We start from the raw sequence: 72,089 nt of genomic DNA, 5'->3' as shown, positions 1-72,089 counted from the left end.
CCCACCCAAAGTGAGGAATCCTTCCCTATGGAAGGAGGGGAACATGGTTATTTAGAGGTAGCCAGAAGTCTCTGACTTGAAAAGTTTTCATTATTCCATCCTGAAACAAGCTGCAGGAAAACATTCTCGAGTTTCCAAATTTATGGTGATGTGGAAAGAGCATTTGACTAAAAGTGAAAACAAGCGAAAAAACCCTTACTTTCTAATTCTAGCTTTTCTCCAGCTTATTGCATAGCTTTGAGGAAGTCAATGCTTCTTTGATTTTCATTTCCTTTTCTATAAAATAAGGTGTACTAGATGCTTCAGGATGTTCTTGAAGCCCAGATTGTACCTGTGTCTACAAATCCAACCTTAATTTTAAAGACCTATGTTTTATAATTCCTACTTTCACTTCATAGAAATACCAGAACTTATCATGGCAGGCAACAATGGGTTGAAGAATCAAGATTCTTCAGTTGTATGCACATTACAAAACTGTGTTAATATAATGCAGTTGCCCATACTTTTTATCCTAAACACTTGACTATAATTGTCTTTGATCTGATTTTTAAATTTAAGTCTTACTGATCTGTTGGCAGATAATAGAACATATTAACCTAAATGGTCATAGCAAGATAGATATATGTATTGGTAACTATAGAACACATTATCTATTGGTATTGGTTCAAAAATATATTATGAATAATATTCATATGATGTGACTATATTACAAGTAACAGTTATAATATATATAATATATAATGTAAATTTTATATGTATATTCTATGGCATATGAATATAATTCATTATGATATGAATGTCTTATTGATGTTAAGTTTATAATAAATAACATTATTAAAAAAAAGATGTTGGGGAGCACCTGGGTGGCTCAGTGGGTTGGGCCTCTGCCTTCGGCTCAGGTCATGGTCTCAGGGTTCTGGGATCAAGCCCCGCATCGGGCTCTCTGCTCGGCGGTGAGCCTGCTTCCTCCTCTCTCTGCCTGCCTCTCTGCCTATTTGTGATCTCTCTGTCAAATAAATAAATAAAATCTTAAAAAAAAAGATGTCAGTATTAGTTACATATTCTTAGTCTCTGAGATGGAGGTCATGTAGTTTAACTAGATTCCCCTAGAATTCTAAAGACTGCATATCATCAGGGAGAAAATAATTGTCTAGTTAAACCATTTTTTTTTATCCTGAATATCATTTTTAAATGTGCTTATGAATTAGACCTACAAGTAAAGTCCAGACATAGCTTGGAAATTTTAAAAGACTTAATGTGTCCTTTGGCAAGGGCAAAGTTACTCTCACTGCCTAAGTGCTCCCCTCATCTTAAGTGTATATGTAGTTGCATATGGATTCCATATCTGTTTTATCTTCAAGTTCTCTATGGGGAATATTTCCCACCTTAGGTGATTTTCTGAGAATATAAATCCAAAAGTCAGTTTTCTTCTTTTTACTGTGTATTTTTGGTGAGGACAGAGAAGTGATAGAGAAGATGACAGGAATGAAACTTCAGTTTGTGTTTGCAACCTCTCTGGAAATCATGCTTATCTACCAATGTTTAGAATCTTCTGAAATTTCTCAACTCAAAATTAAATGACTACTTTTGTCTGTCTCTATTTCTGGGATTTTTCTCTCTTGAGCAATAGATAGAGGATCTAAGGACAGCAGCCACCAAGCCATATCCTCCTTTGAAGACCAGCAGATGACACAGAGATAGACATCTTGAAAAGTTCTCTCTTTGCTGTCTTCAACACAACCATCAATGTGTCTGTTGGAAGCCGCCCAGAATTTGGAAGGGGAATGATGGTGCTATAAGAATCAGTAGGGACATATTGCAGCTAACTCTGTTACATTGAATAGATGGAACTTTCAAATTTAAATATGTGTGTATATTTTTCTTTGAGACTGAGATACAAATTCCTTTTATCTTTTTCCATGATTTCCTGCATCTTACTAAATTCAAAGAATATTGGTCATAGGTACCTTGACAGTAATTATATTTGTTTTTGCCTTTTCCTTTTAACCTTTGTTTACTGTTGGCTTCAGCAGAGACTATTTGAACAAATGGGTTTTTATTTGTCCACCCCCTTTTGAAAGTGTGCTGCTCTTTTTACAACTAATTGTTATACTATTTGTAACTGAAATACTCTACTAAGTAAGACACAACAAATTACTTTGTAATGCTTTTTTAAAAAATTTTTATTTATTTATCTATTTATGTTTTTTTTAAAGATTTTATTTATTTATTTGACAGAGAGAAATCACAAGTAGATGGAGAGGCAGGTAGAGAGAGAGAGAGAGGGAAGCAGGCTCCCTGCCGAGCAGAGAGCCTGATGCGGGACTCGATCCCAGGACTCTGAGATCATGACCTGAGCCGAAGGCAGCGACTTAACCCACTGAGAGCCACCCAGGCGCCCATGCTTTTTTTTTTTTTTAATTCAGGGAAGAATCACTTAAAATGGTCTTTCTTACTATCTAACTAGACATACCCACTTCTCTGAGGGAAGAGTACAATAGAAGTTTTCTATGCCTTGTTAATATCAGGTCTTCACATGGGCTATATTGGTACATGTTAGGAAGTCAAGTAGGGAGGATAAAACTGAGAATATTTAAATGTGATGAGGTTCAATTAGTGTTTTAGAAATTTATCTCTGTATGAAGAAAACTAGGCTTAAACCAAGAATAGAATTAAAAATACAAGGATGGTGCAAAATCAGGTCAGATTAGTACCAACTGGTGTCTCTGAGATAGAAAAGAAAACAAACATGTAGTTATTTCAATAATTTTGATCACCCAAGAATAATATGACTTATACACACTAGGTGAAAACCAACTGCTTTAGGGTAGGAAGCAGAGGTATCAAACAAGGAAGCTTGGAACACCAACCACTCCCAAGAGTATAATCATGTAGTGCATATAAATGCTTAATTTGGGCACAGAAGTAGGTGGCATTGGGGGAATCATACAAACCAGACTGAGATAGTGGGCAAAGCTTCACAAAAGATGGATTGTGGCAGATGTTGTAGGCTGCCTGACCTGAACTCCACCTCCAGTCTTCTTTTCCCTTATCTGTCTCAACTACAGAGGCTGGAAAAGCTGAAATTTTCTTTTTCAGTCTCTGTTATAGTTAGGGACCAAATGACACACTTCAGGTTAATGAGATACAGGCAGAAGTCCATAAGGGGGAGCCCTTAGCGTGTCACTTCCTGGATAAAAAGGCCAAGCCTCCTGAAGAGAAAGCCCCTTGCCCATTGTCCCTTGCTCTTTTCTTTTGAACATGGTCATGAAGCTTGGAGGGGCAGCAACCATTGGAGAACAATGAACTGACAAACATGGATGTGGAAGTCATTGCATTAAGATGGGGGAGTAGAAAAGGAGAAAGAGCCTGGATCTTTTGATAACATCACTGGGCTTTGGTACTAGCTTTGCTTAGCTTAGAACATCAGGCTATATAAAAAGAACATTCTCCCTTAAACACCTAGTTATTTAAGTCATTTTGGGGGTTTTCTGTTATTTGCAGGCAAATACAATCTTAATTGATATAGTGACCAAAGAAGGGAAGGGTTTTAGATTTAGAATAAATATATAAATACAAGCATGTATGTTTGAGAGAATTACTTGAATGCTGTCAATTTATTACTTCTCCTGTTAACATGAGTTAATTGATCATATATATGGTTTTATTTTATTTATATATTTTTTTAGATTTTATTTATTTATTTGACAGAGAGAAATCACAAGTAGACAGAGAGGCAGGCAGAGAGAGAGAGAGAGAGAGGGAAGCAGGCTCCCTGCTGAGCAGAGAGCCTGATGCGGGACTCGATCCCAGGACCCTGAGATCATGACCTGAGCCGAAGGCAGTGGCTTAACCCACTGAGCCACCCAGGCGCCCCTATATATGGTTTTATATCCAAGATATGGCATTTATCTTAGAACTGGTCAAAGTCATATAAAGGAAATCATGAACAGGGGAAAACAGTGGCTCAAACTTTGGAATTCTCCATGACCCAGCCTGGGATCAGAGCTAGCTATGTAGCCAATTGTTGAGATGGCTTTCCTGCCCTTGACATTGCTTCTGAGTACGGAGTAGAATAGCCAGTCAACAGAATGCTGTGCCCACTGCTAAAGAGGAGGGAAGCCAATTTGCATAAGGACCAAGGGCCTTCTCAGAGGGAAGAGTCTGAGAACTTAATCCCTACTTTCTGAGATGCAAAGTTAGGGGAAGATGGTATAGAATGAGATGGCTCTGACCAGGAGATGTGGTCCCAGTATAAAAGGACCCATATGATCTCAAAGAAGAACTCACTGAGGGAAAGAGAAAGCATGGCTTGGTGACAGGTCCCACACAAAGTTCCAAAGATTTGTGGGTCTTGCTGATTCTGGTACTGTAGCTGACTTATTTACTATTCACTGAAATTCAAGGCTCCTCACTATCATGCCCCTCCCTATGAGAGGATTACACATCCCTACCTTATGACCTTTTGCATAGCCGAGTGATTTGCTTTGGTCAGTAAAATGTAGGAGGAAGTAATGTGTGTCACTTTTAGGCAAGGCATAGAGGCAGTGTGTGGTTTACACTGCTCTTTTAGCTCCAGCTTGCAATGTTCCCTGTGATGGCTGCTATGTCCTGGGGATTCTGGAGTGAAAATGACATGGAACAGAGAGACAGCAGACCTCCATGAGCACATAGCTATGTAAGAAATAAACCCTTGTTATTATAAACCAATTCAAGTTTGGAGTCCTTTGTTTCTTGAAACAGCTATTCTGACCTCAGCTGGGACTAATTGAGGGCATTTAATGATACAAAGCTCAAAAAAGACATTTTGTGGCTACATGTTTTGGGGTGCCTCATTCCCAAAACTGGGTCCCACAGAGGGTTAAGTTTGCACAGGGCATCTTTAGGATTTGGTGGGAGGAAACCGACACTGATGAATTTCTTTCTTTTTAAATAGCTAAGAAAAATAATTTATCATTAGGAAATGGTACAGTGTTACTGAGAACACTGCTTTTGAGGGATAATATTGAGAATAATCAACTGATACTCTTCTCACATTCTTTTTTCCATGCTAAAATTGTGTTTTAAAAATCAAATTCCTGGGGCGCCTGGGTGGCTCAGTGGGTTAAAGCCTCTGCTTTCGGCTCAGGTCATGATCCCAGGGTCCTGGGATCGAGCCCCACATCGGGCTCTCTGCTCAGCAGGGAGCCTGCTTCCTCCTCTCTCTGCCTGCCTCTGCCTACTTGTGATCTCTGTCTGTCAAATGAATAAAAATCTTAAAAAAAAAAAAATCAAATTCCTTTACTTGCATCTTTCGCCTCTTCTCCTAACCCAGGCAGTGAGACATGAATTACCTTCTCTTCTGGGTGGACAGAGACACTGAAGACAAGAAAATAAAGGCGGTATGTTTGAGTCTTGAATTCAAAATATGCTCGTGAAAAGTAGACAATTGTAGAGGTAGTGAAAGGCAGACTAGATAAATGGGATGGGGAGAAATACATTGAAAAGGATTGGGAGGAACCATTTGAAAGGGGTGCAGCTTACAAGTGAGCCCATAAGGCCCCACCAGAATCAAAACATGCTTTCTAGTTCCAGGAGGTCCTCCAGAAGTCACTCACCATTGTGGTCCAGAAGGACTGCTGATAGACAGTCGCCAGCACAGTGCTTCCCAGTCATCTAGCAGGAGTGATGGCCATCTGTGCTCTGAGATTTTGTTCAGGGTCCCCCTATGACTCATTGCAAGTAGATAACAGCCCAGATGCTCGGGAACCCCTTGGATTAGACAGTGGGGTAGGGTGATGATGGGGGCTTAAAGTGAAATTTCCTGCCTCAACGAGGATGGGACCAGAAAGGGCAGTTGGAAATCTCCCAGAATACCCCTATTCCCCAGAAATACTTGGTGTTCATGTGCAAATGAGAATATTTAATCTGCACTTCGCTGTAACAGCAGAATTTACCCAAGTCTGTGTTATTTTGCCTTAAAAATAACTCTTTTGTCTCAAAAATCTTAATTTGACCTGAGAATTGAAAGCATATTTTTACATAAAAGCTGGTACCTGAATGTACCAGCAGTGTTATTCATAATTGCCAAAAGTGGAAACAACACAAATGTCCATCACTTTATGAATGGATAAACACATTTTGGCATATTCTTCATACAATGGAATATGACTGAACCATAAGAAGGAATGAAGTACTGATTCATACTATAGCATGGTTGAACCTTGAAAACATGGTAAGTGAACAAATTAGACATAAAAGACCATATCTTATTTAAATTCCTTTTTTTTTTTTAAAAAAAGATTCTATTTACTTGACAGAGAGAGATCACAAGTAGGCATAGAGGCAGGCAGAGAGAGAGGAGGAAGCAGGACGCGGGGCTCGATCCCAGGACCCCGAGACCATGACCCGAGCCGAAGGCAGTGGCTTAACCCACTGAGCCACCCAGGTGCCCCTAAATTCCATTTATAAGAAATGTCCAGAAAAGGCAAACCCATAGAGACAAGGTAGATTAGAGATTGCCAGGAGGAGAGAAGTTGAGGGAAGTGACTAATTGTGCATAATGGGGATAGTGTTTCTTTGTGGGTTGATGAAAATGTCCTGAAATTAGTGGTGATGACTGTATGATTTGTGAATATACTAAAAACCACTTTAAGAGGCTGTGACATATCTTGATAAAAATTAATTTGTAATACTTAGTTTTGGTTGTGTATAAAAATATTTGTACCAAATGTGTTCTTTGTAGATCTGAAATTGAAAAAAGACAGTTTAAAATGTAAAGCAATCTTGATAGCTTGGAAACCGTGTTAGTCTAAAATAAGCAAAAAGTAATATGCTTCAAAGTGAAAATGAAAAATCCCAGACTTTGTTTTCTACAAAAAGAAGGAAGTGAGCTATTCGGGATGAAATAATTGAAATTTGGAGAGCCCTGCTTCAGTAGTCCCCAAATATAGCAAAGCACACTGATCATATTGTTTTTAATTTTCTAGAAAATGTGAATTTTTTCAGATTATAGTGTATTAAGGACAAAATTTAGGAATAGACTACATACTGCCCTTGATCAGCAACATTGTTTCTGATGGTGCTGACAACTTTTAAAAAGTCACATAAGAAAATCTGGATGAAACAAAACTTTGAAAAGCAAAAGAAATGATCTTGATTTGTTTATTTTTAACATAAAAATGACTTATTTTTGGTTTTATTCTAAGAATAATAAGACATGGAAATCAGATTTCGATCATTGGCTTAATTAATTGATCTGTGTGACCTGTTTTTTCTGTCTTTACTAATATAATCTAAGGATGCATTATCTCATGAACTCTAATTACTATCCAGTCAGTAAGTTACGACTTTCAGAAGTGTTCTGCAGTTAAGCAAGTTTGGGCCATGCTGCAGTGACATCCTTCTCTACCCACCTTCACACCAGAAAGCTATATTTAGAAATAGGTTATGCTACAGGAATGAACAATCCCCAAATCTCTACTGCTTTTTTTTTTTTAAGTCTATTTTGAGCTCATATTACATATCTTGGGTGAGTCAGCAAGAGCCTCAGCTGGCAGTCAGCATGGCAGGGGTTCATTCTCCATATCTGCAATTTCCTTGGAGTGCACTGCAATGTCCTGCATGGGCAATTAAATGCACTGCACAGAGGCACACCTGTCTCTTTCATGCATGTTTCATTGGTCAAAGTAAATTACATGACCACACCTAATTTCCAAGGGGGCAGAGACCTACAATCCTACCTTGTACCTGGAAGGAAGAGAATTCAACTACTGACCCGCCCTGATATCTACCCTTTGGTCCACTTCCTGTCCAATAGAAGTATAATACAAGCCCCAAATGTATTTTCCAGTTTATTAGTAGCAATATTAGAAAAAAAAAGCAAAAAAGCAGGTAAAATTAATTTTATTTTTTATTATTTATTTATTTTTAAAATTAAGTTATGTTAGTCATCATACAGTACATCATTAGTTTTCGATGTAGTGTTCCATGATTCACTGTTTGCATATAACACCCAGTGCTCCATGCAATCCATGTCCTCCTCAATATCCATCACCAGGCTCACCCATCCGCCTACCCCTCTTTCTTCTAAAACCCTCAGTTCCTTTCCCAGAGTCAACAGTCTCTTGTGGTTCATCTCCCCCTCTGATTTCCCCTGCTTCATTTTTACCTTCCTTCTCCTAATGTCCTCCATGCTATTCCTTATGTTCCACAAATAAGTGAAACCATATAATAATTGGCTTTCTCTGCTTGACTTATTTCACTTAGCCTAATCTCCTCCAGTTCCAGGGGATACTGATTAGTTAGAGGGCTTTACATAATTCATGTGGCCTTACCGAGCCTCAGTTTCCTCATCTGTAAGATGGCATGCTTAGATGAGATAATCTCAAAAGGGATTTTAAAATCTCAAATTTTGGGGCACCTGGGTGGCTCAGTGGGTTAAGCCGCTGCCTTCGGCTCAGGTCATGATCGAGCCCCGCATCGGGCTCTCTGCTCAGCAGGGAGCCTGCTTCCCTCTCTCTCTCTCTCTGCCTGCCTCTCTGTCTACTTGTGATCTCTGTCTGTCAAATAAATAAATAAAATCTTTAAAAAAAAATCTCAAATTTCAAGATTCTTGTTAGGATGACATGGGCTATCATGATAAGAGCTGGATTTTTTTCCCAAAAATCTCAAATTTTAAGATCTCAAATTTCAAGATTCTTGTTAGGATGACATGGGCTATGATGATAAGAGCTGGAATTTTTTCCCCCCAAGAAAAATGGACCTTTTGTACAGTAGGCTTGTAGAGTAACATGTTTGGGGCCACTTGTTCCAAGAAGAAGATGGCTAGCCACCTAAACCCCATCATTACTGAGCAGCCATTGGCAAAAGGGGGCCCTGCAGTCCCTTAAGTTGAGTGACACAGGCAGCTTCTGAGAACTTAGAAAGACCCGCCTTAGGCTTAGGTTTAGTTGGCAGTGGATGCCTGTAAAGAAGTCTGATGAATTCTCTCTTGGCATTGCCAGTGTAATCCCACCGGACATTTTACCTCAAGGAAGGGAGAAAGTCCAGTGTCTGTAAGAGTCACAATCCACAGGGTGTTTTCAAGGCCAGAGTAATTATTTGAATAGTTAAGGGGGAGGAAATTGAGAACTTTCTTCCTTCACTTCATGAGCAGTGAAGTGGTTGAGGATAAAACTAATGCCTGAGGAAAGGCATTAGTTTCCCACACCTCCAAGGGACTGTTCCACCGTGGTGGTCTTGCTTACTCTCTGGAGGGATTTCAGCACTGGGAGAAACCAGCTTGAAAGGGCCTCAGGCACAGGTTCTGCTCAGTCCTGAGTTGCCCTGCCGCCCGAGGTGTTCTTCAGACTAGGACATGTCAGCTCCTTGGCCTTTTCTCCTGGAGGTTAATAGAGCAGCAGCAATGTAAACAGAAGGGTCTTCTTGTGGTCTGCTTTGAGGCAAATTTCAGTTCCTCTAATTATTCTAAATCTCTTCTTAGACAAGACACCAGGATTAATTAGCAGAGTTCATTTACTGTCACTTGTGCACTTGGGAATAAAGAATTTCAAACCAGGTCATTAGGTGAGCATAATTCATTATGATATTTCAGGGCAAAAGGGATTACTTGGCAATGTTAATAATGGTATTTTATCATATATAGAGTGAAGATGTACAGAATTTTCTAGTCCCCTTCTTAAAAACCCACATAAAAAGGACACATTGAGTGATTTTTATGAGAATCTCTGATTTGAACTGTTGACCTCCCTTTAGCTCAAAGAAGTGAGAAATTGGGAACTGAAACATACTTGGACTCCAATATCTGGGCTAGGACATTAATTTTTGAAATTGATGCAGAAACTCTAAACTTCATTTTTCTTACCCCTTTGGGCATGAATTCATAGACAGGTTGAGTTTCCCCTTAAGAAATGGCCCTCATGTTAAAAAAAAAAAAAAAAAAAAAAAACAATAAAAAAGGACAAGAGTGTGCAGTTCAGCTTTCCTTCCAACTGAAACATCTTATCAGTAAATTCCTGCATTCCTGGATCAATTTCTGGTGAGCAAGACAAAATGAAATATGTAATGTGAGTTCAGGTGAGGTGAAGTGAGATTATTTACTTGAAAAAAACACCTGTGTTTTTGTTCTATTACAGCTGGGTGGTTCTTTTTGGCTCCGTGTGCCGCACAGACTATCAAGTGGGCTGGTTGTGCTGGGTTAAGCATTTGATATATGTTGACTCATTCTCATTCTTGCTCCAGCATTCTTGGATAATCTTATGTGGGGGATATGTCAGGGCCTCCTTAAGTAGAAGATAAGCTGAAGTCATTGACGGTCACTTTAGGTCTTCTGCCGGCCCATCCTCAGACCTGTGCCCACAGGACTGGCACCCATTGGTTAGAGACCATCGTGGGTCTCCTGAGCCCCACCTGCCTTTCCTCTCTGTCCCATCCCTGGTGTAAGCTACTTCCCACCTCTCACACCTGTGGCTGCCTAGGACACGTGCACTTGATATTCTCTGTGATTGAAAGTATCTCGTACTCTCTCTTCTTTTTACTTGTTTCTCAATTCCCGACCTGAATTTCTCTCCCCTTGCGAATGCCTTCTGAAATCCCTGTCCCCACCCTACTACCCTTCAAAAGTAACTGTCACAGGCGTGGGTGTATAGCTCTGTGGTAGAGCATTTGACTGCAAAAGTAACTGCCACCCCCTTGTGCTTTCAAAGCACACTGATTGTTTCTCTTTCTCTAGCGCAGCACTTAACACATGATTCTGATAGGTTTCAGGACAGCTCTCCCCAAAATACAGTATTTGTGTATTTAATATTTTAAACTGAAGGAATATGAGAAATGGCAAGTGAAAGAATGCTTTGACCTTCCCCTGAAACAGATCGTAAGACCCTCATGTAAAAGGTGCCTTCTCTATACCTGGAAGAAAGGAACATCCTTATCTCCAGGACGGAGGCATGCCCAGAAGAAACTAAACAAACATGTCTAAGATCCCCCCAGTTTACAACACTTAGCTCACAATCTTGTCCTACCACATTTCCTCACAACTTTCCACTCCTCATCCAACCTAGCTTAAAGGCCCTCAGGTTTAACCATATCTTTACTTCCTCATTTCCTTAAGGCTCATGTGTAACGTAAAACTTAAATAAATGTTTATGCTTTTCTCTTTTTAATCTGTCTTTCTTTTTGTTACAGAGACCCAGTTGAGAACTGAAAGGGTAGAAGGAAAAAACAGAGTTTTCTTCCCCTGCAGTTTCATAGTGTCATCTGGTCCTAAGTGTTTCTTAGGCTTTTTGGAGCTCAGTTTCATCATCTATAAAATGTGAGCAAAAACAGTGTCTCTGTCATTGGGCTCTTGTAAAGATAGGACATTTACAAAGCCTTAGCACCAGGCCTGTGACATATTAAGAGCGCAATTAATGGCACCTACTATCCTTATTATTGTAATTATCATCATAGTTATTAATTGCATGGAAAAATGTGGAATAGTGGCAAAATACCACTTCATCTAAGGTTTAATGGGGAGAACCAAAGCTACAGTATCTCCTTTGCTCTACTCCATCCCCCCCACCCCCTTTTTTTCCCTTTAAAGTAGGCTCCACACTCAGCATGGAGCTCAACACGGGGCTTGAACCCATGGCATGGATATCAAGACCTGAGCTGAGACCAAGAGTCAGACAACTAACCAACTAAGCCATCCAGGTGCCTCTCTACTCCATTCCTTTTTAAAAACCTGTTAATATGAAAAATTTCTAACATACAGAAAAGTAGAAGGCATAACAAACCCCATTACCCAGCTTCAACAATTATCGATATGCTGTCAAATTTGTTTCATCCATACCTCCCCTCCCCCTTACTGGTTATTATTTTTCCGTGGCTTTAATGAAAGAAAATTTAATGCTATAAAATTCACACTCTGTAATGTACAATTTAATGACTTTTAGCAAACATATAAAGCTGTGCGGCATGAGCACAATAGTTTTAGAATCTATTCCTTTTTTATTTAAACAGAGAAAAAGTGACTCTTTCCTTTATACCATGACCATATTTTACTCCATAAGATAATCCTTATCTAACTATTACCTATTTTTCTATTTCCCATGACTCTTAGGACAAAAAGTTGTGTTTTCTCCACATTGCAATGTGTGTTTGGGAAACATGGTCTTTGGACTCACCTGTCTATTTCTTTTAATCTTTTCCTCCCACTACAATAAAAACCATCTGGTATTTTGAAAAGGGAAGATAAAGAAATCAACAAACTATAAAATGCCTCTAGAGGCTGAAGATATTTGTTTAATAAGTGCATAGAAAAAAATGGACGACTCACTTTCAAAAGATGATTATGACTTAGTGTGGTAAAATGCAAGTCCTTTCTGACCCCAATTCATCATAAAATTACACTGCATTTGCCATGGAAACTATAATCATTTGCAAAAACCACAATACTAGCTCTAATCTCTTTTTCTTTCTTCCTTCCTTCCTTCCCTCCCTCTTTCCTTTCTCCCCTTTCTTTCTCTTCTTTTCTTTTCTTTTTTCTCTCTCTCTCTTTCTTTCAGTTCAAACTAAGCCAAGCTATGTAGAGAGTGTTGAGAAGGCAAAACTATGGCCTACCCATTTGCCCGATGGGCATGTACAGATTTCCTCTGATAGTTGAGGTTATCGTAGCGAAGTGGTCTGGTATAGTAGAAAGAATAGATGTGGGCTGAAATCAAATTTCCAGATTGCTGGTAACTCTTACAGTCATTAGTGAATCTTCTCTCACCTTCTTTCTTATTCTGATGCACACACTTCTAACTTCTAACTTGTGCCAGAAGCAAATCAATCCCACCCCACCGAGTGAACGCTGAATGGAAGGAGACGGTGTAGCACTTACACCAGTGGGCAAGAGCTAGGGAGGAATGGTCTTATGTTTGTGTGGAGCTGTATTATTGACTGAGCCTTCATCACACCATTTGGGGATCTTGTTGAAGTTGAACAGAATACTTTGTAAGAGCAGAGTGGAAATCCTGCTAGATTTGGTGGCTTCCAGATTCTTCAACAACAATATAAGCATACCATCTGTTTTGTATACCTAATACAGTTATTTTAACCATCAAATTAAATGTTTAAAAGTATATAATAAACTGTACTCTACAAAATGTTAGTATTACATAAGTAGTCATGGAACAAGACCATGCATTTGTACTGTTCTCTGCACTTTATTAAAAGCTCTCATATTTCACAGAATTTCTAATAACCCTATGGCTTAGGTATCATTATCTTCATTTTATAAACGTGATTCTGAAGTTCAGAAAAGTTGAATGACTCCCTGTATCATTCAGCTTGGGCTGTCATAACAAATTCTAGAGACTAGAATGTTTCAACAATAGAAGTTTTTTCTCTCACAGCTCTGGAGACTATAAGCCCCACGTCAGGGTGCCAGCATGGTTGAGACTCTCCCTTCTAAACTTGCAGGCAGTCTGCTTCTTGCCATGTTATCATGTGGCAGAGAGAGAGAGAGAGAGAGAGAGAGACAAGGAAGATGCCAATTATAGTTCAATTAAAAAGGAGGAAGGGAAGGGGGAGGGAGGAAGAAGGAAGGGAGCTAGAACAAACTCTTTGGTGTCTCTTTTTATTAGGGCAGTAATCCTATTGTAAGGATTCCACCTTCATGACCTCATCTAAATTTAATCCCCTCCAAAAGGCCCCATCTCCAAATGCCATCACACTGGGGGTTAGGGCTTCAACATATGAATTTGATGGAGGGGGGGCATGGTCCAATCCATAGCACTCCTTCTTCTCCCTTTCAAGATCATATAGTTCATAAGTGGCAGAGACAGAAATTAAATCCCTATTTTTTCAAATTCAAATCTGGAATTTTTCTTCCCCTAAAACCAAAGACATTTCACATTATTTGGAAACTAATTCAGTCAGGACTTTCATCTATTTTATTGGGTACTACTTATGACAGCTAACCCTAAAATGGAGACTATGGTATTCTATTCATTTACCTGACTCTTTTGGAAAGTGGATTTGAGAACATTTCTTCTCTGGTGCTAATTCCTTCACAGATGCTAGATAACAGATGCTGGGTAGATACCAATAGAAAACTAGGGAGCTGCCAAAACCTTCACGTTTTAAGGTGCATAATAACTTCAGAAATTATTAGTGTCACGGAGAAATTTATAGAAATTGAGGTTTTGCTTCTTTACTTGGCCTTTCGAGTGTAATGTAATTTTTAAAAACCTCTTTGATGTAATATGGCTTTTCTTGGTGACCAGTGAAGTTCCAAACTTTCTTGTTTTTCTCCTTCATAAAAAGCAGAGAAGCAATGATTCTATTTTCCTGGGGACCTTCGCCTCCATACGCTTTTTCCCTCTGGCTGAATATAGTGATATCTTTTGTAATTAGAGTAGAACCACAGGTTGTCCCTTGCTCTTTTCCCTTCTGTATATTCCTGCTGCTTCATATTTTAGGATTTATTATTTTGCTGCTTAACCGTTATGTTTTGAATGTGCAAAATGTTCTCAAAGGATTGATTATTCTTAAAGATTAACTCTTAATGTCTTTTCTCTACTTACTAGATTCCTAAAAAGAGAAAAGACAAATTTGTTTTTTACTTTAACACAATCTCCCAAGAGGTTATTTCTGGAATATCCCAGGAAGGTTTAAGAAGATGTTGACATAGGAGAACCAGAATCTTTCTTAGAAGTCTGGTGAATAGTGTAACTCCTAATAAGAGAGAAAATTCAAGGTTCTATGGAGGCTTAAAGAGAGAGGGTCCTTATTACAGCTCCCTATAGGTACTAATGCACAATTTAGGAAATATTTCAAGCAATTCGAGATGGCTAATTTTATTTTTCAACTTGGCAGGGTACCTAGATATTTGGTCAAATATTATTCTGGGTGTGTCTGTAAGGGTGTTTCTTGATAATATTAGTATGTGAGTATGGTAGGTTGCCTTCCCTAATGTGGATAGGCCTCATCCCACCAGTCGAAGTCCTAAATAGAATAAAAAGGCTGAATAAGAGAGAGTGTTTCTGCCTGACTGCCTCTGAACTGAGACAATGGTCTAATCATGCCTGAAGACTTGAATTGGAGCATCAGTTTTTCTCAGCTTTCACTCTGGAACTCACACCATCAGCTCTACTGGGTCTCCAGTTTGCTGACTACAAATCTTGGGACTTGTCATCTTCTATAACTGCATGAACCAATTCCTTATAAGAAATCAGTCAATCTGTCTATCCATCTATCATATCCATCCATCTTACAGGTTCTGTTTCTTTGGAGAACGCTAATATACTACTCTTCTATGTATATCCTGTGGTGGCTTTATAAAGTGTCAGCTTGACAATGTTGAGTTATATTTTCCAGAATTTTCTTCCCTGTGTGTTGAAGGTGGGCCACAAGACACACTTTGCCCACAATTTGGGAGCAGTAGCCCTGTTGGTTTTATGTGTGGGATAGAGTTGGGAGAGTGTACAGGTACTCAGTGCAGAGGCACCAGGTGATGTTGTAGCTCATGCCTTTTTGCTACCTGCTGGTCCACTTCATTGGTGTGGCATAGCAGCTGGGCCTGCAGCTTTTTCACCTGCCCCTGGGTCCTTTCTTGGCTTTCCTAATGCATAAGCCAAGCCCACAGCTAGCTCTGTGATAAAAGGCACCAGCTACTACTGCAGGACACCCTGCATTTCTGAAGTTCGAAGCAATAAGGCACAGCGGTTCTAGTCCATCTTCATTGGCTCTGGGCTACACTCATAGGTTTCAGTTTGTTCTTCACTTTACGTCAGAGTTTCTAAACCTTAGTACTATTTACATTTGGGTCAGATAATTCTTTATGTGGGGAACTGTCCTGTGTATTGTAGGATATGTAGCAACATCCCTGGCCTCTAGCCACTGGATGCCAGTACCCCATCCTATGGCTGTAACAACCCAAAACGTCTCCAGACACCGTTAAATATCCCCTGGGCAGAGGTGAAGCCAGGTGAGAAGGATTGGGGCAAAGTTGGCTGTGACTGAGAACTGCTACTTTATATCTATCTTCTCTTTCCCACTACCTGCAGATGACTTCAGACTCTAACATGACAGAGCGTCTTACAGAGACTATATAACCAAATACCATTATCACAAATGGTGAAATCCCCAAATAAATTCCTTGTTGTGTATCTCTTCAGATGGTTTATCTCCTAGTGTATAACTCTCCTGCTTCACTGATCAAATCCTGAGTGACATCCCCCTTAGAATTGGTTGTGTCTTCTTGAATCTCTGGGACCACTTCACTCCTTTTCCTCATCCCTTACACCAACAACTTCCTACACCCCCCCTGCCTCCCTGGTGAGTTAATGCTGCCTTGGAAGACGGGCAATCAGATCTACATGAAGTGTGCTTGGTGTAAAATCTAGTGTAACTCTGACCTTCCACTGCTGGCGCTTCCAAGGAGCTGGAGTTAAGGCAGAGCTGTGGAAAGTCTCAGCGGCATTCAGAACCACTAGGGGTTTTATTGTTTTGTTGAGAAGCCTAGAGGTAATAGCTACAGGCTCTGTTCTTAAAATCTTCCAACATATTATGTATTTTTTCAAAGTGATTTGTAACAAGTGTGTTGTACATTTGACCCAGTGAAAACAATCTGCTGTTCATCTCGTCTCTAGTTCCAGGAAACTAATAGAATGCAGTGTTTTATAGAAGTAGAAATTGTCAACATCTAAGACCAAACCCTTTATTATCTGGGTATGAAATTCCCCTTGAAAAACTGGTGAGAGTAAGATTGAGCTATGACAAAATCAAATCTATTCATTTTTAGGTGGCGCCTGGGTGGCTCAGTGGGTTAAGCCGCTGCTTTTGGCTCAGGTCATGATCTCTGGGTCCTGGGATCGAGTCCCGTATCGGGCTCTCTGCTCAGCAGGGAGCCTGCTTCCTCCTCTCTCTCTGCCTGCCTCTCTGCCTGCTTGTGATCTCTCTCTGTCAAATAAATAAATAAAATCTTTTTAAAAAAATCTATTCATTTTTAAATGTTATAAACCTGGCACTGTGTCTGGTGTTGGAGATCTGGTGGTCAACCAGAGAGACAAGGTCTCTGCCCCCATGGAGTTTAGAGTGCAGTGGGAGAAACACACTGCACAAATAATCACATGGTCCAAGTTGTATGAAGGAACAGAATGGGAGTCCTAGGAGAGGCCAAATATATATAGCAGGGATGGCAGGGATGGCTTTCCTGTGGGAGTAATGACTCTGGTGAGAAGTAAATGGAAGAGAGTTCCAAGCAGGGACAGAAAAGAGCTTGGTCCATTCCCAAAGCTGCAAGAACGCCACAGTAGCTGGAGTATGGTGAACAAAGAGGAGAGGGGAGGGTGATGAGGCTGCAGGGGAGGAAAGGGATCAGACTGCTTCAGGGTTTGGAGGCCAAGTAAGGAGCTTGGCTTTTACTCCTCACGCAGAGTCACTAAAAGTCTGAAAGTCAAGATGTGGCACAATCGAGTTTATAATTTTAAAAGGTCCCTCTGGCTGCCATGTGGGGAATGGATTAGAAGGAAGCAAGAAGGGGGTGGGGAGGGCAGGCAGGGGGTGCTGTGGGAAAGGCCAGGGGAGTCCAGAAGAGAAAAGATGAAGGTCCTGAGAGCAGTGGAGGTGCTGCAAAGTGAGTCATTAGGAAGTAGGTTGGGTGCAACTGTGCACTGACTTCAGGATGAGATGCATGAAAAGGAGCTATGGAGGCAGACCCGGTTTTGCAATCTAGTGGGTGGTGGTGACAGAAAGGAAGGTGTGATGTTCATGCCATTGCTGCTTTCACATGATGTTTACACCATAAAAATCAGAAGAATCAACACTCATTCATACAAACTCAGTGTTGAATCACTTTACAAAACGGCACTCTATAATATGAATATATTATCAAGAATAATGCTAGGGCACTATTTAATCTTTTAATATTTTTCTTTGTTGTTGTTGTTGCTGTTGGTCAGTTCTGCAAATGAGCATTTTAAAAATACACTTTAAGGTTTACCTGTCAGTTGCAGTTTTTCAGCACTCATTTAAGATGGACTTTAGCAAAACTCAGTTTTAAAGCTGGACATCTGAAATGTGGGCCTCAGGTAAGGCTCATTCCAGACAACATGGCAAAGTAGCATTGCCATGTTTGGGGCTCCATTTTGTGGTGGGACTCCCCCACACCTTTGTCCCTAGTGGCTATCCACTTCCCTTGTCCAGCCTATTATCCCACAGATGGAAAGAAGTGTAGTATCCAGAAGAATACTACAACTGAAAAGCTCAGAGTTCCTGATAGGCCTTTTGGCTGCAGAAGTGAAAGCAAAGTTATTGTCAGGTTCTCCGACACCTGAACAGGGTAAACTTGTACACATAATCATTTTGTACAGTTTTTGCAAAGTGATTTAACAGCAAATAGTTTTTACCACAAAGTTTCCTCATAGGTACTATTTTTGGACCCTTTTGCCAAATGTTTATGTGACACGTACTGGTGAAAAAAAAAAAGATGAAGTATCATCAGGGAATAATGAAAAGGGGGGTGTGGGCTGGGACACAGAAGTCTGAAAATAGGCAGCTCCAGGATTTGGTCCAAAGACTTGATAATATCAAAGATTCAGACTCTTTCTATCTTTCTGCTCTGCCATCCTCAAGGATAAAGACCTACTTCCTAAGTTTATTAACTCATGGTCACAAATTGCTGCCACATCTCTAAACATTACATTCCTAAACATTTGGGGATTCAAAGCAGGAAAGAAAGGGATGAAAAAGCTCTCTTTTTATCAGAGGGGAGAATGCTTCTCAGATGTGCCTCAACTGACTTCCCTGTGTATAGTGTATAGTAGGACCATATAGACACCTGAAGGGGGCTAAGCAACTGAAAAAATGAATTTCTAGAATTGCCATAACTGGCTTAGACTCATTATGATTAAACTCCTGGAGCTAGGGACACTATCTAAGTACAGAAAAAACCAGAGCTGTATTCTCAAGAGACAGGGAGGGAAAAGAGAACAGTTTCTGTAGGCAAACAATAATGTTTACTACAATTTCTTTAAAAAATATCTTTTAGAGAAATGTTTGTAGGTGTATAATAAGTTAAACTTCCCTGAAAATTTTTTAACCGTCCAATTTTTGATAGAAAGTGATCTTTTCAAAAAGAACCACACATTCATTCATATCCAACTGATACTTTCTGAGCACCTATTATGCACCAGGCACTGGGTATACAGCAGTGAAGAAAATAGACAAAATCCCTGCCAATACAGTGCTTCCATTTCAGTAAATGAAGACAAATAATATACAAAATAAACATGCTTTACAGGTGTTTTTTTGGTTGTTGTTTTGTTTGTTTTTTTCCCTGAAGGCTGTAAATCCTATGAAGGAAAATTGGGCAGTAAAATAGAATAGAAAATAATGAGGCATGCGATTTTGAACTGAGTGATCAGGAAGATTTCTTTGGTGAAGAGGCTTTAACAAGAGAGTAAGTTACATGATTATATGAGGTGGAAGGAGAGGGAGAAGGAGTAGTCCAGGCAGAGGGAACAGCAAATCTGAAACCCTCAGCTGGTAGTGTGTCTGTGCTTCAAAAAGAAGTCCAAGAAGGTCTATGTGATTGTATTGGAAAGAGCACTAAGAGGATAGTGGGGGCTAAAACTTCTAGGGCCATGTATGTCATTTAAGGGCTTCAGCTTTTATTTTGAGTAAAAGTGAAAACACTGAGTATTTAAGGGACAAGATTTGGCTCACATTTTATAAGGATTACCTTGGCTATTGTGTTGTAATAGACTGTAGGAACAGGTAGGTTAGAATCAGGAAGAACAGTTAAGAAGTTATTATAATAATTGAGGTCAGATGATGGTGGCTTGGACCAGGAGAATAGTGAAAAATGGACAGAGTCTAGAGATACTCTGAAAGTCAAGGATTTGAGGTAGAGTAAGTATGGGTAAGAAAAAGAGGAAAATCAAGAATGACTACAAAGTTTTTAGCCTAAGCAAAAGGTGATGGACCTACCATAAACTGAATATGGAAGGTGTGGGTAGATCAAGTTTTTGTTGTTGTTGTTGTTGTTGTTGTTTACAATTTTACTTATTTATTTGACAGAGAGAGGGAGAGACGTCACAAGTAGGCAGAGAGACAGGCAAAGGGTGTGGGGGTAAGCAGGCTCCCTGCTAAGCAGAAAGCCCAATAGAGCCCTCGATCCCAGGACCCTGGGATCATGACCTGAGCTGAAGGCAGAGACTTAACCCACTGAGCCACCCAGGCGCCCTAGATCAAGTTTTAAAGAGAAGATCACTAGCCAGTTTTGAACATGTTGAGTTTTGAGATGACTACCAGACACTTAAGTGGCTGGATAGGAATGTGGAGACTGGGGAAATGTTAGGTTTGGATATATATGTCTGAGTGTCATCATCAAATGGATTGTAAGTCATAAAGATGGTTGAGCTCACTGGGGATAATCTATAGATCAAGAAAACCTGAGCACGGATGACGGATCTCGTACTTGAATCCAAGAGAAATCAGCAAAGGGGACTAAAAAGTGGCCCATGACACAGGAAGAGAGTGCTGAAAGTCAAGGGAGGGAAGTGTTTCAAGGATGATGCTGCAATCAGTACATAAAGTAAGACCAGGACTGAAAAACCATTGGTTTTATCATCTTTTCTAAAACCCACAGAAAGGAATATAATCCTGCCAGTATCTTGATCTTAGCCTGGTTAGATTCATGTCAGATTTCTGAACTACAGAACTGTAAGATAATAAATTTGCATTGTTTAAGATACTGAGTTTGAGATAATTTGCTAAGCAGTAATAAAACTATAATATAGGATACTAGAGGAAAGAAATTAAAAATTCAGATAGTGAAGTTGAGATTCTAGAGGCTTTAGTTTTGGTCATTTGGTTACTTTGACAAAGACAGTTTGGTTTGGGGGATGGGGTCAAAGCTTGATTGCAAAAGGTTAAGAGAGAACGGAAAGCAAGGACTAGGAGACAGCAACTACAAATAGCTGTTCTGAGGAGTTTGGCTCTAACACGGAGCAGAGAAATAGGATTGTAGCCAGAAAAGTCAGTGGGGATCAAGAGAATGTTTTGTTGTTTGTTCTTGAGAAAAGAGAAATGAGGCATGACTTTGTGCTAATGGAAATGATCCAGTAAAGAGACTGGAATTTAGAGAAGTACTGGTCTTGGATAGAGGTCTTATAGAATTAGGAGGGAAGGCAGAACTCACATGGGAACCTGTGCTTGACCTTTGGTTGATGTGATGCAGGGAATTTGCAGGAGATCTCTCTGGTTCCTTTCTTTTCTCAATGAAAAAGGTCATTGGATGAAAGTGTGAATGGGAAAGGTGGAGTCAAACAAAGAAAGACAAAAAGGTGTGAAATTGTCATGTAGTAGAGTGAGAGAATGAAAAGACCAGGAAAATGTACAGTTGGTGGGCAGCATTACAGTTCTGTTTGGAAGTGTGTTTTGCTCTATTTGTTTCAATGGCATGGATGCAGGTGCAGAACAGGCAGAGAATTGGAGTCAACCCAGCTCTTTGAGGTTTTGCCAAGGAAGAACAACAGAATAGGAGAGGGGGACCAGGGAGTTGAAGATGGATGAAAGACATGATTGTAATAATTAATCATGGAATTCCAGCTGGGTAAGGAAGGAAGTGAAGGTATTCAAAAGGTGACAGAATTCTAAGTTGTAGAAACAATGGATTTTAGGTCCTTGGGGGTGGAAACATTACTGGAGTTGAGACACGTGGTCGGCAGAATAATGTACCCCCCCCCCCATCCCTTCCTACCTAAGATGTCTGCATCTGAATTCCTGGAAACTGTGATTATGTTGTTACATTGCAAGGGAAATTAAGCCTATAGATGGAATTAAGTTTGGTAATTAGATGACCTCAAAATAGGAAGATTATCCAGGTGGACCCCATGTAATCACAGCATCCTTAAAAATAGAAGAGGATGGTAGAAGAAGAGTCAGGGAAGACATGACTATAGAAAATGGTCAGGGTGATATGACTTAAGGACACAACTTGCTTTTGCTGGTTTTGAAGGTGGCAGAGTGAGACATAAGCCAAGGAATGCAGGTGGCCTCCTGAAGCTAGGAAAGGAATGGAAATGAATCCTATACAGAGCCCATAGAAAGGAACACAGACTTGCCAATATCTTGATTTTAGTTTGGTTAGATTCATGTCAGATTTCTGAACCACAGAACTGAAGGTAATAAATTTGCATTGTTTAAGAGGCAGAGTTTGTGATAATTTGCTACAGCAGCATTAGAACTATAATATAGGATACCAGAAGGAGGAGCTAGAAATTCAGATAGTGAAGTTGAAATTTTAGAGGGTTTATAGTTTTGGTAGTGGTGAGGTGAAGGCTAAGGCATAGGCATAGATGGGGGTCTGAGGATAGGCAGTCAAGAGATTATTGAAAGAACATACCTCATAGAACTAGATAGTTTAAAACTAAAATTGTGTCATGCTTTCTATACATAAGTCAAAATTAGGTAGCAAATTATGAATGTATTAGAGTTTTTTGCTTGTGTGGTTATTTATTTATTTATTTATTTTTCACTAACAGGCATACAAGCAAAATTTTTGGCCCGCCCCTTCCTGCAGCTGATCTTTATTAGTGTTTACTGCTCACTGGTATAAACTGTGCTACTCAGAATTGGATTAGGGGGAGATCTGGTCTAAATTAAAGCTGTAATAAATGAGCACTGTTTACATTTCCTCACACCCGCCCTTCTCCACACACACATCAAATTACTCTGGAAATGAAATGCAAAATAAAACAAGGAAGGATTCTGTTCTTCATTAACGTGTAATTATAAAATGCTGGGGCTCCCCTGCTGGGTGGAGAGGCAAAGCCCACAGCAAGGGTGGGAATACTTGAGGGTGGGACGTTCTTCCTGGCTTTTAACTATGGGTGAATTTATTATTTTCACATCTTTACATGAGGGGAATAAAAATAAGACCCGTAGTCCCTTCATAGAACCATAATGAGTCAAGAAAAGCAAAAGACAAAAACTGTTCATCTTGCAAGACTAGAACCAAATAGTCTACAAGGCTATTCTGATTGATTCCCCTGCATTCACTGGTTGTTTGTTGGTTTATTTTTAATAAGCTAAGGAAGTGATATATTACTTCTCATCAGTTACATTCCCAATCTCACTTAGTCTTTTGTGTAGAAGAAGCAAAGGTGATAGAGATGCTCTCAGTTTACCTTAGTGAACTTTAAAGATATCTGGAGTCTCAGGTCTGAGGGAGGAGGGTGAGAGGTAGCACAGGACAGGGCTGAGGCCCAAGATCAGACAGACTCAGTATCCCAGGGTGGCTGTGTGGGACAAACTCAGCAACTCGGGCTGGCTGTGTGGGGAAGTTGTGCTTCCCAGGCTCGTCCCTCTCTGTGTCAAATGGAGTTAACAGTTTAAAGAGCCTCAGAGGATTGTGAAAACTCGATAAGATTATTGGCTAAAACAAAACCTGCAATAGATATGCAAAGAATAAGAAGAAAACAATCCAAGTTTATCATTAAAGAAAGTCAGCAAACCATGAAAGAGAGCAAGAGAACAGAGTGGTAGGACTCAAAATCACAAATGAAAGAGGAGAAATAAACAATATTACAGAAGTATAAACAATTGTAAGGGAGTATTATGAAAATGTAAATGCCAACAAATTGGACAACCTAGAAAAAATGGATACATTCCTAGAAACATATAACCTACTAAAACTGAAGCAGGAAGAAATGGGAAATTTGAATAGACCAGTAAGATTCAAACAGCAATGAAATTCAAAGAGTAATCAAACTCCTAACAAAAGTTCAGGACCAGACAGCTTCACAGGTCATTCTACCAAACATTTAAAGAAGAGTTAATACCTATTCTTCTCAAACTATTCCAAAAAATAAGAGAAAGGAAAACTTCCAAGTTCATTCTATGAGGCCAGCATTACCCTGATACCCAAACCAGATAAAGACACCACTAAAAAAGAGAACTACAGGCCAATATATCTGATGAATATTAATGCAAGAACAAAATACTAGCAAATCAAATCCAGCAGTACATTAAAAAAATCACTATGATCAGGTGAGATTTATTCCCAAGATGCATGGGTGGTTCAGTATTAGCAAATCATCAATGGGACACATCACATCAATGAGAGAAAGGATAAAAATCATATGATCATTTCAATAAATGCAGAAAAAGCACTTGACAAAGTACAACATCCATACGTGATGAAAACCCTCAATAAAGTAGGTTTAGAGGGAATATACCTAAACATAATAAACGCCCCATATGAAAAACTCACAGTGAACATCTTACCCAATGGGAACAACTGGGAACTTTTCTCCTAAGATCAGGAACAAGATAAGGATGCCCAATCTCACCAGTTTATTCAATATAGTACTGGACATCCTAGTCACAGCAATCAGACAACAAAAAGAAATAAGTCATACAAATGGGTAAAGAAGAAGTAAAATGTTCACTGTTTTCACATGATGGATATTATATATAGAAAACCCTGAAGATTCCACCAAAAACTACTAGAAACCGATAAATGAATTCAGTAAAGTTATAGGGTACAAATCGATGTACAGAAATGTTAGTTTTCTATACACTAATAATGAAGTGGCAGAGAGATTAAGAAAACATTCCCAATTACAACTGTACAAATAATAATACAATTTTCAGGAAGAAATTTAATCAAAGAGATGAAAGACCTGTACTCTGAAAACTGTAAAACACTGATGAAAGCAACTGAAGATGACACAAAGGAATAGAAAGACATTCCACATTAAAATGTTTATACTATCCAAAGGAATCTACACATTTAATGCAATCCCTATCAAAATACCAACAGCAGGGGCACCTGGGTGGCTCAGTGGGTTAAGCCTCTGCCTTCAGCTCAGGTCATGATCTCAGGGTCCTGGGATCGAGCCCCACATCGGGCTCTCTACTCAACAGGGAGCCTGCTTCTCCCTCTCTCTCTGCCTGCCTCTCTGTCTACTTGTGATATCTGTCTGTCAAATAAATAAATAAAATATTTTAAAAAAATACCAACAGCATTTTTCACAAAGCTAGAACAAAAAGACCTAAAATATGTATGGAACCGCTAAAGACCCCAAGTAGCCAAAGTCATCTTGAAAAAGAAAAACAAAACTGGAGGCATCACAATTCCAGACATAAAGTTATACTACAAAGTTGTAGGAATCAAAACATTATGGTACTGGCACAAAAACAGACATTTAGATCGATAGAACTGAATAGAAAACCCAGAAATAAGCCTAGAAGTATATGGACAATTAATCTTCAGCAAAGGAGGAAAAGAATATGCCATGGAAAAAGACCGTCTCTTCAACAAATGGTGTTGGAAAAACTGGACAGCTGCATACAAAAGAATGAAACTGGACTGCTTTCTTATACCATACACAAAAATAAATTCAAAATGGATTAAAGATTTAAAGTGAGACCTGGGGATACCTGGGTGGCTCGGTGGGTTAATCCTCTGCCTTCAGCTCAGGTCATGATCCCAGGGTCCTGGGATCGAGCCCCGCACTGGGCTCTCTGCTTGGCAGGGAGCCTACTTCCCCCTCTCTCTCTGCCTGCCTTTCTGCCTACTTGTGATCTCTCTGTCAAATAAATAAAATAAAATAAAATAAAATAAAGTGAAACCTGAAAATCCTAGAAGAGAGCACAGACAGGAAATACTCTGACATCGGCCATAGCAGTATTTTTCTAGGTATGTCTCTTGAGGCAAGGGAAATAAAAGCAAAAATAAATTATTGGAACTACATCAAAATGAAAATTTCTGCACAGCAAAGGAAATAATCAACTAAACTAAAAGGCAACCTACTAAATGACAGAAGATTTTTGCCATGACATATCTAATAAAGAGTTAGTATCCGAAATATATAAAGAACTGATACAATTCAATATCCAAAAAACAAATAATCCCATTAAAAATGGGCAGGAGACATGAACAGACATTTCTCCAAAGAAAACATACAGATAGTCAACAGACACATGAAAAGATGTTCAACATCATTCATCATCAGGGAAATGTAAATCAAAACTGCAATGAGATATTATCTCACACTGGTCAGAAAGGCTAAAATCAAAAACACAAGAAACAGCAAGTGATGGTGAGGATGTGGAGAAAAAGGAACCCTTATGCGCTGTGGTAGAAGTGCAATCTGGTGCAGCTGCTGTGGAAAACAGTATGAAGTTTCCTCAAAAAGTTAAAAATAGAACTATCCTATGATCGAGTAATTGTACTACTAGGCATTTACCCCCAAAATACAAGAACACTAATTCAAAGGGATATATGCACCCCTATGTGCATAGTAGTGTTATTTACAAAAGCCAGCTTATGGAAGCAACCTAAGTGTCCATCAATAGAAGAATGGATAAGGAAGCAATACACACATACACACCCACACACACACCCACACAACTAAGCCATAAAAAAGAATGAAATCTTGCCATTTGCAATGACATGGATGGATCTAGAAAGTATTTTGCTAAGTGAAATAATTCAGTCAGAGAAAGACAAATATATGATTTCACTCATATGTGGAATTTAAGAAACAAATGAGCAAAGGAATAAAAGAGAAAGACAAACCAAGAAGCAGAGGTAACTATAGAGAACACACTGATGCTTGGGGCAGGGATTGAGGGGAGAGGGGATGGGTGAAACAGGTGAAGGGGATTAAGAGTATACTTCTCATGATGATCACTGAGTAATGTATAGAATTGTTGAAACTGTACAACCCAAACTAACATAACATTGTATGTTAACTATACTGGAATTAAAATAAAAATCGTAATAAAAAATTCATCAAAAAAAGAGTATTGATTAAAACTAAGTACCTGCACATTGCTTCAGGAATGCACGTTATTATCATCTCTATTCTTGGCAGTGAAAGGAAAAGAGACAAGAAGAAACCTATGTCGCCAGTCTCCCTCTCCCTTGACCTTAGTCATCTTCCATTTAATTTAAAAGTTTGCATGTCATCTAATGATTCTCAGTAAGTCACTACTTTCTACAATACTTCACCCAATTCTATGTAAGGAGGGATCACTACCTGGCTCTCTTCTTAATTTATATGATGATGCATGAGGTGTTTGTAAGGGGCATTGTGGTAGGAAGACATATTTTTCCTCAAAGAGCTTAAAAATGTTCTTCAAGGATGAAACTGTACTTTCACTAGCTATGTGTGGCTATTTAAATTTAAGCCAATTAGATTAAACTAAAAATTAAGTTCCAGGGGGTGCCTGGGAAGCTTGGTTAAGGTCTGCCTTTGGCTCAGGGCATGATCCCAGGACCCAAGTATCAGGTTCCCTGCTGAGTGGGGAGCCTGCTTCTCCCTTTCCCTTTACCCCTCCCTGTCCCCACTCCTGCTTTCTGGCTCATATTCATAAATACATACATACATACAAACGTAAAGTCTTTAAAAAAATCAGTTCCTCAGTTGTGCTAACCTCATTTTGTGTGCTCAATAACCACATATTTCTAACGGCTATCACACTGGACAATAAAGATACGGGATATTTCTACCACTCTTTTATTGTGTTCATACTAATGGCTAACTTGTGTTCAGTAAACTGAAGACAGAAAATAAAAGAGATGGGGACACAGTGTTCAAAGACAAAATGAGAAGGTAAGGAAGAGAAATTTTAACCATTTCATCAATTTGTGAATAAGTGGTCCTGCATTTTGTTGTAGTAAAACTATTAAAGGTTGAACAAAATTGCCTATAAATTGTCTTTGGAGGGTTTGAAAAGGGAACTTCAACAAATATTATTAAGTTCTTAAAAATTATACTGTTGTACTTTATTTGGCATAAAAGAAAGAAATTCTTTCGTCCATTAAATATTTTAATACTTTTTTTTTAAAGATTTTATTTATTTGACAGACAGAGATCACAAGTAGGCAGAGAGGCAGGCAGATAGAGAGTGAGAGAAGGAAGCAGGCTCCCTGCTGAGCAGAGAGCCCGATGTGGGACTTGATCCCAGGACCCTGAGATCATGACCTGAGCTGAAGGCAGCAGCTTAACCCACTGAGCCACCCAGGCGCCCTTGTTCATCAAATATTTTTTGAGTGCCTCCCATGTGCTATGTGTCAGGTGAGGGAGGGAGGGAGTCACGTGGCTGTCTGAGGGAACAGTGTTCCAGGGCTATAGGAGAAAAAAGTAGATCTGGATAGGAAGGATCAGGAATGTAGAGGTGGGTAACAGACTGGAGAGAGAGGATGAAATAGATTGATCAGAGGAGGCATCCCTTAGAAGGGGAGATTGAGCAAGACTTGAAAGAAGTGAAGGAAGTCAGCCTACCTAGTGTGGCTACCTAGAGGAAGTGTTCTCAAGGGCATGGGTTCTTAAGTAAGGGCATGCCTGGCTCCATCAAGATCAAGGAACAGCAGAGGCCAGTATGCGTGGAACAGAGGGAGGGAGGAGAGTGAGGGAAACAATGTCTGAGAAGAAATGGAGGAGGAGGGGCAGATAACATCTACTTTTATAAGGCGTTAGTACTTTGGTTTTTACTCAGTGTGAAATAGCGAGCCATCAGATTATTATTATTATTATTATTATTTTTTTTTTTTAAGCAATACAGACTGGTCTGACTTAGGTTTTACTTTTCTGGATCCTGATTTGAGAGGGTGGTGACTTGGACCAAGGTGGTCAAAGGAATGTTGGTGCGAAGTGGTCGATTCTGGATAGAGCTGTGTTGACAGGTTAGATGTGTGGTATGGGAGAAATACAGGAATCAAGATGACTAAGATTTTTGGACTGAGTAACTTCAAGGATGGAATTGCCATCAACTGAGATGCAGAAGATTGCAGGTAGAGCAAGTTTATTCATTTTTGGTGGGGAAGGAGGGATGAGTCAAAAATTCAGTCTTGGATATTTTGGATTGGAGATGGCTTTAGGTGGTGAGGTTGGACCAATGGTTATACATAAGAATATGGAGATTCCTCCAAAAATAAAATGTTTGGAAAGAGAAGAAAATTAAAATTTGACAGATAGACAAGTAATTGGTATTTAAAGAAACTATAGAAACAGATAAGCCTAATCATCCACTAAATTACCAACATTATTCATAAACATGGAAATGCTACATATCTGGCTATGAGTTAGGTCCTTTCCTCCAGGGTGTTCGCAATTTGCTTGAGAGGAAGTGGAAACAATAATAATTATATGCTCTGATTTATGTGAATCCCGACTTTTATTGTCAAGATCTGTACAAAACAGTGTGTACATGCACTGACATTAAGCAACATCTATTCTTGCATTGTTCAGAACAATAGCCGTGAGTCACATGCTTCTCAGTAGAGCACTTCAAATGTGACCAGTCCAAACTGAGATGTGTTGTACTTGTAAAATATCCACCTGAGGTCAGATATTTCAAGTGAAAAAAAGAATACAGAATTGTTCGCCAGTTCATATTGATTACATGTTGAGCCAAAACATTTTTTGGCTATGTTGCATTAAATTAAATGTATTTCTGTTAGGCACCTATTAGTCACCTGTTTTTTTCAACCTTTTTTAACATGGCTATTAGAAAAGTTAAAATTACTAATGTGATCCTCATTATGTTTCTATTGGAAATATTTCTCTAATAAAACCTTTGAAAACAATTGGCTTTTCTTAGGAAGAAAGTAGTTTGTACCATTTTTCTCCACCGTTTTTTTCAAATGTGAAGAAGAGGATCCAGAAATCATTAGTGACATGGGCTCTGTCCTCTAGGCGGCCTCCCCACTGTAGCACGAGGCTCTGAAACCTGTCATGCAGAAGCCATATTACAAGGCTTTTGATTGGGAGTCCCCCCCCCATACACACAATGACCAGATTAAAAGCGGTAATGATGTCCACATTCTCTGACTAAAGGCTGCTGGTGTGTGACATAAGAGCTGGTTTCAGGCAACGCTTAGAGAACAGCATGCTATCCTCCCTGAATAGATAATGAAGGTTGGGGCTGAGCCCCCACAGCCCTCCCGTGTGGCTTGACACCTCCGTGCCAGCTCCGACTTGCAAGATAAGAGGGAAGAATGGTTCTGAGATCCCCCGGGAAGTTGGGGGGGTGGACCCCTGCTGGTCTCTAAGAGGCATTCTAATAAAAGATTTCACAGAAAATCAATTGCTATCACTTAAGACCTTTAACTCACTATATTCCATTGTAAGCTTATTTTTCTCTTAGAAGGGCACAAAGCAGTGTGTGAAAAATTGTATACTCTTCCTGTGGTGTCTTTGAAAGCAAGTTTATAAATTCCTAATATGCATTCCTGTTAGGAGTCTCAAAGAGAAGAGGGTGTCAATAAAAATCATCTGCTAGGCCAGATGACGGGTTTTGAAGTGGGGGGGAAAAGGGCATTGTTGGAACAGAATGATACGGGTTCAGGAAAGATGAAGTGAATGTGAAGAAAGGAAAAGTGTGGAGGTGAAACACAAAGCTGCCCACCCCCCACCCCCGCCCCACAAAGTTTCTGAATAAGTTCCCCTGGCCCTTTCAAGCTTTTGCTTCCCTGTGGCTTGAGGCTTTCATTCTGCAGGGGAACCAAGGGAGAATTTCTGCTGAAACGACTAGACTCTGTTAGTTCATGGATTTCCTCCTTTTGCTCTCTCTGCCCCTTATGCTCTATTTTTCAATCTTTTTTTAATGTCAGCTACTTACCTCTGGCATGCTTTGCGGTTAATGGCATGGCTTCTAGAGGCAGACAAAGCCTGGAGTCTAACCTTGGTCTGTTACTTCCTAGCTGTGTAACCTGGGCCAGCTGCCTAATCTCTCTGGGCCTCCCTCCCTCTACAGTTGAGAGCACTGGCAGTCTCTTCCCTGTGAAGTGGCTGTGGGAGTGGGTGAAGTAGCATAGTAGGATCTGGATCTGGCACATGGGAAATGCTCAGAAATGTTAGCTATTATTATAATTATTATAATAAAAAATTGAGTATAACTTTAGGGAATAAATTGTAAAATAAGCATGTCTATACTTCATAGATACTAGAATTTTGTCATTTTGGCATAAGACCATGGGTCTGAAGATTAGATAAAATCCGTGCCTACCTCTAGACTCCCAGAACGTTTGTTCTGGGGAAACCTGAGAACATTTTATGAGGGTGTAACCCAAGCTTGTTTGTCCCAAGTTATAATTCTCTGCTCTTCCCAAATAAACATGGGTTTTGTTTGTTTGTTTGTTTGTTTTTTGTGGGGTTGTTTTTGCCATTAAAGTGACTGATAGATTTTATTTTTTTTTTTTTTGAGATTTTTTAATTTATTTGATAGACGGAAATTACAAGTAGGCAGAGAGAGAGGAGGAAGCAGGCTCCCCGCTGAGCAAAGAGCCTGATGCGGGGCTCGATCCCAGGATCCTGGGATCATGACCTGAGCCGAAGGCAGAGGCTTTAACCCACTGAGCCACCCAGGCGCCCCAATAGATTTTATTTTTAAAGTCAGCATACCCAAGATGGACTCTGCTTTCCTTTCTCTAAGAAATGATTTGATCAAACGGGAGAATGGAAGACTGAAAAGAATGGGAATGCCAGTATATGCCAGGCACTGTGCTAGGAACTTCACCTATGTTATCCTCCTTAACCCTAACAAGGCAGCAAGGCCAATATTTTAACATCCGTTTCATAATGAGAAAACTGAGGAACAGAAAGTTTAAGGGTGTAGTGAGGAATTAATCTCACCCAAAGAGAGGTCTAGCCTTTGTCTCAACTCCTGGCAAGACAGTGTTGGCCTGCATTATATACCCTGATTTCTTCAGAACTTTGTTTTTGATACTCTCACCAAGATTTTGTTACTGAAAACTAAGTTCTCTCTTAAAGAGCACAGATTTTGTAAATGAAAACCCTTGTTTTTCTGTCTTGAATTTCAAAGGCCTGCTTGGAAACTAAAAAGGCCCAGAATTAGACCCCAGATTCTTTGCAGTCACCTTCCTAGGCAGAAACCCACAGGGCTCAGCCCGCCCCCACCTGGCAGTGATGCTGGGGCAAGGTGTAGGGTAAGAAAAAAAGCCACTACCAGTGTTGGAAAACAGCAGCTTATGTATTAAAATAATACCCCTCTCCCCTATGTACATATCAGAAGACATGCCAAAGAAGCCAACTTTCCCCCCATCCAACATGCTATGGCTTCTGAGATATACAAATGTCAAACTTCTAACCCAGGTAGTCATATCTGAAGATGTGGATGGAAAGATCTCTAGATACAGCCTGTTGTTTTCACTATCCAATAGTATTTACTATGAAAACAACTTTCTCTTAAAGATGGGAGTGGCACACAGTTCTTGAAAGTAACATGATTTTTTCCCCTATCTTTTTCCCATTGCAGTAAGGAGAGTTAGCTGTTTTCAGAGTACCTCACTGTAGTTCCGGTTTGAGAGGTTACTGAGCCATTTGAGTTGCAAGCCCATGTATTAGCATCCCCTGGGGTTATATGCTTTTTTCCCTTAGGCTAGTTAACCCAGTTGATGACTGCCTGTTTCTATTGATGTCAAGGTTAAGTCTTTAGTCTCCACAGGGTCTAATTACCTTTGCTGTGTTCCAGCCCTTTCTAAAATACATGCACTTAGTCACCAGGGGGCCTAAGCAGCTTAATAGGTAGAAACAAACCTTCCAGAGAAATTCAAGGCCTTTGTGAGGGAAGAAGCAAGGAGAAGACATGTATTTTTCTTTTCTGGAAGCCAAATAAGTAGTTGTGGAAAAATTACAATATTTACCTAATTTTTTTGTTTTTCCCTAACATTTTTTATTTTTGTAATTTCAGACATACAGAAGAGCTAAAAAAATTTTAAGTTAGCACTCATGTACCCGCCACTTAGATTCTACCATTCACGTTTTGCTGTGCGTGCTTCATCACACATCTCTGCACCTAGCTATCCCTCCGTCTGTCCAGTAGACTTGTCTCATATCTTCGATACATATCTGAAAAAAGGTTCAGGAATCCATATACTTCACTTCAAAACATTCTGGTGTAGTATTAGTTTTTCCTACTGGTGCCGTAACAAATTGCCATAAGCTCAGGGGCTTCAAAAACACAAATTTATTATTTTACAATTCTGGAGATTAGAAGTTTGAAATAGGTCTTCTGTAGGCTAATCGGACGTATCGGCAGAGCTGCATTCCTTCTGGAAGCTTTAGAAGAGAATCCCTTTCTTGTCTTTCACAGCTTTAAGAGGCCACTTGCGTGCCTTGGCTTGTGGCCTCTTCCTCCACCTTGAAAGCCAGGAAAGCATCTTCAAATCTATCTTTGATTTCTGCTTCTACCGTTACATCTTCTCTGACTCTGACCCTCCTACTTCCCCCACAGAAGGTCCTTTGTTATTACATTGCACCCATTTTTAGAATCCAGAACAATCTGCACATCTCAAGATGCTTAATTACACCTATCAAGTCCCTTTTGCCATGTAAAGTGATTGTATTAGTCTGCTTGGGCTGCTAGAACAAAACACCATAGACTGGGTGGCTTTAACATAGAAATTCTAGAGTCTGGGAAGTCCAAGAGTAAGGGACTAGTTGATTTGGTTCCTGCTAAGAGTTCTCTTTCTTGTTTTGCGGGCAGCTGCCTTCTCATGGTGTCCTCACATGGCTGAGAGAGTAAACCATCTGGTGTCCCCTCTTATAAAGGTTAGTGTCTAATCCTGTCAGATCAGGGCTCTCCATCATGACTTTATTTAACTTTAATTACCTTATTTAACTTAATTTACCTTATTTTACCTTGTCTCCAAAGGCAGCCATAATGGGAATTAGGGCTTCAATTTAAGGACTTTTGTGTGTTTGGAGAACATAATTCCATCCAAAGTAATAACATGTTTATAGGTTCTGGGGATTAGGACGTGGGCATCTTTCAGGGGGAGGAGGAGCCATTATTCTATCTACTACAACATGCACAGCTGTTTTATTTTTAACACTCTCTAAGGAGAATCAGGTGAAAAATAGGAAGCCAACATATAGGTGGAAACAAATATTGATACAAAAACAAGTCTAAGGACTGAGCCCTGGGGCAGTTTGGTGATGATGGTGATAAGGAGGAACCAGGAAAGATGTCCCAGGAGGAGGAGCCAGGTGAGGAAGAATCCCTGCTAGTGCAGACTTCTGGGAGTCAGAAGGAGAGAGTATTTCTAGAGCGGGATGCTCCATCAGATGTCACTGCTGCTGACAGATCAGGGATGAGGGTTTAAATCTGACCATTGGTTGCCCTACTCTCGTAGGGCGGTCGGCCAGGGGAGAGGGGCTGGTGCCTGGCTGGAGTGACTTCATGAGAGAAGAGTAGGAAAGGAACTGGAAAGGGTACAGCTGTGAATGGAGGAGAGGAGAACACATCAAATAACTTTTTCAGGGAATTCTGATAAACAGAGCAGTGGAAGAAGGGGTGGTATCTGATATTGTCATCATCACTATCATCACTATCAATTTGACATATCTGCAAATCCTGACTGACTTCATTCGTGAGCTCCAGAAAGTAAAGACTAAAAGAAAGAGAAAGTAAGAGTGCGAGTGTTTCATTTGTAAGTCATCTCCACCACCCCAGTTTAGCTAGGAAACTCCTGAAGGTTGAATTCCTTCAGGAATTTGCCATTTGCCATTTGAATTATGGCACCGATGCCCTGAATTCTGATAGTATTACAACTCTCTTTCCTTCTTCCTTCCCTCTTTCCTCTTCCCCTTCCTTCTTTCATTATATTTTTCACTCACTTATTCATTCTTTCCTTCACTCATTCCACAAACACATATAAACCACTATGCCTTTGAAACTTGGATCCACAAGAGGCATTAGTATGAATAGCAAACAGTTAAAATCTTCCCATTTCCTACTGAAATTTTTCATTTTATCTTCTCCAATACCTGAGAATGAAAATATTCTTAAATTTCAAAACCAGTTTGTTTTATCTGCCAAAAACACATTCCCTGATTTTGTTGCAGACATTCCTCTAAATATTTTTTCATGCAAATGTCCCTATCATATAGTTTTTAGAAGTAATAGTCAGAGAGCAAAGGCTGGGCAGCAGTATGCAAATAATTTATATTATGAATGTCATTCACCTCAAAAGATAATCCATTCTTTTTTCATTTTTAAATTGCTCTCAGAAATGAATGGGGAAAATTTCATGAATTTTTCCTTTTTTCCCCCTCAGAGCTTCCCATTTCTTATATCTAATTCTTTTTTTCTTTTCTGAAACTCCAGAATCTTCCTTCTCCCCATTAATATACCCATACCCTGTTCTTTCTCATTATTTATTTATTTATTTACATGCATCTCCTTGTGTCTTCTCCTTATTCTCCTTGTGATTTCTCCATCTAAGGTATGGCTGATAATGATACACATGCCTAAGAAGACTGCTTAATAGTGCTCTTTTATTTATCCTGTTTCTATCAGAGTTTTCCTTACTGTCCATCCTGTGATTAGAACAATCTCATTCATCCTTGCTAGGATGATTTTCTCACATCTTATGATTTCCTCTCAGAAGCTGAACAATTAACCTATTTCAACAAAAACTTCTGGGTTTAAATAAAAAAAAAATATTTACAACCTTGATATTCACCTGCCCAAATGTTATGAACACCCAGAGCATTATATTCTGTTCGGGATACCACATCTTAAGATGAACAGTGACAATTAGAAGATTCCCACCGGCAAGTGATCAGGAGTTTGAGAACCATGACATAATGACTGACTGAAGGGTTTTGGATTTTTTGGGGGAGGGGGGTGGAAAGAAGTCTTTGTTAGGTGGGAACGAGGCAGGGGGTAGTCAGAGATGACAGATTAAGAGAGAATCTGATTAGGATGGTGACTGTCACTATGGGCCAAATTGGCTGGCATCCCACAAAGGCACTGGTACTTGGGATGATGGGAGAGTACAATATTCTGAGAGTTACCCAGTGGAAAATTCAGTGTTTTAAGCTTGACCATCAGTAGAAAGATCACTCACCTGTGAGTTGTGTCTCACTCATTCCCTACACCTACCTGGCTATGGCTTTTCCTACATCTTCCAGTTAGACCTCAGAAGCAGGGGTGGCTAATGGTCTCAAAGGACTAAAGATAAGTCCACAGCCAAAGAACATGTAACAATTTAAGAAAAATAAGTACTGTGAGAGAATATTCACAAACAGAACAACCTACAGCAGAAGGAGACCTATTGATAGGAAATGAAAATGAATCTTAATCCTAAGTAGGATATTGCAAATGTGAAATAAGAATTGGTAGTTTCGACAGAGAGTCCACCAATGGTACTGGCTTTAAAAAAATGTAATTGCCAAAATAAAGAATTGGTTGAAGAGCTGAGTGGATGGCAAATGAAAAGAATTTAGAAACCAACCCATCGGTATAGGGAAGCTTGGTGTATATAGCACCACCATAACCTGGTAGAGGGAAGATGGATTATTCATCAGTTGTCTCTAGAAAACTGGCCCACTATATGGAAAAAACGGGGATGAGATCTCTACCTTGTTCTGCACACCAAAATGAATTTTAGGTAGGTGAAAAGCCAAGTATGAAAGACAAGGCTATATATCTATTAGAAGAAAATGTACAGTATTTTTTTGTGTGTGTGTGACTTTGGAATGGAAAAGGATCTCTTAAGATGTCAAAAAGTGAAAACCATAAAGGAGATGACTGATGAAGTTAATGATACCAAAATTGAAGATTTCTGATACTGTTAACAAACTTAACAGACAGGTGATAGACTGGAAGTGACAAAATTGTAGTAACATGCAAGGTTGTGATATACAAAATATCCAGAGAATTCCTGCAAATCAGATAAATAAAAGTAAAGAAAAGAGTAAAGGAGGAGCACCAGGCTGATTCAGTCAGTTAAGCATCTGCCTTTGGCTCAGGTCATGATCTCAGGGTCCTGGATGGAGCCCTGCGTCAGGCTCTGTGCTCAGTGGGGAGCCAGCTTTTCCCTCTCCTCTGCCCCTCCCCTGCTTGTGCTCTCTCTTTCAAATAAATGGATAAAATCTTAAAAAAAAAACAAAACCCCAAAACAACAGAAAATGATAAAGGATTTTCTAGTAGACCCTGCTGATGTCCTGCCCTCATCCCTTGGCCTACCTCTGAGTTCACCTCCCAGCTGTGGTAAGCTGATGTTTCCCTGCATCACACAGTTTCCCACCTCAATGTGGAACTTCTCCCTTGGCCTGAAGGTTCTCTGGAGGTACTGTAGGACACCCTGCATTTAGGTGCAGTGCAAATTGGAAGTACTGGTGGTTGAATCCTCCCAGGAGCAACCCTCAACCAGTAAGAACAAGGGGTGATGTATTAATAGTTCAGTTTCTCCATTTCTTGGTGGAATAATTCTGAGGATGTCTGGCACAGTTCCTCAGAGAGTCCCCATCAAGACTGAGTCTGGGAGCACCTGGGTGGCTTCGTCATTAAGCATCTGCCTTTGGCTCAGGTCATGATCTCAGAGTCCTGGGATCGAGTCCCACATTGGGCTCTCTATCCAGTGGGAAGCCTGCTTCTCCCTCTCCCACTCCCTCTGCTTGTGTTCCCTCTCTTGTTGTCTCTCTCTGTCAAATAAATGAATAAAATCTTAAAAAAAAAACAACACAAAAAAGACACAGTCTGGTTGCCCACAACAGTAACCTACTTATAATCTACTTTTTTTCCCCCTCCCTTGTCTCATTGTTCTTACTCCTTCACTTGTGCTTCTGAATAAATGACCTGTACTCAAGTCCTTGTCTGTAAGTCTGCTTTTAGGAGAACCCAGATTAGGGCAGATAGAAATAAGCATTTCGCAGAAGGGGTAATAGGAAAGGACAAAAAGTGTGGGAAGAGATGCTCAACTTCTGTAAACAGAAAAATGAAAACTATATAGAGAATTACTTTTATCCCAAAAGTTTGCAACAATTAAAAATCTGGATCCTATAAAGTGCTTGTGTGGTGTTAGAGAAACAAAACCCTATGCACAACCAGTGCAGCCATTCTGGAGAACAGCTGGTGTTTGGTGGATTTGTATGTGAAGGTACATGGTACAGTCTCACAAATCCTCTCCTATGTATGTGCAGCATACAAACTCTCACATACCCATCCTACCGGGCTACAGACCAGGTCAGTGTCCAGTGCTCCTAGGTCCATCTCTCTCTTGCTTAACTTCTCTAATATTTTCTCTTCCTTCCTTATATTCAGCCGGTGACCTCACTTCTTACTGAACTGAGAGAGTGGAAGCAAATAGTTTCCACATGTTCCCCTCACCAGATCTAGCAACTTGCCCATAAAGGTGCCCATGTCCTCTGCCTACCTCCTTTCCCAGGACTAACTTCTCCCATGCCTCTTGCCTCCTCAGGACGTTTGCTCCTGGGTTGTCTTCTCTTTTCCTGCACTGTCAGTTTTCTCTCCCTGTTGGATCAGTCAGATCAGCAGGCAGTTGCAGTCCTCACGTAGAAGGATGTGGAAGAGGAGGAAAAAATGAAGGAGAAGGGAGAAGAGGAGAAAGGAGGAAAAAAGTGAAAGAAAACTTTCCTCTGTTACACACTTGCCTCCATATTTTGCTCCATTTTTATGCTCTCTTCTACAGCAAGATTTCTCCAAAGAATTGTTTATAATCATCAGTCTTCCCCTGCTGGGGCCATCAGTCAACATTGTTTGAAACAACTGATGGTTTTCTTCTTCTTGAAACCTTTTCTTCAGTGCCCCAGGGATACTTCTCTCTTGCTTGATTCTTCTGTCCCATGGCCTCTACTTCTTACTCTCCTTGCTGGTTCTCACAGCCTTTACAGACTCTATGTTACCCTATCCCTTGACCTGTTCTCTTCTCAATCTGCACTCACTCTCTAGGTGATCTCTGCTTTAAGGATTACGTATACCAGGATGACTTCCAACTTTATCTCTAGCACAGACGTTGACTCCAAACTCCAGAAGTCAGCTACTTGACAGCTACCACTTGGATATCCAAATAATATTTCAGACTTAAAAAGATTAAAATAGGGGTGCCTGGGTGGCTCAGTGGGTTAAGCCTCTGCCTTCGGCTCAGGTCATGATCCCAGGGTCCTGGGATTGAGCCCCGCATCGGGCTCCCTGCTCAGAAGGGAGCCTGCTTCCCTCTCTGTCTCCCTCTCTGCCTACTTATGATCTCTGTCTATCAAATAAGTAAATATTAAAAAAAAAGATTAAAACTATAGATCTGTCCCTCAAACCTGCCTCCCATCCTCTTTGTTCCACGGAGGCAACTCCATCCTTCCAGCTGCTTAGGTGGCAGCTCTTGGGGTCACTCTTAATTCTTTTCTTCCTCTCACAGCTCACATCCAATCCACTTGCAAATCTTATTGGCTCTACCTTCAAAATATGCTTTGGTAGTCCTATCCCCTCTCCCCACCACCACTGTGTAAATGTAATTTTTTCAAGCAACCACCACCTAGTCTAACTACTGTCATTTCTGCCTAGCACCAAGCGACGGCCTCCTAACTGGACTTTCCTCTCACTCTTACTCTGCTATAGTGTGCTCTCCACTCAGATGCCAGTGGCATCTTTTTATTTATTTGTATTTTAAATATTTTTATTTATTTAAGAGGGAGCATGTGCATGAGCAGGTAAGTGGCAGAGGGAGAGGGACAAGCAAACTCTACATTGAGTAGGGAGCCCAACATGGGGTTCGATCCCAGGACCCTGGGATTGTGACCTGAGATGAAGGCAGATCCTTAACTGACTGAGCCACCCAGGCACCCCTACCAGTGGTATCTTTTTAAAAAGTAAGTTGGATCTTTCATTCTTTTCCTCAAAATCCTTCTCATTTCACCTACAATGGAAGCTAAAGTCCTTACCATGGCCTATAGGGTTCCATCGGATTCAGCTGTGGCCTAGCCCTGTAATCTCCTCTCCCCCGACTCCCTCCATGTTAGCCCTACCCACTGATGTTCCTGGAATACGTCTTACATAGTCCCACCTCAAGGCCTTTGTACTCCCTGGTCCTTCTGCCTGGAAAGCTCTTTTTCCAGATACCAGCATGGCCTACTCTTTTGTTTTATCAAGTCTCTATCAAAAGTAGTTACATTTCTAGAGAGCACTTTCCTGACCACTTTATCTGAAATAGCACCCTTCATTGCTCTCTGTCCTTTTATCCTAATTTATTTTCTTCTTGGCACTTACCATAACCTAGCATTATACTGGACAAACATATTTGTCTATTTATTATCTCTCCTGCTAAAATAAAGGAGGGGACTTTGTCTGGTTTTGTTCTGGTTGTATGCCTAACACCTCACTGTACATAGCATACAGTAGGCACCTGATAAATAGTTGTTGAAAAAAGGAATAAATAGGCATACAACTGAGAACTAAACAAAAATTTTCACCCCAGAATTTTTCATAGCAAAAACTTTAAGCAGCTTCAATGCCCTTCAGTGAAAGAAGAAAAATAAAATGTAGTCTAAGGCTCGAGGAGTCAAGATGGCGGAGAAGTAGCAGGCTGAGACTACTTCAGCTAGCCGGAGATCAGCTAGATAGCTTATCTAAAGATTGCAAACACCTGAAAATCCATCGGCAGATCGAAGAGAAGAAGAACAGCAATTCTGGAAACAGAAAAACAACCACTTTCTGAAAGGTGTTTTCTTTTTTTAAATTCTTTTCCTTTCTTTTTTTTTCTTTTTTCTTTTTTTTTTTCTTTCTTCCTTTTTGAACCTCTTTTTATCCCCTTTCTCCCCTCTCACGATTTTGGATCTCTTCTAATTTGGTTAAAGCACATTTTCCTGGGGTTGTTGCCACCCTTTTAGTATTTTACTTGCCCCTTCATATACTCTTATCTGGACAAAATGACAAGACGGAAAAATTCAACACACACAAAAAAAAAGAACAAGAGGCAGTACCGAAGGCTAGGGACCTAATCAATACAGACATTGGTAATATGTCAGATCTAGAGTTCAGAATGACAATTCTCAAGGTTCTAGCCGGGCTCGAAAAAAGGCATGGAAGATATTAGAGAAACCCTCTCGAGAGATATAAAAGCCCTTTCTGGAGAAATAAAAAAACTAAAATCTAACCAAGTTGAAATAAAAAAAGCTATTAATGAGGTGCAATCAAAAATGGAGGCTCTCACTGCTACGATAAATGAGGCAGAAGAAAGAATTAGTGATATAGAAGACCAAATGACAGAGAATAAAGAAGCTGAGCAAAAGAGGGACAAACAGCTACTGGACCACGAGGGGAGAATTCGAGAGATAAGTGACACCATAAGACGAAACAGCATTAGAATAATTGGGATTCCAGAAGAAGAAGAAAGAGAGAGGGGAGCAGAAGGTATACTGGAGAGAATTATTGGGGAGAATTTCCCCAATATGGCAAAGGGAACGAGCATCAAAATTCAGGAGGTTCAGAGAACGCCCCTCAAAATCAATAAGAATAGGCCCATACCCCGTCACCTAATAGTAAAATTTACAAGTCTCAGTGACAAAGAGAAAATCCTGAAAGCAGCCCGGGAAAAGAAGTCTGTAACATACAATGGTAAAAATATTAGATTGGCAGCTGACTTATCCACAGAGACCTGGCCGGGCTCAAAAAGAAAGAGCTGGCATGATATTTTCAGAGCACTAAACGAGAAAAACATGCAGCCAAGAATACTATATCCAGCTAGGCTATCATTGAAAATAGAAGGAGAGATTAAAAGCTTCCAGGACAAACAAAAACTGAAAGAATTTGCAAACACCAAACCAGCTCTACAGGAAATATTGAAAGGGGTCCTCTAAGCAAAGAGAGAGCCTACAAGTGGTAGATCAGTAAGGAACAGAGACAATATACAGTAACAGTCACCATACAGGCAATACAATGGCACTAAATTCATATCTCTCAATAGTTACCCTGAATGTTAATGGGCTAAATGCCCCAGTCAAAAGACACAGGGTATCAGAATGGATAAAAAACAAAACCCATCTATATGTTGCCTCCAAGAAACTCATTTTAAGCCCAAAGACACCTCCAGATTTAAAGTGAGGGGGTGGAAAAGAATTTACCATGCTAATGGACATCAGAAGAAAGCAGGAGTGGCAATCCTTATATCAGATCAAGTAGATTTTAAGCCAAAGACTATAATAAGAGATGAGGAAGGACACTATATCATACTCAAAGGGTCTGTCCAACAAGAAGATCTAACAATTTTAAATATCTATGCCCCCAACGTGGGAGCAGCCAACTATATAAACCAATTAATAACAAAATCAAAGAAACACATCAACAATAATACAATAATAGTAGGGGACTTTAACACTCCCCTCACTGAAATGGACAGATCATCCAAGCAAAAGATCAGCAAGGAAATAAAGGCCTTAAACGACACACTGGACAAGATGGACATCACAGATATATTCAGAACATTTCATCCCAAAGCAACAGAATACACATTCTTCTCTAGTGCACATGGAACATTCTCCAGAATAGATCACATCCTCGGTCTTAAATCAGGACTCAACTGGTATCAAAAGATTGGGATCATTCCCTGCATATTTTCAGACCACAATGCTCTGAAGCTAGAACTCAACCACAAGAGGAAGTTTGGAAAGAACCCAAATACATGGAGACTAAACAGCATCCTTCTAAAGAATGAATGGGTCAACCGGGAAATTAAAGAAGAATTGAAAAAAATCATGGAAACAAATGATAATGAAAATACAATGGTTCAAAATCTGTGGGACACAAAGAAGGCGTCCTGAGAGGAAAATATATAGCGGTAGGTCTCAGGTACACAACCTAACCCTACACCTAAAGGAGCTGGAGAAAGAACAAGAAAGAAACCCTAAGCCCAGCAGGAGAAGAGAAATCATAAAGATCAGAGCAGAAATCAATGAAATAGAAACCAAAAAAACAATAGAGCAAATCAACAAAACTAGGAGCTGGTTCTTTGAAAGAATTAATAAAATTGATAAACCCCTGGCCAGACTTATCAAAAAGAAAAGAGAAAGGACCCAAATAAAATCATGAGTGAAAGAGGAGAGATCACAACTAACACCAAAGAAATACAAACTATTATAAGAACATACTATGAGCAGCTCTACGCCAACAAATTTGACAATCTGGAAGAAATGGATGCATTCCTAGAAACATATAAACTACCACAACTGAGCCAGGAAGAAATAGAAAGCCTGAACAGACCCATAACCAGTAAGGAGATTGAAATAGCCATCAAAAATCTCCAAACAAACAAAAGCCCGGGGCCAGACGGCTTCGTGGGGGAATTCTACCAAACATTTAAAGAAGAACTAATTCCTATTCTCCTGAAACTGTTCCAAAAAATAGAAATGGAAGGAAAACTTCCAAACTCATTTTATGAGGCCAGCATCACCTTGATCCCAAAACCAGACAAGGATCCCACCAAAAAAGAGAGCTATAGACCAATATCCTTGAGGAACACAGATGCGAAAATTATCACCAAAATACTAGCCAATAGGATTCAACAGTACATTAAAAGGATTATTCACCACGACCAAGTGGGATTTATTCCAGGGCTGCAAGGTTGGTTCAACATCCGCAAATCAGTCAATGTGATACAACACATCAATAAAAGAAAGAACAAGAACCATATGATACTCTCAATACATGCTGAAAAAGCATTTGACAAAGTACAGCATCCCTTCCTGATCAAAACTCTTCAAAGTGTAGGGATAGAAGGCACATACCTCAATATCATCAAAGCCATCTATGAAAAACCCACCGCAAATATCATTCTCAATGGAGAAAAACTGAAAGCTTTTCCGCTAAGGTCAGGATCACGGCAGGGATGTCCATTATCACCACTGCTATTCAACATAGTACTAGAAGTCCTAGCCTCAGCAATCAGACAACAAAAGGAAATTAAAGGCATCCAAATCAGCAAAGAAGAAGTCAAATTATCACTCTTCGCAGATGATATGATACTATATGTGGAAAACCCAAAAGACTCCACTCCAAAACTGCTAGAACTCATACAGGAATTCAGTAAAGTGTCAGGATATAAAATCAATGCACAGAAATCAGTTGCATTTCTCTACACCAACAATAAGACAGAAGAAAGAGAAATTAAGGAGTCAATCCCATTTACAATTGCACCCAAAACCATAAGATACCTAGGAATAAACCTAACCAAAGAGGCATGGAATCTATACTCAGAAAACTATAAAGTGCTCATGAAAGAAATTGAGGAAGACACAAAGAAATGGAAAAATGTTCCATGCTCCTGGATTGGAAGAATAAATATTGTGAAAATGTCTATGCTACATAAAGCAATCTACACATTTAATGCAATTCCTATCAAAGTACCATCCATATTTTTCAAAGAAATGGAACAAATAATTCTAAAATTTATATGGAACCAGAAAAGACCTCGAATAGCCAAGGGGATATTGAAAAAGAAAGCCAAAGTTGGTGGCATCACAATTCCGGACTTCAAGCTCTATTACAAAGCTGTCATCATCAAGACAGCATGGTACTGGCACAAAAACAGACACATAGATCAATGGAACAGAATAGAGAGCTCAGAAATAGACTCTCAACTCTATGGTCAACTAATCTTCGACAAAGCAGGAAAGAATGTCCAATGGAAAAAAGACAGCCTCTTCAATAAATGGTGTTGGGAAAATTGGACAGCCACATGCAGAAAAGTGAAATTGGACCATTTCCTTACACCACACACAAAAATAGACTCAAAATGGATGAAGGACCTCAATGTGCGAAAGGAATCCATCAAAATCCTTGAGGAGAACACAGGCAGCAACCTCTTCGACCTCAGCCGCAGCAACATCTTCCTAGGAACATCGCCAAAGGCAAGGGAAGCAAGGGCAAAAATGAACTATTGGGATTTCATCAAGATCAAAAGCTTTTGTACAGCAAAGGAAACAGTTAACAAAATCAAAAGACAACTGACAGAATGGGAGAAGATATTTGCAAACGACATATCAGATATCCAAAATCTATAAAGAACTTAGCAAACTCAACACCCAAAGAACAAATAATCCAATCAAGAAATGGGCAGAGGACATGAACAGACATTTCTGCAAAGAAGACATCCAGATGGCCAACAGACACATGAAAAAGTGCTCCATATCACTCGGCATCAGGGAAATACAAATCAGAACCACAATGAGATATCACCTCACACCACTCAGAATGGCTAAAATCAACAAGTCAGGAAATGACAGATGCTGGCGAGGATGCAGAGAAAGGGGAACCCTCCTACACTGTTGGTGGGAATGCAAGCTGGTGCAACCACTCTGGAAAACAGCATGGAGGTTCCTCAAAATGATGAAAATAGAACTGCCCTATGACCCAGCAATTGCACTACTGGGTATTTACCCTAAAGATACAAACGTAGTGATCCAAAGGGGCACGTGCACCCGAATGTTTATAGCAGCAATGTCCACAATAGCCAAACTATGGAAAGAACCTAGATGTCCATCAACAGATGAATGGATAAAGAAGATGTGGTATATATACACAATGGAATACTATGCAGCCATCAAAAGAAATGAAATCTTGCCATTTGCGACAACATGGATGGAACTAGAGCGTAACATGCTTAGTGAAATAAGTCAAGCAGAGAAAGACAACTATCATATGATCTCCCTGATATGAGGAAGTGGTGAGGCAACATGGGGGCTTAAGTGGGTAGGAGAAGAATCAATGAAGCAAGATGGGATTGGGAGGGAGACAAACCATAAGTGACTCTTAATCTCACAAAACAAACTGAGGGTTGCTGGGGGGAGGAGAGTTGGGAGAAGGGGGTGGGATTATGGACATTGGGGAGGGTATGTGCTTTGGTGAGTGCTGTGAAGTGTGTAAACCTGGCGATTCACAGACCTGTACCCCTGGGGATAAAAATATATGTTTATAAAAAATAAAAAATTAATTAAAATAATGTAGTCTAAGAAAAACAAACAAGAAAACACTACTGTTACAAGAAATAAACTAGATTTACATACCCACATATCAACATAGGAGAAACCTTAAAAACAAAAAGTTGAGGCAGGAGAGTAACAAGCCAGGTGAGATGTAGAGTATAATATTGGTGAATACTGGGACTGGGATAGGAAGATAAAGAAGAAAATGTTTTTAATAAAACAAATAATAAAATACAACATAAAATGAGGGTTGTTCCATGGACGAATGATAATAGTGTGCTATGAACTAAGAATTTTGTTTAGGTGTTTGAGGAGAAAAATGGGTTGTCCTGGGGAAGTATTTGCTCAACTGGGGAACTTGGCACAGGATTCCTCAGAGGTGTAGGGGAAACCAATGGGGCTTGAAGCATTGGGACTTCTGTGCACCCTGAAAGATGGGATAGAAATGATACAAATAGAGAGCAGTAGGAGGACATTGAGTAGCATCAAAAGACATAAGCAAAATCCCAGAAGTAGGAAAGTTGAAGATATAGGGGCAGACCTACCAGTCTCAGCAGATGGCTCATGGGATAAGAGATATGGTAGAACAGAAAAAGGTAAAAATTCTAACCAAGATCAGATGGTAGAATGCCTTGGACACCGCTAAGGAATTTGGACTTGATTTAAACCATAATAATACCAATAATTCTGACATTTATTGAGTACTTCCTATTAAAAACAAAAACAAAAACAAAAAACACAAGCGCCATCTATATGCTGTCTACAAGAGACTCCCTTCAGACCTAAAGAGACAAACAGACTGGAAGTGAAGAGACAGAAAAAGATATTCCATGCAGATGTAAGTGAAAGAAAGAAAAAAGACCAGGAAGGCAATTCTTAGACAAAGTAGACTTTAAAACAAATAAAAAAACATGCTTATATGTATTTTATACATTTTATTTCATTTAATTCTCATAGCAACTCTCAACCATAAGTTGTAACACTACCCTTCTCTTACCAGTGAGAGAAATAGAACCAAGGAAGGTTAAGTAACTTGCCCAATGTCACACAACTACTAATGTGGAAACCAGGATATGACTTGAGGCAGGATGATTCCAGAACTCCCTCTTTTAACCAATGAATTAAATTCCCTTCAATGAGCAATAATGATCCATTAAAGGTTTCTGAGCATAATCACAGTGTTATGGACATGGGATTTTAGCAACCTGGGTTTACCAGAAGTTTGCAGAATGGCTTGCAGGTGACAGACTGGAAATAGGCAGTCTTTGAGGCAGTGTAATAATGTCAGTGTGGAATGACAGAACTGACCCCTATGCTATCAGTAAGAAGGTACAGGAAGGGACCAATGAGGAAGCCAGTGGGGCAGGCTGGGAGTCTGCATTATAGTCCTACTGTGTTCTAGGCATTGGGCTAAGCTCTGGGGCAATGTAATGGAAGAGATGGACAGAGGTAATTAACTAATAGTAAGTGTGCAAACTACTGCCAAGTAAACGGAATGTAGGGACCCAACCTACAACAGGAGGAGGGATAGGTGTTCTTTATATGCAATTTCAGCTCTGCTTATTAAATTAAAACATGTTAGGCATGATGTAGTCTTAATATACCATGAGCGTGAGAAATCATTTACCAAAAAAAGCACACTATTTTGAATTTCTCTCTATAACCTTTAAAACACAGAATCCCATTTCAAGTTAATCATTTTATATCTAAAAAAGCAAAGGAGATAGTTTAGTGGTCATCTAATTCACAGAGGTAAGCAAAACTATCAGAGATCAGAAGGTCCTATGATGCACAGTTATATAGAAATAAAATTGTATAAGGTCTGTGTTTGTGGATAATGAATGTGTTACCTTCAAGTAGGTTTTAGTAGTCAGAATAAATAGACATTTTAACTAGAAGATCAAAGGTGCAAATCAAGAAAATTCATCCTCATGCAGAGGTCATCCGAGGCACAGCAGTTTTTATGAATATTTATGTATTCACATGAAACATACTTTATTTGCACTACTTAGTAGATTATTGGCATCCCTTAGATATCCTTTCATTCATAAAATGTCATTTTGCTGCTATCAAAATGGTTATAATATCTGGTGCCTCTGCAGACATTTATTTTCTGTTTTTCCACACAGGGATTCTTGTGAAATAGTAGATGTCTTCTTGGAGAGCTGTGCTTAAAGAGCATATTAGTAGTGAGAATCAAAGGTTCTCAGCCACCATCTTCTCTCTTCAGTATATTGTATAGAATCTCTCCCTCATTCTTCTCATCCCTTCCCTGATCGCCTCCCCAGCATATCCAGAATGAGCTTTCAAAAAGCAGCTCTGATTTTATCACCTACCCGCCCAGCTTACTATCTTTTCCTGGCTTCTCATTGCTCCTAGTCATTACCTGGGAGGCCCTTATGATCTAGATGCTGCCTCCTACCATCCCATTGCTGTGTACTACTTCCTACCTCACTCTGTTCTCCAACCCCAATGACCTCTTAATTCATCTATGTTGTCTTCACCTTGGGACCTTTGCATAAGTGTTGCCTTCTTTGTGAAATAGTCCCCCTCCCCGCCCCAACTTCTCTCATCCTCCTGCTCACCCTTTAGTTCTCAGCTCCAAGGTCACTTCATATATATGTCACCTCCTAAGTGCCAGGCAATCTTCTGGGTAAAGAGAAAAAGTCCCTCCTCTCATAAGTGAATAGTCTAGTCAAGGGGGCATAAAATAAATGTGAAAATATGCAATCTGTCAGGAGGCTAGATGTGCTAAGACTACAAAGCACAGTAAGAAGGAAGAAGCCAAGGTGGGGATGGGATTGTTAACTTTAAACAGGTGGACAGGAAAGTTTTCTCTGCTAATGGGATATCTGAGCAGAGACTGGAAGGACTGAGGGAATGCAAAGCAGGTACAGAGACCCTGCAAGTGGGAGTGCTCTTGACTTGTCCCACGAAGAGCAAGGAGGCCAGTCTGGCTGCAGCAGGGTGAGCAGCAAAGAAGGGACTGAGGGAGATGAGGTCTTCAAGAGATGGGGAAGTGGTCGAAGACCACAGAAGGGCTTTAGGTCATGGTGAGGACTCTGGATCCCCCTCCCCAAGTGATAAGGGGAACTACTTCCCCCAAGTAACATGATTATTCTTTTGTCTTTGAAGATGCCCTCTGGCTTCTGTGCAGCAGAGACAAGAGTAGGAGCCAGGAGCCTGTAGGATACATACAGGTGAGAGATGATACCAGCTGGGACTGAAGTGGTAGAGGATGAGGAAAAGTGACCAGACTCTAGATATATTTCAAAGGTCATATGAACGGCCTTCTCTGAGCCCCTCATCAAAACCGGGTCAGATCCCCTTGTTATATTCTCTCACTGAATCATTCACTTGGCACTCACTCAGTTGGTAATTATATATTCTTTGTGTAATCAGGTGGCAGGATAACATTTGCAACTATTAATGGATACTTTCTGTCTCAGGGAGAGAGGTGACCTCTCAGAAAAAGGAATCTTCTCTTGGATTTTGAGATTTAAAACTTTAGGCCCTGCCTAGAAGGGCCTGGCAAAGACAGTAAATTTGGAAGAATACAGAATGAGGATCAGCAGGCCTCCTACCTTCAGAATGAGCTAAGGATTCAATAGGTCCCTGAGACTGGGTTTATACCCTGTTTCTCCTAAGCCGAGGCCTAGAGGAAGGGAGGGAGCAGACAGACAGATCTATTTATGTATCCATATGCTACATTTAATTGATCTGTGTGCCCAGCTGAATGGTAATCTCCATCAGAGCAGGTATATCAGTGAAGGAATGTTTCTACAAGTTAAGGGAATGTAGAGAATTCAATGTTTATATTTTTCACATAAAGAAGTTTGGTGCTAGGCAGTTGCTGATTTGTTTCATACTCAGTGATATTAGGGATGGTATATTTATTAATTTTTTTTGTCTCTATGATTTTCCTTCCTTGTTGCCATTATTCCAGCCATCATATCTGCAATCAATGCAGAAAGAATGGGGGAGGTATGGCTCAAGCCACATCTATCTCCCTTTATTAGGAAAGTCATGGCTTTCCAGAAGTCTTCCAGTATACTTAGATTTATAGTTCTTTCTCTCATTGGCCAGAATGAAATCATGCAACCTTACTGCAGAGAAAGGCTGGGAAACTGGGGAAAAGAATTGCCATGATTAGCAGAGACCAATAATGATTCATCAGCAGTGGCTGGATACATCACTGCCAAGAACAAAAACTGGGGTTTTGTCAGCAAGGAAGAAGGGGCTTACTAAAAGTGTAAATGAAAGCAGAGATAATGACTGGGTTTATATGTCCAGAACCTGGCACATGCGCATCTTAAATGAAAATTTGGTTCTAAAGCCAGGATTTAAGATGTAAATTGCATATAGTTAAAATTGCCCTTGAACATTTCCTTAGGATGTGGCTGTGTTGGAGGCCAACATGCTTTCTTTAAAAGCCAATGCTGTCATTTTTACCCTAACATGGGAACAGATCACTATTTCTGCAGATAAACTAGCTAGCTTGTGTTAGTGTTTCAACAGTAAGATCTTTAAATAATAGAATCACCCTCAATGCAGCAAGATACTTGTCTTCTGAGAGGCAAAGGGAACCCCTCACCCCAAGCTCATAAATAAACTGATAGGTAGAAATGTACTCATTATTTAAATAGTCATCCACATGCTAGGAAGCATATGGTATAGAGAGGTATGGTTAAGAGACTGTTCAGTGGAGACTGACTGCTTGGTTTGAAGGCCTGTTCCATCACTGACTAGTTAGTGTCATGACCTAGACAAATTATTTAACCTCTTTGTGGCTCAGTTTCTTATCTGTGAAGTGGGGATAATAATGGCACCAACCTTGGGGAGGCTGTTGTGAGAATAAAGTGCGTTAATAGAAGTAAAGTCTGTATCTGGCCCATTATAAGCAGTATAGAATATTTAGTTATTATTACTGTTGTCATTCCATAGTTGCATTCACTTCTGTTAAATGTGCATATGATGCTACTCTCAAATAGAAGGCATTTAACAAATATTTGTTAGTCAGAAAATCACCAACTTCAGGATCACAGTCACACCAAGGACTTCCCTGAGGCAGAACTCCGAGTGTTATAAGAAAAGTCTTTGAATTACAGCTAAATTGGCTCTCTCATGAAAGATACGCACTTTGCCTCAGCCAAAGCCAGTTTGCACTCTGTTACCTCCCACTGCAGCAAGGTTTATGGGCTGTGAAACCATCTCTCATAATTCATATAGGCACAGTCTATTGGGCCTCCATTGGACCCAGTGGGAAAGCAGAGAAAGCCAGGAACAACTAGACTAGGGTTTCACTTGCAGGACTCACTCAGCTGTAGGATGAGACCAGCATCTTGTCTACAAGAGAAGAGCAGCTCAAATCCCATCCAGACTGACATTGCTCTAAGCAAGTAGATCTGGTGGTGACAACATGATCCTAGAAGTTTCTAAACCAAGGTGGGCCAATCTGTGCAAGCTTTCCTACAATGCCCACTCTGACATGTGTGCAAATTCATGATGAGCTTGGGCATGGCCACAGAACTCCAAACACCTATCACCAAGTGATCAGAGTGAGCACTCAACTGCCATCCCAGAACTGGGCTTAATGTGGCTCAGAGTGACTGGGGTGGCAGCACTGTGGTAGGCAACAAGTCTCATTTATTTATTCAGTCATCCTGATATGGAGAAGATAGAAATCTGTGCCTAGCAGTGTAGTCGGCACAGGGGACACAACAGTCAACAAAATAGACATGGTCTCTACACATTAAAAAAACAGCCAAAGAAACATAAATAAACATGTAAATACAAATTGTAGTGACTACTACTGAGGGTTTAGGAGGCTAGGAATTAAGACGCTGTCCCCCTCCCATACACACACACCCCACCCCACCCACGTAAGTAAAAGGAGATGAAGATAAAAATATCATTTTCACTGCTGATCAAAAGGACACAGCTGAGTATGGCCAGCCAGGCATTGGCCATATCACCCTTCTCCCCTAAACCTCGACGTATATGGCTGAGCCTGTTCCATCAAACCTACCTTACAGGCATAGAGGAGTCCAGACAGCCTCTACAGGCGTGAGGGTTGGGCCACGCATGCCCAGTTCCTTCTCTCAAAGCTACCAATCGGAGGAGTCGTTGCTTCTCCGCTAGGGGCAGGCAAGGGGTGTGGCGTGTTACTCCAGTAGAGGTCGGCTAGAGCCAGGAAGGGGTGCGGAGGAAGTGGTCCGCGGAAGTATGATAGCAAAGGACCCAATGAGGAACCATAGGAGTTACTCAGTAAGGGTCTGGGTGTTGGGAGGATTCCTTTAAGGGAGATATTTATTTATTTATTTATTTTTTTAAAAGATTTTATTTATTTGTCAGAGAGAGAGAGGGAGAGCGAGCAAGCACAGGCAGAGACAGAGGGAGAGAAGCAGGCTCCCCGCTGAGCAAGGAGCCCGATGTGGGACTCGATCCCAGGACGCTGGGATCATGACCCGAGCCGAAGACAGCCGCTTAACCAACTGAGCCACCCAGGCGTCCCAGGGTGATATTTAAAACAAACCCCCAAGCAGTTTGGTTCCAGAACCTAAACTACGTTCAAGAATGGATCCTGCAGGACTTACTGTCAAGGAATTGGGTTTTTTCCCTAAGAGTGATGACACAATATTGAAGAGTTGAAGCATGGGAGTGACGTGATCAGTTTGGCATTCTCAGAAACGTACTCTACTAACTGTGGACTGGAGGTGCACAAGAGGCAGGGCGTTGGCAAATAAAAATTCACGATACCCCGTTAAATTTGAAATTCAAATTAACAACAGATAGGCATGTCCCAAATATTGTGTGGGATGTACTTATACTAAAGACTGTTCATTGTGTATCTGAAATCATTATCAGTTGCCCGAGTTTAACTGGGTGCTCAGAGTTAATTGGCAAGCCTAGCAAGGGCGGGAAGACGCAGAGAAACCGGCTAGGATCATCTTGCAAGAACTGGTGATGCTGGAGATGGCAACATGGAGTAGATCTCACTCCTGTTTTGAAATTAGACCCTTGGTAATGAATTGATGGAGTGGGTGAGGGCAAGAGTCTGAGGTCAAGGGTGACTCAGACTCTGGGTGAGAGACTGGATGGACAAGTCCCAGTGCAGTCTATGTTTCAGAATGAAAATAACATCATTCTTGACAATGCAGTCTGCTACTGTCTTGTAAAGCCATGCACCCTATGTAGCCACATTTATTACAGTACTTATTGTTTATTAACAGACTTCAGTATAATCTGGTATTGAACCCGAGACAGAGGGAAAGAGCCTTGTGTACTGCAAATAAAAGTAGCATAAGCGCTGTGCAGTCCTAGCATTGCCATGTCTAATAGGACATTACACATAGCTGAGAAAATTATCAGAAACCTCTAGGCCAGAAGACAAATGAATAAGTCTGTAGGTGAGGGGAACATTATGTGACTCTGGACAAGTCCCTTAAGATGTCCTTGGATTGCGTCATGTGATATAAATGTAGCCTCCCCTATTATATGGCTGTTGTGAAAGTCATGAATTAAAAATATAAAAGATATTTCAATGATATTCTGATGCTGTTGTGGACAGGATGTTTATGTTCCCTCCCCACCAAATTCATATGCAGAAGCCCTAACCCCCAATGTGATGGTATGTAGAGATGGAGCCTTTGGGAAGTAATAGAGTTAGATTAGATCATAAGGATGGGGCCTTCATGATAAAATTAGTGGCCTTCTTAGAGGAGTAAGAAGAGATCCTCCACCCCATCCATCTTCACACACAGACAGAAGAAAGGACATGTGAGGCCACAGTAAGTAGGTGCCTTTTTGCAGACCAGGAAGAGTCCTTACCAGAACCTGGCCAGGCTGCCCCCTGATCTCAGTTTTCTAGTCTCTAGAACTGTGCAAAATAATTTTCTGTTGCTTATGCCACCCAGTCCATGGTATCTTGTTATGGCATCCTGAGCTGATTACAATAGGTACTACTATTTTTACAAAAGCAATTGGGTATAAGCAAACTAGAATTTTAATGGTAAAGCAAAATTTCTTGCTATTTTTATCTGCCAGTGAATGTTCTAAATCTATAAGCTAGGCTATCCCTCATGTACAGTCTCAGGTCTCAAGACCTGGAGTAAATTATACTGTGTGTATTTCCACGCCTTCTTTTCTCTCTCCCAAATGCACACATTAAAAGGTGGCGCCTGGTGGCTCAGTGGGTTAAGTGTCTGCCTTGGGCTCAGGTCATGATTCCAGGGTCCTGGGATTGAGCCCCATGTCGGGCTCCCCGCTCAGTGGGGAGCCTACTTTTCCCTCTTCTTCTGCCCCTCCCCACTGCTTGTGTGCTCTCTCTCTCTCTCTCTCTCTCATGGGAGGAAAGAAACACTTAAAAAAATAAAATAGAAGTAGCCTTAAAAGGAGATGTCCCAAAAGGTGTAAGTGTTTGGAGGAAGGGGAAAGGGAACTTGGTTGCTAGGAAACCAGGGAACTCATCTAGCCAAACAGTTGTAGGGGCCTAGGGGCTGTGTGGATTGCGCTGACTACATATATCTGAGCAATGTGGGTATTTCTCTTCTAGCATCAACTAGAAAACTGGAGTAACTAGCCCTCCAGTCAGAAATCTAGCTCTGACATCAGACATGAAAAGATGCTGAACAATGTGCTAAACAAGTAAGGGTTTCCATTACTTGAAAATAGAGAATTTATTATATAACTGGAAAGTCCAGGGATGGCTATTACTTCAGACACGGTTGAATCCAGTAACTGGAATGATGTCGTTAGCTCAGTCTCCATCCCTTTTTCTCTGTGCAGTGCAGTTCTCACTTATTTTTCTGCCTCTAGGTGGGCTTCCTATAGGAAGTAGGGAAGAGGTCATCTGGCTTTAGAGAGTTCCATGTTCCTATGTCTCAGAGAACCACCCCCAGGCAAAGAAAGGTCCTCTCTTTTCTACCTCCGTGTGTAAAATCTCATGGAAGGAATCTGATAGCTTTGCTTGGGTCAATAGGTCCTGTTGGATCGATTACCGTGGCCCAAGTAGCAGGCTACTCTGATTTGCAGCCCCACCAGAACCACATGGAATAGGGAGAGTCAATTCCCCAAAGAAAAATGGGATCTGATACAGAAAGATGAGAGAATGGAAGTAGGGAAGTCAAAACAGCAGATATCCATTGTGTACCAAAAAAGACATCTATAATTTGCTCTGACTTCTATCCACATGGAAATTTTTTTGGGGGGCAGGGTCCTGCTTCATTCCCCACCCCCCTACAGGGGGAGAGCTTTGGATGTGTTTATTTTTTAATTTTTTTTTTTTTTTTTACTCTTCCTTGACCCATTTATTCATGGGTATGTTATTTTTTTTATATAAACATATAATATATTTTTATCCCCAGGGGTACAGGTCTGTGAATCGCCAGGTTTACACACTTCACAGCACTCACCATAGCACATACCCTCCCCAATGTCCATAACCCCACCCCCTTCTCCCAAACCCCCTCCCCCCAGCAACCCTCAGTTTGTTTTGTGAAATTAAGAGTCACTTATGGTTTGTCTCCCTCCCAATCCCATCTTGCTTCATTTATTCTTCTCCTACCCTCTTAACCCCCCATGTTGCATCTCCACTTCCTCATATCAGGGAGATCATATGATAGTTGTCTTTCTCCAATTATTTCGCTAAGCATGATACCCTCTAGTTCGATCCACATCGTCGCAAATGGCAAGATTTCATTTCTTTTAATGACTGCATAGTATACCATTGTGTATATATACCACATCTCCTTTATCCATTCATCTGTGGATGGACATCTAGGTTCTTTCCATAGTTTGGCTATTGTAGACATTGCTGCTATAAACATTCGGGTGCACGTGTCCCTTCGAATCACTACGTTTGTATCTTTAGGGTAAATACCCAGTAGTGCAATTGCTGGGTTATAGGGCAGTTCTATTTTCAACATTTTGAGGAACCTCCATGTTGTTTTCCAGAGTGGTTGCACCAGCTTGCATTCCCACCAACAGTGTAGGAAGGTTCCCCTTTCTCCGCATCCTCGCCAGCATCTGTCATTTTCTGACTTGTTAATTTTAGCCTTTCTGACTGGTGTGAGGTGATATCTCATTGTGGTTTTGATTTGTATTTCCCTGATGCCGAGTGATATGGAGCACTTTTTCATGTGTATTTTGGCCATCTGGATGTCTTTTTTGCAGAAATGTCTGTTCATGTCTTCTGCCCATTTCTTGATTGGATTATTTGTTCTTTGGGTGTTGAGTTTGCTAAGTTCTTTGTAGATTTTGGACACTAGCCCTTATCTGATATGTCGTTTGCAAATATCTTCTCCCATTCTGTCAGTTGTCTTTTGGTTTTGTTAACTGTTTCCTTTGCTGTGCAAAAGCTTTTGATCTTGATGAAATCCCAATAGTTCATTTATGCCCTTGCTTCTTTTGCCTTTGGCGATGTTCCTAGGAAGATGTTGCTGCGGCTGAGGTCGAAGAGGTTTCTGCCAGTGTTCTCCTCAAGGATTTTGAGGACCTTTCTCACATTGAGGACCTTCATCCGTTTTGAGTCTATCTTCATGTGTGGTATAAGGAATTGGTCCAATTTCATTTTCCTGCATGTTATCCACATGGAAATTTTTATAAAAATTACTTATGAAGGATCCCCACTGGAGAATTATTTGTAAAAAAGGAAAACTGGAAGCAACTCCAATGTATATCTGCACAGAAGCAATCAAATAAATCATTGTATTCATGCAGCATTATACTACATAACAATTAAAAAGGAAGTAGAGTTATATTTACTGACTTAAGAATGACATTTTGGTATAAGTAAGAGGAAAAATTAAGTTACAAAATGTAAATTTTACAGTAGGTAATAGTGTAAAATGTACAATTTTTGTAAAAAATTAATATTTAGAGAGAAATAACCCTATCAGCATATGCCTTCCCGATTACTTGTGGCTTCCTTGTGGGAAATTACTATTGGATACTTTTTTTGTGTTATAGACTCTTGAACGTATGATATTTTCCACAAGCATATATGTAGTTTTATAGTTTAAAAAGATGAAAACATCAGTGTGGACATTTAAAAAGTGACAGTTTTGACCTCAGCCTCAGCAACTTCTTCCTAGGAACATCGCCAAAGGCAAGGGAAGCAAGGGCCTAAATGAACTATTGGGATTTCATCAAGATCAAAAGCTTTTGCACAGCAAAGGAAACAGTTAACAAAACCAAAAAACAACTGACAGAATGGGAGAAGATATTTGCAAACAACATATCAGATAAAGGGCTAGTATCCAAAATCTATGAAGAGCTTAGCAAACTCAACACCCAAAGAACAAATAATCCAATCAAGAAATGGGCAGAGGTCATGAACAGACATTTCTGCAAAGAAGACATCCAGATGGCCAACACACATGAAAAAATGCTCCACATCACTTGGCATCAGGGAAATACAAATCAAAACCACAATGTGATACCACCTCACACCAGTCAGAATGGCTAAAACTAACAAGTCAAGAAATGACAGATGCTGGCGAGGATGTGGAGAAAGGGGAACCCTCCTACACTATGTTGATGGGAATGCAAGCTGGTGCAACCACTCTGGAAAATAGCATGGAGGCTCCTCAAAAAGTTGAAAATAGAGCTACCCTATGACCCAACAATTGCACTACTGGATATTTACCCTAAAGATACAAATGTAGTGATCCGAAGGGGCATGTGCACCTGAGTGTTTATAGCAGCAATGTCCACAATAGCCAAACTATGGAAAGAACCTAGATGTCCATCAACAGATGAATGGATAAAGAAGATATGGTGTATATATACCATGGAATACTATGCAGCCATCAAAAGAAATGAAATCTTGCCATTTGTGAAAACGTGGATGGAACTAGAGGGTATTATGCTCAGCAAAATAAGTCAATCGGAGAAAGACAACTATCATATGATCTCCGATATGAGGAAGAGGAGATGCAACGTGGGGGGTTTGGGGGGTAGGAAAAGAATAAATGAAACAAGATGGGACCAGGAGGGAGACAAACCATAAGAGACTGTTAATCTCACAGAACAGACTGAGCATTGCTGGGGGGAAGGGGATTGGGAGAGGGTGGTGGGGTTTTGGACATTGGGGGAGGGTGTGTGCTGTGGTGAGTGCTGTGAAGTGTGTAAACCTGGCGATTCACAAACATGTACCTCTGGGGCCAGAAATACATTATATGTTTAAAAAAATAAATTTTTTTAAAAAAGTGACAGCTTTATTGATATATAACACATGTATCTTAAATGCATCCTTTTAAATATATAATTCAGTATTTTTTATATATTCAGAATTGTGTAAACATTACCACTATGTAATTTCAGCACATTTTATCGCCCCAAGAAGGAACTCCGGAGCCCTTAGCATTCACTATCCAGTCTTCCCTCCCACAGCGTCTGGAAAACTCTAATTTACTTTCTGTTTCTATAGATCTCCTCTTCTGGGTATTTCCTACAAATGGAATCATTACACTATGTGGTCTCTTGTGTCTGGCTTCTTTCACTTAGGATAATGTTTTCAAGATTCATTCATGGAATAGCATGTATCAGCACTCCACTCTGTTTTATTGCTCATGAATATTCAATTCTATGAATGTGCCACATTAAAAAAAAATCCGTTAAACAATTGACGGACACTTGGATTCATTCTATTTTTGACTGAATATTATGAAATTAAAAAAGTATGAATAACGTTCGTGTATAGGTTTCTGTGTGGACGTTTTCAGTTCTCTTGCATATGTACTTAGGAGTGGTGTTCCTGCATCATATGGTGACGCAGTGTTCAACTTTTTGAGGAACTGCTGAAATGTCTTCCACAATGGCTATGCCATTTTAAATTCCCATTAGCAATGTATAAGGGACACAGTTTCTCTACATCTACAATAAAAGTCAACAACTTTTATTGTCTGTGTTTTAATTTTAGCCATCCTAGTAAGAGGTCTTTCTCCACATTTTACAGAAGAAGACATTCATATGTTTTCTTTGGAGAAATATACATATAAGTCCTTTGCCCATTTAGGTAATTATGTTATTTTCTCTTTATTGTCACGTTGGAAGAGTTCTTTATGTATATTATATGCAGATGCAATATTATCTCCTCTTGTGTGGGTCTTCTTTTCCCTATCTTTTTTTTTTCTTTAAAGGTTTTATTTATTTATTTGACAGACAGAGATCACAGTAGGGGGGGAGGAGGGGAAGCAGGCTCCCTGCTGAGCAGAGAACCCAATGTGGGGCTTGATCCCAGGACCCTGGGATCATGACCTGAGACAAAGGCAGAAGCTTTAACCCACTGAGCCACCCAGGTGCCCCTTCTTTTCCCTTTGTGATTGTATACTTTATTTTCCTTTTGTCATTTGTACTTTTGGTGTCATATCTAAGAAGCCACTGCCTAATGGAATTTTACACTTATGGTTTATTATAAGAATTTTAAGGAGATTAAATGATATCTCATTGTGATTTTGATAGGCACTTCCTTAATGACTCATGACATTGAGCATCTTTTCATGTATCTGCTAGCAATTTGTATATCTTCTTTAAAGAAATGTCTATTCAAGTCCTTTCCCCATTTTTAAATTGGATCATTTTTCTTTTATTTTTGGTTTAGAGAACTTCTTTATATATCCTGGATAGTAAATCCTTATTAGATAGATAATTTACAAATATTTTCTTCAATTTTGTAGGATGTCTTTTCACTCACTTGATAGTGTCATTTGACATACAAAAAGGTTTCATTTTTATGAAGTCCAGTTAATTTATTATTTTTTTTTCTTTTGTTGCTTGTGCTTTTGCTGTCATATCTAACAAAGGCTTGTTAAATCCAAGATCATGGAGATTGACACCTGTGTTTGCTTCTAAGAGTTTTATAGTTTTAATGCTTATACTTAGCTCTTTCATCATTTTGAGTTAATATTTGTATATGCTGTGAGGTAAGGCTCCAGCTTCATTCTTTTCCATGTGGAAATCTAGTTGTTGCAGCACCATTTGTTGAAGGTTGTTAAGCGCTTTTTGAAAACATGGTTTTGGTGACTGCTTACTATCCCATAGTGTATCACTCCTTGATTACACATTCTTCCCTCACCCCGTACTGTTTTAGATATGCATATCATTTACTTTTTGCCTGCACCTTTCTTTAGGGTACTTGTTCAGCTAACAGCTCAAAAAAAAGCCACACCTAGAGATTTCATGATCATTGCCCTTGGGCATGGCTGATTAGACCACAGGTATATATTCAGCCAAAGCTGAGTACATCAGATTTTCCTTTTGAGAATTTGACATTGGCTACTAAAACTTTATCTGTTATATTTATGGATATGGGTTTATAGGTAATATAAACTTTGGATATTGAAGTTATTACAAGGAAGTCTATATAGAGGGGGCAAAGGAATGCTGTAGACACATTTAAAATAGAGACCATGAGAAATGCAGAGGCTTGTGGCCTGTCCAGGTCTCATGATGCCCATAAGACCTTCCTCTTCCTTTGCTTCCTCTCTTATTTGAATGGATGTCTGCTCCTTTTGCAAACAAACTTTATCTAAGACAGGCCTTGTATTGATTAGGAATCTTGGTTGCAAGAGACAGACAACTCAATCTAACTGGGATAAGCCAAAAAAGGACTCCTGTTAGCACACATGCCCAGAAAGTCCAGGGAGTAGCTTGCTTGATCTAGGAACTAAAAAATGTCATCTAGACCTGGTTCTCTCTTTACTGCCTGCAGTTTCTTAGGAATTCTCCTCTACAATAATTTAGACTATCAACAGTCTCAAAAGAAAGAAAGAACTTTCTCCTGTAGCTACCATACAAATCTGAGATTCACTCTGATTGTGACCATATTGTGTGAGTCATGGCCCATCCCTGAATCAATCTCTGGGGGGATCCAGTACTGAGTCTGAGTCATATGTCCACTCTGGTGCAAAGGGAAACCTCACTGGAACCACATTGACTGAAAATGAAGGAGGTTTTCATAAAAGAAACTGTGGATTCTTTTAAGAAATAAAAGAAATGGAATACTGAGTAGCCAAAGGAAGAGCAGAAATTCAACACAGATATTTAGATTAATTTTAATGTTTTGCGATTACTTATGTGAACAGCCTTTTGCATAAATATTTGTTGATATCTCTCATTATTTCTTTAGGATATTGTTTTAGTTCTGTTGTCTGTTACAGACCATTCCAAACTTAGTGGTTAAAAATAGCGACATGATGTCTCACTATTCCGTGGGTTGATTTGGCTCAGCTGGGAAATTCTTGTCCATGTGGTACAGCTGAAGTCACTCATGTGGCTGTACTCAGCTGATAGCTTGTATCATGAAAGACAGTCTCACTTCCTCCAGGGCTCTCCATGTGTTGTTGTTGGTTGTTTTTCGTTTTTTGTTTTTTTAATCATTTCATAGTGAAACCTGAGCTTCTTTGCAATATGGTGACTGGCTCCTAAGAGAGCGAAAGAGGAAACTACCAGATAAGCCTTTTAAAAAAGTCTCAGGCTTAGATGTTTTCCAGTGCATCACTTCTGCTTCATTCTGTTAGTCAAAGCAAGTCATAGGGCCTGCCAAGGATTTGGGGGAAGAGAGACAGAAATGTGCTCCTAGAAATGGAAATATGAGGAGAAAGAGTATGCATGTGTTAAGACTCATGATGCAGACTATCAAATTGTTCCCTGCAATGTGTAACCACCACCCTTAAGCAGTGTATGAGAGCATGTATTTCACCATGGAAATGCCAACCCTTAGCAGTTTCATAGGACAAAAGACAAAAATGTGATTGTGTTTGACTAGTGTTGGAGAGTTTAAACTTTTTCATATACTTATTAGCCATTAAAATATTTTGAATATGTATGGTACTAAGAATTATGATACAACATATATACACATATCACGATCTAGTGTGGTAAAAAGCATCTTACCATGAAATGTTCTGTGGGGACTTCCCTGTTTCCATTCCCTTCTCTCCCCCTCAAAGCTAACCATTATTCTGAATTTTGTGTTTACATTCTCTTGCCCTTATTTATTTCAGCTCTATTGAAGTATAATTGACAAATAAAATTATAAGATATTTAAAATGTACATGATTTCATATATGTATGAATTGTGAAGGGATTCCTTCCATCAAGTTCATTAACACACCCATCACCTCATGGGTTTACCTTTCTCTTAATGACCTTTGCCCTTATTTTCTTTTATCTTTTGTGACAGCTTTTTTTTTTTTTTTTTTAGAGATTTTATTTATTTATTTATTTGTCAGAGAGATAGAGAGAGACAGAGAGTGCACAAGCAGGCAGAGTGGCAGGCAGAGGCGGAGAGAGAATCAGGCTCCCTAAAGAGCAAGGAGTCGGATGCGGGACTCCATCCCAGGACCCTGGGATCATGAACTGAGCCAAACGTAGCAACTGACTGAGCCACCCAGGCATCTCTGTGACAGCTTTTTTTGAGATATAATTCACATACCACGCAATGAACTCATTTAATGTGTATAGCTGGATGGTTTTTGGTACATTCAGAGCTGTGCAATCATCACCACAATAAATTTTAGAACATTTTTATCATCCCCCAAAGAAATCCTGTACGCTTTTACCCTTACTTTTCCATTCCCCAACTTGCCCTGTCCCCACCTTAGGCAACTATTAATCAACTTTATGTCTATTTAGATTTGCTTATTTGGGGAATTTCAAATCGATGGGATCATATAATATGTGGCCTTTGTGACTAGCTTCTTTCACTTAGTGTAATGCCATATTGTAGTCTGTATTAGTACCTCATTCCTCTTTAATGCTAATAATATTACATGGATAGACAACATTTTATTTATGCATTCCTCTGCCAAAGGGCATTTAGGCTGTTTCCTTCCTTTTTTTTTTTTTTAAACTATTATGAATAATGCTGCTATGAACACTTGCAAACTGATATTTTGTGTGGACTTGTTTTCAGTTCTCTTTAGAGTGTTTCAGTGCCTGGATGTGGAATTTTTGGGTTATATATTGCCATATTTGACCTTGTGAGGAATTGCCAGGATGTTGTCCAATGTGACTGAGTTATTTCACATTCTCTCCAGAAGTATATGTGAGGGTTTCAATTTCTCTGCATCCTTACCAATATTTGGTATTATTTGTCCTTTTTATTATAGCTATCTTGGTGAGTATGAAGTGGTACCTTGCTGTGATTTTGATTTACATTACTCTGAGAGCTAATGATGTTGAGCATATTTTCATGTTCCTATTTGTCGTTCTTTTGTGATAGTTTAAACATGTTTATAGTTTTAAATAACATATCAATTAGCTTTGCATATTTTGAAATTTATGGTAAGGGATTCTATATGCAAACTTGATTTATATATTTATTAAATTTGATACTTTTGAGGTTTGTCCATGTTGATGCATGTTGCTGTCATTTATTTTCACTTCTGTATACAATTCCATTATATGTATCTAGCACACAGAATTTATTCATTCTTCTACTGATGGACATGTGGATTATTTCCAATTTTTTGCTATTATGAATAGGAAGCTATGAATATTCTTAAACACACATGCAAAAAATTCTCTAGGGCATAAGTAGAAGTGGAATTGTTGGATCATAAGGTATACAAAACTTCAATACTACTAGGTAATGTCAAAGTGTCTTCCAATATGGTTATACCAATTCACTCTCTCCCAATAGTATTCAAGAATTTCTGTTGCTCCATAATCTCTCTGACATTAGATATTATCAGATTTCTTAAATTTGCTAGTTTGTAGGAGTGAAGTTTTATTTTGGTGTGGTTTTAACTTACATTCCCTTGTTACTAAGGAGATTGAGCATCTATTCATGTGTTTATGGGCCATTTTATATTTTCTCTGAAGTGCCTAAGTTTTTAGTATTTTTTTTTTATTCTGTGGTCTTTTTCTTATTGATTTGTGGAAGTTTTTAATGTAATTTTATTTTACTTTTGAGATTTTATTTATTTATTTGACAGAGAGGCAGAGGGAGAGGGAGAAGCAGGCTCCCCGCTGAGCAGAGAATCCGATGTGGGGTTCAATCCCAGGACCCTCAGATCATGACCTGAGCCAAAGGCAGAGGCTTAACCCACTGAGCCACCCAGTTGCCCCTTTTTGTGGAAGTTTTTACAGTGTACTTTGTTATTGATACTTTTTTAGTTGTATACGTTGCAAAGATTTCCAAATTTTGGCCTCTCTTTTTATTCTCTTTCTTTTGATAAACAAAAGTTCTTGATTTTAATGTAACTAAGGCTCTAATCATATGATATATGATTTTTGTGCCATTTGGTGTTTTATTGAAGAAATCCTTTCCTTACTTCAAGTTCATAAATCTATACTCCTATATTGTCTTCTAAATGCTTGGTGTATGTCTGCTTTTCATATTTAAATATTTGCTTGACCTAGAATTGATTTTGATGTATGGTATAGAAGTATATATAGTATAGAGTAGATAACCAACAGTCCCAATACAATAGAAAAACCCATCCTTTACCCACTGGTCCATTTTGCTAATTCTGCCGCATATGTAGTTTCTACATATGTGTAGATATATTTCTAGGCTCTCTATTTGTTCCATTGGACTTTTTGTCTATCCTTGTATTAATTATATAGTGTTTTAACAACTATATCTTTATAATATGTATTAACATATAGTCAGGCAAGCTCCATCTTATTCTCCTTTGGGGAATATTTTGGTTATTCTTGACCTTTTGCTTTTCTTTCTTTTTTTTTTTTTTAAGATTTTATTTATTTATTTGACAGATATTTATTTATTTGACAGAGAGAGATCACAGTACACAGAGAGGCAGGCAGAGAGAGAGAGAGGGAAGCAGGCTCCCTGCTGAGCAGAGAGCCCGGGACTCGATCCCAGGACCCTGAGATCATGACCTGAGCCGAAGGCAGTGGCTTAACCCACTGAGCCACCCAGGCGCCCCGACCTTTTGCTTTTCTATATATATTTTTGAATCTAGGTTGTTGAGTTAGAAATAAAGACTTGTTGAAATTTTTGTTAAACCTACATTGATTCTGTAGATTAATTAGGGAAGAATTAATATCTTTATAACATCAAAATTTCCAGTATATTTGCATAGCATAACTCTTCTTTTATTTTTGCCTTTTTAAATACAGCTCACAGAAGTTGTATAATTTTCTTCATTAGGACTTGCATATCCCTAGTACAATTATTTCTAGGTACTTAGCTTTTTTTAAATGTTATTGTAAATAGTGTCCCTTCAAAATTATTCTAAGTATTGATTATATGTAGAAATGTGCTAGAATTTTATATATGGGTTTTTGCATCTGGTGAACTTGCTCACATCTTTAATGAACTGTAATATTGGCGTGTAGGTTCCCTGGGACTCATGTGTAGATGTATCAATTATGGATAATGATTGTTTTACTGTGGATCACATCTTACCATTATTTATTTATTTATTTTTGGTTCTTTTTTTATATTGGCTAGGACCTTCAGTATAAGGTTGACTATAAGAGATAATGGCAGGTGCTCTTTTGGGGTTCTTTCCCCCTCCTGAACTTAAAACAAGTGCTTTCAATATTGCACAATTAGGTACAATGTTTACTGTAGGATTTTGGTAAATACTGTATATTGGTTAAGGAAATTTCTTTGTATTACTAGTTTCTTAAGAATGTTGATCAGAAATGTATGTTGAATTCTAAAAAAATATTTTTACTGTGTCTATTAAGATAATGTGTAATACTTCTCCTTGGAGACTGAGATTATAGTTAATTATATTAAATGATTTCATAATTTTAAACTAACCTCTCAGTCCTGTGATAAGCCTCCTATAGTCATCTTCACTACATTTAAAGAAAAGTAGTAACAGTAAATCTGTTTTCTGGATTTAGTTTGTTACTATTTTGTTTAGGATTTTTGTATCTGTGTTCATGACTTGAAATTGACTTTTTTTTTTTTCTGCATGTTATCTTTGTCAGTTTTTACTATGAAGATTATGCTAGCCTCATCAGATTAGTTGAGGAGTGTTCCCTCTTTCTATGTACTCGACAATATTTTTCACAGGATTAAGATTTTTGTTACTGCATAGGTCTGGTTTGTTTTGTGTGATTTTAAACTTTTGGTTTAGTTTATTTCATAGAATTATTCAATTCTTTCTTCTTGAGTCAAATGATTAGAGTTAGTCAAGTTCTTTTTCCTTGAATCAATTTTGTTGATTTCTATTTTTCTAGGAGTTTATGCATTTCATCTAAGTTTTCAAATGTATTGGTACTCTTTTTTCTTAATAGTATTTTAATATTGGTATTATTTCAAGTTATATCTTTATTTTCATTCTTTAGACTTGTCTTTTTTTCCTTCTTTGATCAATCTAACCAATTTTGATCTTGTTGATTTTCTGGATTATCTTTTTGATTGTATCTTTTTTTAAAAAAGATTTTATTTGACAGAGAGAAATCTCAAGTAGGCAGAGAAGCAGGCAGAGAAAGAGGGGAAAGCAGGCTCCCCGCTGAGCAGAGAGCCTGATGCGGGGCTCGATCCCAGGACCCTGAGACCATGACCTGAGCCGAAGGCAGAGGCTTGAACCCACTGAGCCAGCCAGGTGCCCCTGATTGTATCCGCTTTTAAAAGAATTTATTTATTTGTTTGAGATAGAGAGAGAACATGAGTGGGGGTAGAGGTAGAAGGAGAAGCTGCCTCCTGCTGAGCAGGGAGCTTGACGTGGGGCTCCATCCCAGGACCCCGAGATCTTCGTGACCTGAGCAGAAGGCAGATGCTTAACTGACTGAGTCACCCAGGCACCCCTTGACTGTATTTTGACCAATGTATAGAGTAGTATAACTACCACCACAGTCAAGATAGAGAATATTTGTATGACTGTAAAAAATTTCTTCATGCTGTATCCCCTGCAACCTGAGATTTTGTGGTCAAAACCTCCTTTACCTCTAATATCTGGTTTTACTACTGATATGTTCTCTTTCCCAATAGACTTAGCTGTTCTGGAAAGACGTTTAGTTTAAGTCATATAGTACATAGTCTTTTGAGTTTGGCTTCTTTCACTTAACATATTTCACTCTTAATTTTACTCTATCTTAATTCTTCATGACTTCTGAAGCAGTACCTGTGTTTAGAAGCAGAAACTATTGCAGAAGAAATAAGAGAGCAATTAGTAACTTCCTACTCTGCCATCCCAAGGATGGTTTACTTAATATTTGCGTGTATTTTTATCAAGTTTCTTAGTCCACCCTTGTGTAACTTTTATCAGTTGTCAAATTAAAATTTCAAATCTTAAAGGCAATTTGTACTCATGTGACAATTTAAACAGTATTGAAGGGCTATAAGAAACTGTCAGTTTCTTCAGTGTTTCTGAGGACATTTTATATGTGTATACATATATTCTTTTCTTCACATATAGCCTAATATACAAACTCCTCTCCTTCTTGTTTATTTACTGCATAGACTGCTGGTTATTACCAGTGCTATTTTCTTCCTTTTCATTATAAAGCCTCAGACTTTTGGCTGCCCAGAATAAAGACTGTATCTCATATTTCTATTATAAGAACACCTGGCTCTAGGACAAAATTTTGGCCAATGAGATGCCACAGGTACTATGTGGAACTTGCGATATCATCATAGCTGAAACATTCTATCCTCCTTCTTTGTCTTTTTTCTCAGTGCCTAGTAGGCAGATGTTGTGTCTGGAGTTCTAGCCCCTTTCTTGGACCATGAAGACAAGGGCCACATCATAGGGATGTTAGAGCACTGGCCTGGGAGAATCCTATGTCCCTGAGGACTTCATCAAGCAGAGCGCTACTCTAGCTTAAATGCCTTTCTCCAGACTTTTACATGAGACGGAAACAACCCATCATTAAATAGAATTACAGAATCCAAATTTTTACATGTTATTATCAAATGCTTCTCATTTTTTTCCATAGATGCTTGCACTATAGTCTTTAAAAGTGCCAGTTTTCATACGTCTTAAGATATTTTCAAATCTTAAATGAAGATTTAAGATTCCCTTAAATGAATAGCAACTGTAGAGACAGTTGTTTATTGTGCTGAATTTATCAGCTTAGTACAAAGAGAAGACTTTACTCTTGCTAGAACTAACAGGCACCCTCAAGGCTCAGAAACAGGCTTGCTGACTGTTAGGTGGAGAACTATAAGTTGGCTTTTACAAGGAAAATGTCCTTGGAGACCATCTGCTAGCAGCCCTCACTTCCAATTTACAGTTGATGACACTGTCTCCCGCAGAGCTGCATTGCTGGACTTAATGTACAGAACGCATCTGGTTTGCATGATCTGGTTAAATCATATCCTCTTCAGCCTCAGTTTCTTTATGTGTTAAAGGAGTCAACATTCAAATCTCACAAAGATATTGTCACTATTAAACAAGCTCTCCTATAATACATGCCTTAAACAATCCCTGGCACAGAAGTGCTCAGAAATAACCCTCCTCCCCCCTACTGCCTGCTCACCCAAGACTGTAGCACACTGTCTTCCATGGGCTTCCTCTCTCAGCTGGTGTATGTTCACAAATGTTCTTAAAGGATTGTTTGCTGAGGCGTTTGTCCTTCAACATTACTTTCAAATATCACATCAGGTTTCTCTCCTGTGAAGCTGCAGTGCTAATTCTTAAGTAAGATCTCAGCAGCTATGATAAACCTGTGACTGGAGACTAGCTTTGGCAGTGACAATGGTAAAACAGATTTCATCAGCAGGTGTTTGAAGCCCAGTGTTTGGCTGAGTTTTCTTTGTTAATCCCTGGTTTCAAGGAGGAAATGTTCTTTGCCTGTTTACTTTGCTTGAGTGGTCTGCTGAGGTCAAGAGAATCCTATTAATTATCGGATTAGATAGGTAGTGGCTTTCTTTAAAGTGTCCTGTTGTTCTGAAACTTTGTGTCTTAGAGTATTAGTTTAGGTAGTTTCTGAACTGGAATGGAGCTTAGGCTATGTCATAGCTTTATGGGTGCAATTAGACTCAATGCATGATGGTTTTATTATCTCAGTGAATTGTCTCTGTTCTTAACATCAGCTTTTCTTTAACTATCCTCTTGGGTTATCCACATCTGTGATATCCATATTGTGAATCCTTTTAGAGTAGGCATCAAAGGGTTTGTGATTTTGTCCTCTACAACCCCTAAGACAAGTATTTTGTATGTGACAGGTGCCAAATGATAAAGCGAATGAATAAAAAAATGAATAAGTAAGTAAACAAAAACTTTGCTCTGGTTTTATTTCTTAGATTAAGTATTCAGTTATGTCATAAATGTCATAGAAATTTGTGAGTTTAACAGATCATAATCCCATCATGAGCGACCTTTCTTTAACCTCTACTTTTAAGAAATGAGTTCTGCATCAAGTAAGAAGAGGTTCAACAGAGACTGACAGAAAGCCTCCAAGAAGAGTGGCTTGCTTCAGTGTAATCTCCTCTCATGTAGTAGAAGTCCAGAGGTATCCATCCAGAAGTAGTTTGGTCCCTCATGATGACACGTAATCAGACTTCATTCACCTTGTGGCATTGCTGTCCTTAGTATGTGACTTCTCCCTTCATGGTCCAAGATGGGTACTCAGATTCCTGTCATCTGATCAGCAGTCCCACTCAAGAGAAAATACACCCTCTTATGTAAAGACGCTTCCTGGAAGTTGCTTCTATCACTTCTACTTACATTTCATTGGCAAGAAATCATTCACATAAGAGTCTGGGAATTGTAGCCTTTGTTTTGGGCAGCTGTGTGTCTGCCTACATTCAGGGGTTCTGTCGCTAAAGGAAAAAGGTGTGAACAGATACTGAGGAACAATAGGTGTCTTAGCCATTGTTTCCTTTTGTTATTTGGATAAAGTATGGACTTATCATTATGATCAACAGAGCCCTGATTGATCTAGTCACTGCTTGGTCTCTGGTCTCATCCCCGAACACTTATTTATACTGTTTTAGCTGTTTTCCCACTCTCCTTTTCTCTAAAGGATCAGGCTCCACCCCAACCTCAGCACCTTTGCACATGTTTTTATTGGTTTCTCTGTTCCTATGATACTTTCTCATAACATCTTGTATTTCTTCTTTGCATGGCCTATCACAATTGTAATTATGAATTGTTTATGTAATTATTTGCTTTATATCTGTCTCTCCCAGTAATCTATAAGTCATGTGAGCTCAGGGATTTTGTTTTGTTCATGGCTGTATTTCCAGCACCTAACACAGCATTTGGCACAGATTAGGCACTTAATAAGTCTTTGCTAGATAAATGAATGAACTTTCTACTAGGGCTTTCTCAATTTACACGTGAAGTAATAGTTTAACGAGAGTACTCAAGGAATACGGATTCTATTTTTTTTTTTAATCATTTGGTTAAAATGACCATTTCACCTAAAGTTGAAAATCTTTCTGAAATGTTGTTAAATAACAAAAACTTCACCATGTAAAATTTGAAGACCTAGTTGACTTTAGTAAACTATTTATGAATTGGGCAGTATTCACCTACCAAGTGGAAAGAAGCGCCGAATATCTGTACAAAAGGGAAGATTTTTAAAAGCAGAGAGAGAGTGGAACAAAAGTCATCAACAACAACAAAAAGGGATCATTTCAGCCAAAGTTACATTCTTTTGGGGGGACAAATGGATCTTATTGGATGAATTACCTCTTCGGTGCTGATCAGGAAATTCTAGACTGACCAGTTAAGATTGCATTCCTGAGGAGGACTGAAACTGCATTTAGGTTAAGTATTAATCTCGGTTTAGTGACATGGGCTTAGCACAGGGGACTCTGTTTTGGGCTTGTGATTTTCTTTTTAATAATGTTTTATGCTAATCTTTTGCCTTAGCCAGGACATTACACCAAACAATATTTATTCTTCCTTTGATGGTCAGGAGCTTAATGTGTATAAGGGTCAACATTATAACCATTGTTCAGCACTGACCAAAAGATGCAGAATGAGAAATTAATTGCTGGAATCTACCCTGACTCTGGGATACAACTTGGACATTTGCTTTAAACAAATGTGTTTAATATTAGCATGTTTTCTTCTCAATCACCTCTTGCCCCCAAAGCAGTGTGCCAAAGCTTTGTAGTGATTGTGTTTCCCAGTTGATGAGAATTTTTTTTTTTAAATATGCAGGAACCATCACCCTTGTTTTGAAAGAAAAAAATAACTTTTTAAAGACGTGTCAGTCAAATGTTGGGGCTGTGAGTGACAGTCATGTCTGAGTTCAACAATTCTTTTTTTAAAACAGAGGAGGAAAGTGGCATTATTTCTTGTCATCCTCATCTTTAAATATCAGCTGCTAGAATCAACATGAAGGAGGGAGGCTGGGGAGAAGGAAGACAATCTTTGGAATACCCTGAATTCCAGCGATGCCCCAGAAGAAGCTTACCGAATGTCGTGGCTTAGGAGTTTAAATTGTTTTGAAAGCTGTGAGTCTCAGTTTTTCTGGGATATGGGACTTCGATGGATTGAGGAAACAGAATCTTTACATTTCTCACAGGTTCCTCAAACTACAGTATTTTTTTTTCCTTTGGCATTTGCGTAAGATTTTAATTTAATAAGGAATGTTTTTGATCTTTAAAAAGTTTAGTATTTTTTCATCTTTTTGCTTTAATTCCCTGTAACTAAAAATTGACATTTCCCCCCTAAGCATTTAAAATGACATTTACTTGTTACGTATCTTCCCCCAAGGTCAAAGTCTCCTTCCTTTCACCCAGCACCTCACTGCCTCTGTCAATGCTGGCACCTCTCACCTTTGAAATACAGGAGAATTAGCAAGTCTGCACAGCTAAAAGTAGGAGTTGAAAGGATGTGGAAGCAAAATGTATTATGGTGACAAACTTTAATTTGAACAGAAGCCAGTTCTATTCCCAAGCTGTTCCTAAAATAATTTATCTTCTAGAGAAATTTAGTCATCAAAGTCTAAACACCAACCAGGAGTAAAGGCTAAGATTTTATCCATTTAAAAATGCTACTTCACAGTGTATATCAACAATTAACACTTCAGATGGGATTGGTGTAGTTTAAAATATGTTCCTCTCTCTTCTGGTTAAGAGAGTGCCTGTTGACCTCATCTTAATAGGGAGGTTTGAATTGATGGGGACAACTAGGGATTCAGGCAAGGTAACTGTCAACAATGAATGTTCTAGCTACTTAATATTCAGTACAATATGATCAAGGAGAAATGCAATCAATCAAATAGGGTTTCAGCCACTGGCAGAGGAGAGGGTTGGGGAGTAGTTCCTAGGGCAATGACAGGATACAGGTAGTGTCATGGCTACAGTGTTTCTGCCCAGTGGGGAAATCTATTTTAGACTTGGATGCCAATGAGGAAGTGACACTTCCTGTCACATAGATATTAAACAGTACCTCCCTTTGCCCTGGCTAAGTGGCAGATGCCACCCAAATGTAGGTGGAATAGAAGAGAATTTTACACAGCTCAGAATAGAAGAGATTCTTACATGGCATTGTC

This window comes from Mustela lutreola, chromosome 2 (assembly GCF_030435805.1).
Source record: "Mustela lutreola isolate mMusLut2 chromosome 2, mMusLut2.pri, whole genome shotgun sequence".
NCBI lineage: Eukaryota > Metazoa > Chordata > Mammalia > Carnivora > Mustelidae > Mustela > Mustela lutreola.
The sequence above is the reverse complement of the archived record's forward strand: the minus strand, read 5'-3'. Positions refer to the sequence as shown.